General features: G+C 38.3%; 5 protein-coding genes, 2 non-coding genes and 1 pseudogene across 13 annotated transcripts; 2 read left to right on the forward strand and 6 right to left on the reverse strand.

Annotated features, from left to right (window-relative positions):
• Positions 1–3,252: 3,252 nt before the first annotated feature.
• LOC148576652 (uncharacterized) lies at positions 3,253–4,137 on the reverse strand. Its single transcript, XM_088502767.1, has one exon. The coding sequence runs from the start codon at positions 4,135–4,137 to the stop codon at positions 3,253–3,255; it is 885 nt and encodes a 294-aa protein (XP_088358893.1).
• Positions 4,138–6,734: 2,597 nt separating this feature from the next.
• Positions 6,735–11,516, forward strand: LOC107630418 (nudix hydrolase 14, chloroplastic). Of its 6 annotated transcripts, none has more exons than XR_015902349.1 (8): positions 6,735–7,058; positions 7,242–8,924; positions 9,236–9,341; positions 9,504–9,581; positions 10,109–10,215; positions 10,311–10,403; positions 10,472–10,570; positions 11,030–11,516. XR_015902349.1 is itself a non-coding variant. In XM_088501430.1 (7 exons), exons 1-7 carry the CDS (start codon positions 6,841–6,843, stop codon positions 11,264–11,266), a joined length of 924 nt encoding a protein of 307 aa, XP_088357556.1. In that variant the 5' UTR covers positions 6,735–6,840; the 3' UTR covers positions 11,267–11,516. The 6 variants fall into 6 exon arrangements, 3 of the variants coding, with proteins under 3 accessions (XP_088357556.1, XP_088357557.1, XP_088357555.1); XR_015902348.1 differs by having other exon boundaries at positions 10,123–10,215; XR_015902350.1 differs by having other exon boundaries at positions 10,130–10,215.
• Positions 11,517–12,220: 704 nt separating this feature from the next.
• Positions 12,221–15,606, reverse strand: CCS (copper chaperone for SOD1). Of its 2 annotated transcripts, none has more exons than XM_016333524.3 (6): positions 15,236–15,606; positions 15,121–15,150; positions 14,803–14,875; positions 14,418–14,552; positions 12,828–13,051; positions 12,221–12,695 (listed from the first exon to the last, which is right to left on the reverse strand). In XM_016333524.3, the coding sequence occupies exons 1-6, from the start codon at positions 15,470–15,472 to the stop codon at positions 12,432–12,434; spliced, it is 963 nt and encodes a 320-aa protein (XP_016189010.3). In that variant the 5' UTR covers positions 15,473–15,606; the 3' UTR covers positions 12,221–12,431. The 2 variants fall into 2 exon arrangements, with proteins under 2 accessions (XP_016189010.3, XP_088357559.1); XM_088501433.1 differs by having other exon boundaries at positions 12,828–13,015; positions 15,236–15,600.
• Positions 15,607–18,086: 2,480 nt separating this feature from the next.
• Positions 18,087–24,304, forward strand: LOC148576653 (uncharacterized; annotated as a pseudogene).
• Positions 20,830–22,918, reverse strand: LOC148576654 (serine/threonine-protein phosphatase 7 long form homolog). The gene is made up of 3 exons (XM_088503290.1): positions 22,615–22,918; positions 22,410–22,497; positions 20,830–22,317 (listed from the first exon to the last, which is right to left on the reverse strand). The coding sequence occupies exons 1-3, from the start codon at positions 22,797–22,799 to the stop codon at positions 21,325–21,327; spliced, it is 1,266 nt and encodes a 421-aa protein (XP_088359416.1). The 5' UTR covers positions 22,800–22,918; the 3' UTR covers positions 20,830–21,324.
• Positions 24,305–25,022: 718 nt separating the features above from the next.
• LOC107630403 (non-specific lipid transfer protein GPI-anchored 7) lies at positions 25,023–27,529 on the reverse strand. The gene is made up of 3 exons (XM_016333515.3): positions 27,052–27,529; positions 26,492–26,536; positions 25,023–25,377 (listed from the first exon to the last, which is right to left on the reverse strand). The coding sequence occupies exons 1-3, from the start codon at positions 27,380–27,382 to the stop codon at positions 25,283–25,285; spliced, it is 471 nt and encodes a 156-aa protein (XP_016189001.1). The 5' UTR covers positions 27,383–27,529; the 3' UTR covers positions 25,023–25,282.
• A 19,278-nt stretch (positions 27,530–46,807) lies between these two features.
• LOC148576655 (small nucleolar RNA R71) lies at positions 46,808–46,915 on the reverse strand. The gene has a single exon (XR_015903443.1). It is a non-coding gene; the product is annotated as a small nucleolar RNA R71 (small nucleolar RNA).
• An 18,040-nt stretch (positions 46,916–64,955) lies between these two features.
• On the reverse strand, positions 64,956–65,063 carry LOC148576656 (small nucleolar RNA R71). Its single transcript, XR_015903578.1, has one exon. It is a non-coding gene; the product is annotated as a small nucleolar RNA R71 (small nucleolar RNA).
• Between the last annotated feature and the right edge of the window lie 5,510 nt (positions 65,064–70,573).

Consider the following 70,573-nt stretch of genomic DNA (forward strand, 5'->3'; position numbering starts at 1 on the left):
TTTTACTCACAATTCAACTGCTAAACCAATAAACATAAACTAGAAAGAATAGTATTTCGTTGACTAGTTTTCGACTTTTTTTTCTTTTGGTCGTGGTTCAATTTTTTAAGAAGCTTTTTTTTTTTGGTCAGGTATCCAGGCCAAAACTGGCCCAGACCCAAAAAGAAAACCAAACCCCCAACCCAACCCTCAATTCAAACAATCAATTCCCTCTTCATGCTACGCTGAGACCAAATGACCAACAACAACGCTCAACAACGCTCTTCAATGTGGCAGCTTTCCTTTGCTACCACGACCAGATGACCAGAAGAGCTCTGGCGAGGTGGACGGCAGCAAATTCAATGCCCAAAACCCAGAGATGGCGAAAAGAATCTTTCTCTGCCAGAAGCGCGTGATTCGTCTTTCCTCCTTCGTGTATGTCGCCGATGATAGGTGAATCTTCTACCTGGCTCCTGCTCCTCTGATTTGGTAAGGTAGTAGCACAAGCACGTCTATTTTGGTATGATATGTTTATATCTTGTTCAACATGTTCTGACTCTGCCTTCACTTCTCACAATGCTTGCAATTTCAGGTGGGGGGTAAACCTCCATTGGTTTTCTAAGCTTTCCATTGATATCCTATCTGCGATCTCATGAGCTAGTCTATTTCCCTCTCTCGGCGTCCAAGTGAACCCTGTATCCTGCAAATCATTCAAAAGCATAAAAATATCTTTAAAAATTGCATCAATTTTCCAAATTTTTCCTTTTGATTTTACTGCTTGAACAAGGATTAGGCTATCCGATTCTATAATAGTCTTTCCAAGCATTAAGTTTTTTGCCATAATGATAGTTTTCCTGAGTGCAGTGGCCTCTGCTATTAGGCTTGATTTGGCTTTGAACCTTGATGTAACTCCTGTAATGATTCTTCCCATGTAATCTCTAATTATTGCAGCTGAAGTTGCTTCCCCGTCTCTCTACAAATGGACGCATCAACATTTATTTTTAGCCATTCTTTCGGTGGAGGCCTCCAGGTAACTTGCTTTTCTCTCCTATTATTCTTATGTTGTTGTATTTCTTGCTGCGTGTCTTTGGTTTGTCTGAAGTCTACCTCCATTCTCTTTGCCATGATTATAGTTGCTTTAGGATTGACTTCATTATTTTGAAAGACAAATTGGTTTCTGAATTTTCACACAGCCCAACATAAAAAACCTAAACTGCCTATTTCTTCCTCTGCCTACCTTGCACCTCCAACTCTAAGTTTTTGAATCATTCCTAGGAACCATTATCCAAAAGAGGATACCGAGGTTGGTGTTGGTAAGTACTGGATTTGTGAGCCAAACCAAACTGCTCTAGTCCAACAAGGACATAATAAAAGAGCATGCTCCACTGTCTCCTCTACCTCTAAACATATCCTACAATTAGAGATTTTTGCAATCTTTCTTTTAGTTAGATTGGAATTGACTGCTATTATGTTATGTGCTGCCTTCCAGAGAAAAAATTTTATTTTTTGTGGAACTTGCATTCTCCAAATTTCTTTCCAAAGATCTTTAAGATCTGTGCTAGTTGATGCCTTCTCTCCTTTTTCCTTTCTTTTCTCCTCTGTTGCTGCATAGTACCCTGTCTTAACTGTGTAATCTCCATCTATCCTATAAGGCCATATTAAGCTATCCTTCTTATTCACTAAGCTGACAGGTGTTCTTAGTATTCTTTCAGATAAGGGGTTCAGAAAAAGGTTGTGAACTTTGTTAGCGTCCCATCCTTGGCCTTCAACTAACAACTCTTTAACCTTCATTCTTCCCACATTCTCTGGTGCTTCCAATCTGTGTTTTTTTTCAACCCAATTATCCCCCCAAACCTCTACTTCAGATCCATCTCCAATGCTCCAGCTTCCTTTTCGTCTAAGAAAATTCCTGCCTTCTAATATGCTTCTCCAGACCCATGATGCACCTATATGTGCTCTAGCTTCCCAAAAATTATTATTAGGGAAATATATCGCCTTTAAGATTCTCACCCATATGGCTTCCGGGTTAGTTAATATCCTCCAAGCCTGTTTTGCTAAATGGGCTAGATTTTGTAATTCAAAGTCTTTAAATCCTAATCCCCCATCCTTCTTGCTCCTTGAAATTGTTGCCCAACTATTCCAATGAATACCACTCTCCTTTCCTGAGGATGCGCACCAAAATTTTGCCACTCTCGCACTAAGCCTCTTACAGAAGTTTTTAGGAAATATCACAACATTCATGGTATATGTTGGTATCGCTTGGATCACTGATTTTATAAGAACCTCTTTGCCAGCTTGGTTCAATAATTGCTCCTTCCAACCCTCCATTTTGTTAATAACCTTCTCCTCTATCCATTCCAAAGCTTTGTTCTTAGATCTTCCCCATCTGGCTGGTAAACCAAGGTACTTTCCAGGGTTCTCCCAAACTTCCATACCTAAGATCTCCTCTATGTTAACTCTAGTTTGAATAGGAATAAGACTACCAAAAGAAATACCATATTTCTCCAAATTAATACGCTGACCCGAGGCTTTAGTGTACTGATTAAGGACTTGAATAATTTGATAAACCTCCTCTTCCTTAGCTTCCGCAAAAATAATACAATCGTCAGTAAAAAGTAAGTGTGATATAGGTGGGGCTGTAGGTGCTTGTTTAATGCCAGAGATCAGCTTTTCCTGTTGAGCTTCACTCATTAGGATAGTGAAGACCTCTGCCGCTATTATAAATAGATAGGGTGATAACGGATCCCCTTGTCGCAAACCTCCCTGAGGTTTAATTTTGTTGGACATGTTGCCATTAATTTTTATCTTATAATTTGCACTCTTTACACATCCCATCATCAACTTCACCCACTTTTCATTAAAACTGAATGCTTTGAGCACCTCTTCAAGAAAGTCCCATTCAAGTCTATCATAAACCTTATTCATATCTATCTTGATCGCTAGTTCATTGACTCCATCTTTTCCTTTTTTTCCTAACCTGTGAAAGGCTTCTTGTACAATGATAATATTGTCGTGAATGAGCCTCCCACCAACAAAAGCACTTTGTATTGGGGACACTATCTTGTCCAATATCTTCTGCAACCTTACCACAATCAGCCTAGATATTATCTTGTATATAAAATTACAACAACTTATAGGCCTTAGCTTATTAAGGTTTTTCGGATTATTTATTTTTGGAATAAGAACAAGAGTAGTCTCACTAATCTCCTCAGGCATAACGGCTTCCTCAAAAAAATTTTTAACAACTGCGCATACCTCTTCTTTCACAGTTTTCTAATGCTTTTGGTAGAACATCCCGTTGAGTCCATCTAGTCCTGGGGCCTTTAAACCTCCCAGACTAAATGCTGCAGCTCTTATTTCATCATCCCTTATATTTCCTAGGATCTCTTCATTCATCTCATTGGTTACCTTTCTCGGTATTTTCCTAATGCACTCCTGTAAACTTTCTCTCTTTTCAGAAGTAAACAACTTGGGAAAATGTTCTTCTGCCAGTTTTAAAATTTCATCACCCCCTTGGACCCATTGTCCTACTGAATTCTTTAACCTTTCTATTCTATTCCTATCTTTCCTCTGAATGGTAGTAGCGTGAAAAAATGTAGTATTCTTATCTCCCCATTTAAGCCATTTTAACCTTGATCGTTGCCCCCAGTATTTTTCTTCTTGCCTCCACATTTTTGAAATTCTTCTTTTTATTTGATTAATCTGTTGCTGTTTATTCTCTTCCAAACTTGAATTCTGTAGTTTTCTAAGCTCCTCCTTCATCTTCAAAATTTCCTTGTCAGCCCTTTTAAAAGTGGTCCTGCTCCATTTTCTCAATTCTTCCTTGCAATTCTTCATCCTTTGAATAATGTTGGTCCATGCAGTTCCTCTTATGATCTCTTTGTTCCATCCCTTATTAATAACATTGCAGCATTCCTCATGATCTTTCCGAAATGCCTCATACTTAAAATGCGTATTCGTTTTATTCCTCGGGCTAGTAGTCAGCATTAATGGACAATGATCCGAACTTATCGCTGGCAGGACTTCCAAAACAGCATGTTGAAACTTTTTCCTCCATTGCCAGTTTACTAGGACTCGATCAATTCTTTCCTTAGTTATGAACCCATTTCTTGGGTTACTAAACCAAGTAAATTTGTTTCCTTTAAGGTCCAAAACCATGACATTCAGGAACTTCCTAAACTCTTCAAGTTGCCCTCTTGGTTTTGGGTGTAAACCAACCTTTTCCTCTTGTGTTAAACCTCATTAAAGTCTCCAATGTATATTTGTACTGCCTCTTGATCCCAATTATTGGTTGTTAAATTCCTCCATAAATTCTTCCTTTTCCTGAAAATAGGATTACCATACACAAATATGCATTTCCAAAATTCACCATTGTTTATACTTATCTTAGCCGTAATAAAATTATCACACCACGACAAAATATTAATATTCACATTTGATTTCCACAAAATACATAGACCTCCAGACAAGCTCCGGAGTTCTACACAAAAGGATTTATCAAAACATAATTTTCTTCTAATAGTATTAATTCTACCTTCCTTAGCTTTAGTTTCCATCAAAAAAACTACTGACGGCTTGTTAAATTTGCAAATATTTCTTAATTCAGTCATTGTCGAGGAAGCCGCCACTCCTCGACAATTCCAACTTAAGAGATTCATGGCTAAATTTGGGGCTTGCTTAGGCCCGCCTCCTCAGCCTTGTTGTTATTACCTGTGCCCCAATCCACTATTCCTTCCTCAGTTCGATTCCATTCAGCTGTCGCTTCTTCATAATTCTTGATTCTCTTGCTGATTTGCACTTGATCTTTTCCATTCTCATCCTCCCAGGCTACTCTAGTTATCTGCAGAATGCGTCTATCCTCTCTCTTCCTTTTAAGTTTCAAACTTTGTTGCATATAATTAGCTAACTCAATTTTCCACCCTGATGAACCTCTGTTGTTTTCCACTATCTTCTCTCCTTCCTCTTCACCGTCGCTTGCTAATTCAACATAATACATATCTCCACTTTCTGCTTTATACTCTTGCTTGTTCCTTTCTTCCTTGCTCTCTTCCTTGCCATTTGTTTGGTTGTTGTGAATCAGATCTTCATATTCTGTTCTCCTTGGGGTGTGGGCTTCATAGCTTGATTCAAATCTTTGACGTTCCTTTTGATCTAGACTCTTTCTTTTTCTTTGAGTTGACTCATCCCTGACCCAATTAGTTGGACCTTCAATATTTGGCTCCCTTCCAGCCTGCTTGCTTAGTTGAACATGAGTTATTCTCTTATTGGGCCTGATGTCAAAGTTTAGCCCAACTTCTGCCCTCTCTTGAAACTCTCCTTCATCTACTTCTTGTTGGGCTGATCTTTCTATTCCCTTCTTATTTTTCCTGATCTCTCTTGATGAAGTATCCATTATATAGCCTGCCCTTAATTCCTCTAGGTCAGCATTCATTCCCTAAAAATCTGGGATATTCTGTGTTTTTTTTACCTGCCCCTCTGCTCTTTCTCTTTCATTCTCTTTCTCAAATTGATTTTCCAAGAAACCTTCTTCCCTTAATTCACGCTGCAAATTCTGCTCATCTTTGATCATGCTTTCTTCAGTATCTTGTCTATCCTCACTTCTTCTTCCCATACTTTGTTGTCCACGCGCTGTTTCTTCCCCATCTTTCTCTTTCCATCTACCTTGTTTTGAGCTACCAGCACCCATAGATGTAATAGCTCGAACCTGACTTACTCCCAAGCCTGTCGAGTATCTAGGCTTTGTCGAATCCCAAACCGCCATTGCTGTTGGGTTCTTGCAGCTTTTCTTTTCATGTCCAATGATGCCACAGTTATAGTAGTAACAGTCTGGTAGCCTTTCATATTGAAAATATACCCATAGGTTTGAAGATTTTTCTCTTGCTAACCAAAAACCTGTTAGAAGAGCCTTCGTTATATTGATGCTTACTCTTATTCTCAAGAAAGGTCTCCTAAGAACTCCATCCACCTTTGGGTCTTCTACTTCAGCAATAACTCCTAACATGTTCCCAATATGAATGGCTGTTTCCTTGCTCATGTAATCAACAGGAATACCATGAACTTGAACCCAAAATTCCATAAAATCATTATTAACTTCAAACACAGATTCACCTTCAGTCTAAAGTCGAAGATTAATTAGATTACCTCTCACATTCCACGGTCCATTCTGAAGTATTTGCAGCCCTTTTTTCCTGTCTTTAAAGCTAAAAAGTATCTTCTTTAATCCTATCTCAGTGACAGTTACTTCTGGTGGATTGCCCACATTCCCAATAAAGCATTTCTGCGAGCCTTGTAACCTATCTCTTTGTCAGAGATAACTATGTTAAAACAGTCGACTTTGAATCCTAGTTCCCCTGGTTTGTTGAGACTGATTACTTTTCCTTCTATAAAGTCCATGTCCAACTTTACTCTCACTTACTGTTGCTTCTTTCTTGTAGGTTCTATGTCTGTGTTTTGCTACTAGTGGTGAAGCTAAAGAAAAGAGATTGATAAACTAGTTAGAATGCTGGTGTAAATGTAGGTTGATGAGAACTCCCTATTGGAGAAGAACCTAGTGTTCTAGAAGAACTCTCCTATTGAAAGAGAAAATTCTCCTATTGAGACTACAATGTGAAGAGTCATTTTTTTTTTAACAAGCTTGATAACAACAGTATGAATCTTTGTACTACATTGGACCTTGCGTCATTCAAAACTTTCACCACAACCCGGCCTACCCATTTTCATAATTGGGCCTAGGAAAGTCCCTGCTCATTCAGCCCCAATAATCACGACACTTGGACACGTGTACAGCAGAGAAGAGAAGTGATTCTTTCTAGCTGCTTGCCAGGTGTAGCTGTAGTAGGGGAAGCTTGAGCTGCTTCTTCAATGGCTGTGGCTATTCGCAGTGCCTCCGTCGTATTGAAGAAGAAGTTCAGTCCGCTTGACGCTCATAATAGTAGTATTTGGAGGAAGAAGAAGGGTTTCATCTGCAAGATGTCGACCAGCGAGTCACCGAACTTGAGTCACAGTATCACGCTCCCCAATAAAAAGTCCGAACCCGTTCGCATTCTAGCTGAACCCGGTGTCTCCTCTTCTGATTTCTGGTAACTCTCCCCCCCCCCCCCCTTCCCCCCTTTCTTTTTTTCTTTTTTGCGAGTTTTTTAATGTACCAAATATTCTAGGAATAGAGAGTAGTAGTACCTATTAATTTGCATGAGGTTGCTAGTTATTTTCTCTGTTGTTGCGATCCATATGAATTGATGAATGACTGGAATAACGTTGCGTAGTTCGAGGCAATTGAGTCGGGGAGGCGCAAGAGCAGAGCAGGCACGAGAGCTGCTTGGGCGTTGCTCAAATAAGAGGCATCTTTGCCAAATGCAGGCCTTCATGCTTACCACAGGTCTTGTTGAAGATGACATACTTCTCTCGCGATTCATATACGCCTCCGCGTCGCTTGGTTTTCCCTCGTATGCCTACTCCGTATTTTCCAACACCCACACGCACTGCCCCAGCATCTTTGTCTACAACAACATTATATGGGCTCTTTCTTCCTCCAATCCCGCTCTTGCCTTTTCAATCTTCAACTCTATTCGTCGCCTTAGCCTCAGGCCCGACTCTTATTCTTTCCCCTTTGTACTCAAGGCTGTCCTCTGCTTAGTAGATTCACCAATTGCCCTTTCCCTTGCTTCCCAAATTCACTCCCAAGCTGTTGCTGCTGGGTTGAACTCCCATCATGAAGTGGCTGCGTCCCTTGTTCGCGTGTATTCCTCCTGTGGCCGTTTGTCTTGCGTTCGGAAGCTCTTCGATGAAGTCCCACTCTCTTCCAGGTATACTTCCCTGTGGAATGCTATCCTTGCTGCTTATGCTAAGGTGGGTGACATGACCACTGCACACGACTTGTTTGAGAGTATGCCTGAAAAGGATAGGAATGTTGTTTCGTGGACTACCCTTGTTTCCGGTTACTCGCAGAAACATAATCCTAATGAGGCTGTCGCGCTCTTCCGACGAATGCAGATTCATCGTGTGCAGCCAGATGAGATTGCAATCCTGGCTGTGCTCTCCGCCTGCGCTGATTTGGGTGCTCTCGAGCTTGGCGAGTGGATCCACAACTTCATTGAAAAGCATAAGATGCATAAGATTGTCCCCCTGTGTAATGCCCTCATAGACATGTATGCTAAATCTGGCAACATAAGTAGAGCACTCCATGTGTTTGAGAATATGAAACATAAAACGGTAGTGACCTGGACAACAATGATTGCAGGACTTGCTTTTCATGGTCTCGGAAAGGAGGCCCTCCATATGTTTTCTTGCATGGAAAATGCTCAAGTCAAGCCAAATCAAGTGACCTTTATTGCCATCCTTTCTGCTTGTAGCCATGTTGGGTTTCTTGGACTGAGCCGCCATTATTTCTCCTCTATGAGGTCCAAATACGGAATTGAACCTAAGATTGAACACTATGGCTGCATGATTGATTTACTTGGGCGAGCTGGCTATCTTCAAGAAGCAAAGGAACTGGTTTCACAGATGCCTTTTGAGGCAAATGCTGCAATTTGGGGATCCCTTCTTGCTGGTGCAACAAGATACGGCAATGCTGGGTTAGCAGCAGAAGCGCTGCATCATCTAATAAAGTTGGAGCCTCATAATAGCGGGAATTATTCGCTGTTATCAAATACGTACGCTTCACTTGGTAGGTGGAGTGAAGCTCGGATGGTAAGGAAGGCTATGCGGGACACAGGTGTGGAGAAGATACCGGGTGTGAGTTTTATTGAGGTGAACAACAAAGTATATGAATTCATTGCTGGAGACAAATCAGGCATCTATTTTGTTGACATATGTGATGTCCTACATAGCATAAATGGGCAGCTAAAGATGGTTTATCATATAGTGGACAGCTAGATGTTGATGGCTGACATGGACTATTGTTCCTTTTTAGCTAGCACTCCTATCGATATTATTACTAATTACTAAAGGTTAGTATTGATGGTAACCTGACGTGTCCAAAGGCATGTGGCACTGGTGGTTTCCTCATATTTTTTAACAAAGCATTAGTTATGTGGAGTGGGATTGCTTCAGGATTTCAAAGTTCAGTGTAATTGCTTTTGATTTGTATCAAATTAGATATTGGAGGTTTCGTTCAATTAGATGCTAGGTTTTGACAAGTTCCCATGAGATGTAATGTTAGAAAATTGATAGGCACACAGTTTCTTCTTGTTATCATGCTATATAAAAAACATGTCTCAGTTGTGGTGGTTTGGTTTGGTTTTGATGTTTTCCATTGCAGGAATGCTATTGATTCCTCTTTATTCAAGCAATGGTTGCATAACTTGCAAAGTGAGACTGGGATTCTAGCTGATGGCACCTTGGCTCTGAGACAAGTTCTAATTCAGGTAATTGCATCATCAGTCTTAAAAAAGTGGATATGATTTCTGATAATTAGGCCTTGTTACGTGGTAATTTAAGTAAATGACTAACCTGTTAGTCTTCTGGTCTTATTCATGTTCTCAAATCAAAATCAACGAAACTAGTTGGACTCCTTTTGGTGTAAACAGGGTGTAGACATGTTTGGAAAGCGCATTGGGTTTCTCAAATTTAAAGCTGACATTTATGACAAACAAACGGGGAAGAAGGTATTGGATGATTTACATAATAGGTTCTATAAGCCAGTCTATGTTTCCATTTTCATGTGTTAATTTTAGCAAAGGGATATGAACTAGCAGACATTTTACCTGTTATGCTCTATATATTATTCAAAAATAGCTTCTTGTTCTTCAATATCCAAAAATTGGATTCCTGAATATGGCAAGCAATGTATTAACAGTATTTGATCCATAGGCATACCACATTCTGAGCTATGTGGTATCTAAAATGCACAACTATTAGGATCTTTTGCTTCTTACCTTATGTTCTCAGGCATCATCATTCCTCTTTTGCTTGTAATTTCTTTGCACTTGCAATCTTCAACATCTGCCTGAGGTCTCATGTAAGTCAGATTCCTATATTCATGAGATGGGTATCTCACATCCATGTGCATATAATTCCCACAAACCAAATATGCCTGGCATATTAGATGGCTGTGTACCAAATATCTCACTGTTTTATCTATCCACACTTTTTAACCTCGCACCTGATGCTGATTTCTTTCTTTATAATAAAGTAAACCGTGATTAGGTTCCAGGTATTGTATTTGCAAGAGGACCTGCTGTGACTGTGTTGATACTTCTGGAATCAGATGGTGAAACTTATGCTGTCCTTACTGAACAGGTTCTTAGATGTTGGATCCTTGCAGACAGAACTATGTTCTTTTCAAACATTTTAACTAGAGTTCCATATTATGCTTATTATTTTTTATTTATCAGGCAAGGGTTCCTACTGGAAGAATTATTTTGGAATTGCCTGCTGGAATGTTGGATGATGACAAGGGTGATTTTGTTGGCACTGCAGTTCGTGAGGTCTGTCTCTGTCTCTGTCTCTGTCTCTCTATACAATTCTCTTCATGGCTTAGTTGTGCCTCTGACAGGTTGAAGAGGAGACTGGCATAAAGTTAAAACTTGAAGACATGGTTGATCTCACTGCTTTCTTGGATTCTTCAACAGGATGCAGATTTTTTCCCTCACCGGTATACCTTAAGCATTCTGCATCGACCTTATTGCTTTATTGGTTTTGCAAATAAATAATTTTGTCGCTTGAAAAAAGAGCTAATAATGCATCTACTGCTTTATAGTTGTGCAATAATTTAGTTTGGTATTTTGAGCGTGTTATTGTACTTTTAGATTTGCATTTACCAATCAGTGAGCATTCAATTCAATTTCTGGCTGTGGTTCAATCTAACAGTATTTGATAATCCTCGCTTATGGGTCTTATTTACTTATATTAAACTGTAGTTTATTCTTAGCTCATGAATTTTGTTATATGCACGACTTAATTTCCACTTTTTAAAAAATATAAAATAACAAAGTAGATTTTTAATTCACGAACTTCTGAAATTATCTGGATACTGGAATCATAATTTGTGCATTTCACATATAAAGTTTGCTCTCATTACTTCATTAGGGGGTGATCTTTTCACTTATTTTAGGGAGGGTGTGATGAAGAGATCAGTATCTTTCTGTACCGAGGGCGTGTTGACAAAGAGATCATCACACAGCTACATGGGAAAGAAACCGGCCTTCGTGATCATGGGGAGCTGATTAAGGTACGTGTAGTACCATACAAGAAACTGTGGCGCACCACGGCAGATGCCAAGGCTTTGGCGGCTGTTGCACTGTTTGAAATGGTTACCAAGGAGGGGCTATTGCCTCCTTCACCAACCTAGCTTAGTAGCCTTTCTTGGTATACTGCTTTAGAAAACATAAAACGAACTAGGTAAAGAGCTTGTAGAAAGAATTTGGTTATCGTTGCCTTTTGTATGCAGTGGAGCAACGTCGTACTTTGGAGGGTTTTTTTTTTTCCCCCGAATTGAATCAAGTTCCTCTAAAATGAAAAATTGAAAATCTAATTACCCTTGAATCAATGTAATGAGACTTGTACTTATATTCAACGGTAATCAATTTTTTATTTTATTATTTTATAACTTTTCTCACTTTATATTTTTTTTAATCTATATCGAGCCAGTTATGCGAATTATTGTCACTTCGTAATGTACCTACTCTTTTATATATCTTGAAGACCAAAAAGCCACCCTCTGTAAAGTTTGCTTACTCTTAAAAAGGTGATCATTCTGGCACACCGTAACCAAAATGGACATGTTGACCAAATAAAACAAATCTCAGAAAATGAGGAGTTAAAGGCTTTGCTGCTATGATTGTAACTTGCTCACTATAACACAGCAAATCACTCGGGTTCAGTAGAATGAAGAAAACTAAAAGCAAATGGCAAAAACATAGAAGTTAACCAATCATGCTATTACAATACTGATGTACCTACTCTTTCAATGTTTTTAGCACAATACGGAGTTATTTTCTTATATAATTTGCTTATCCAAATCACAAAGGCACTCCCATCCTCGAGTCCTTAAACAAAAACTATATATTACCTTTCTTCTTTTTTCATGAAAAATAAAGGTTTTGCAGTAATCTTTCTACATCTTTCCCAGAAAACCTGTAGCATTCAAGGATCTTGAAGAGTTACATGAGATGTGCACGGATTGACTCAATTGAGTGAATACACTCTGTAGTTTGTGACTACTCAATGCACTGCCATAGTCCCATGATTACGCCTAAATATATTGCCTCATAACCCCACTAATATGATGGGCACGAAGAAATTATTTGAGTACCTAACCTTTATAAGTGTATAATTTATTATGAAAAATTGAAGTATAAGCTCACAGAATGTTACAAACTTACAATGATGCACTAACCCACAAAACGTGACAATAGTGTACAAACCCTAAAAAGCATAAAGGACTACAGGGTGAAGAGGCATCTGAATCACAATCCGTTGGTTTTCACTTTTCAGGGAATTACTTTTATATGGATTCAGACCTTGCTTGTGACAAAATCTCTGTCACTTGCCTCCCAAATGGTGGTGCCATCACATGTACAGAGTTTTTTGTAGTTCTCTCCCACCCCTGCACTTCTGGCGATTACAGCAGCAGCTATACCATGTTCTGATTTGTTTTCAGTTGCATATACAACCACTGATCGTCCAATAAGATCACCTACCTTGAGCTTTTCTTTGACCCCAGTGTAGAAGGCTTCGCCCTTTTCGTTAGCTTCTAATGTTCCCAGGTCGCCAAGTGGCTGAGGGTCAAACCAAGCAACTTACATTAGTGTTTACAAATATCTATATATCAGTTGTTAATCATTAAGAGATAAAGGTTTATGCCAAATATCAAGAAAAATATATGTCCACAGGTCATGTAAAAAGCAAACCTGTTTAGCATCTTCCCCGTCTGTTGGATTGTATACTTTACCAGTGCTAGCTGCACCTCTAGTCAGGTCCCCATACTCATTAATGGACCAACCATGCTTTCCTGGTGACAAACCACTGAAGTTGGCTTCAATCCTAGCTAGTTCCATGTTTACTTGAGCTAGGCGAACAACTCCAAAAATGTCTGGACCTTTGAATTCAGAAACAGCGGCAGATATTAAGAAGTCTGTAAAGCAAAAGAGAGATTTGGTTGAATCAAAACTGATGTCACAGCTGAAACAACAAAAAGGAAAGTAAAACATTGTTGGAAATTCCATTAATTGGACTAAGTTACTAATAACAAATTCAATGACAAGATTATTAAATGCAAGGAGATCTAGAGACCTCACACGACAAAATAAGATCATCTGCAAGCCATTCTAGTGAATAGGCATAGAAAATGATCCAGCATGGGAGGATCATCAAGTTTAGCAGGCATTATATTTTCTTAAGGAAACAAACTTGGACAGATGTTTACAACTGACAATCCTACTGTTCTGCTATATGTCAATTCATCAGTTTTCTTCATTTTCTTGTTTTGCTTTTAATCTTGTAGTTTTCTTTATTTTCACAAAGAGCTATTGATAATACATGTATTACAAAAGGTACAATAGCTCCCATTTCATGTATGAATAAAATGTCTAAACAAAACAAAAATAATATTTCTCAAAAATAATAACTTCTTTTAATACAACAATAACAAAGCCTTCCCCCATTGGTTAGTGGTTACATGGAGCAAACAATGCCATTACATCCCATCATAAACAATATCTATAAATAAGTCATTCAAATCAAGATCACATAAGATCTATATCTTCAGAAAAAAATTTTCAGAACAAAAGAAACTGATAAAGAATAGAAACGTTATTGGAGACAATAGTGTCCCAGATAAGATCATTTCCAATAAGATCATTTTCAATCATCAACCTCTTAACATATATATCTACAGAAAATGGGGTTTAGCAAACATATAAAATTAAGTCTTTAGTGCTACTGCCAAATTGTTAAGAAACTGTGTAAAGTGAGAGCCAAGTCTTCTAATGCATGCTCTAGTTCATTAGACTATGAATTCAAAGGAGGTAAAGACAAATACAGGCCAAACCTAGTGTGTCATGAAAATGGAAGCATTAACAATCCTATCAACAATAATGAGGGATAGAAGATGCGCCCCCAATATAGATGTATCAAGATCCATTTTTTCACCTGATCTAATAAGGATTGCTCAGGGTTGAGCCTGATAGGCAGAACAGTTGATCATATCCATCAACATACTAGCATCATTTCATAATTATCTTATTCTACTACCCTTCATAATAAGAGGTATTATTGTAATTAGAAGTTAATTGAAGTTTGTTATCAGTAGTTACTAGTTCAGAAGTTGGTTTCTCCAATATTCCTAAAGGCCTAAGGGTTTAGGGTTCATGCACAAAAAAATTACTTGACGCAAAACTGGTCATACTCATTATACTTGTTACTCAATACTCATCAAGTAGAATAAAGTGATAAAATTTCCACTGATAAATCATAACCAAGCGAGAAATCTACTAGCAAACCTTCAGGTGTTCCCTGTCCGATTAATCGGGCTTTTCTACCAGTCTGTTCCAAAGCTTCAGTCATGGTCTTCACTGGAGTCGAACCACGAATCCTAACTACCTGATTGCTCAAGTCCACCTCTACATCCTTCACTCCTGCAGAAAGTTGACAAGACCAGTTTGACATAAATGATGAACACTCCAGTGTAGGATGCCATAACTGAAATTTGTGAACTGATATATCTAAAATGAAAATGCATTTAGTAGTATATCCGTAGAAAAAAATAAATTCCAATTCATTAAATTACTCCAAAATCCAAACAGGTTGGTCACTTGTGAATAGAAATTAATTGCACTAGCCGATCCAGAGGTTCAAAGAAAACATTCATCAGAACAGAACACGTACCATTGATGGTCTGCAACTTGTTTTTAACAGCATTAACACAACCTTCACACTTCATATCCACCATGTACTCCGTCTACACCAAATCAGAAGATCGGACAAATTAACTAAACCAATTCCATTACAAAGAATCTATTCCCAATCCCCTATAATAATAATAATAATAATAATAATAATAATAATAATAATAATAATAATAATAATAATTAGCTGAAGGATTAACCTTAGCTGAACCTAGACGAATAGATATCTATCCAAATTTGCAATTGCACGGATGCTAATACAAGAATAGAGAGAGATAGAGAAGATAATGAAACTGACCAGTAACTCCGGCAAGGAAGAATGATGGTTCTGTAAGAGAGAGATATAATGAATAATCAATAATTAATAAGTAAGAAGAGGAAGATTCTAGAGAGATATTAAAAAGGGGGAATACCTGAGAAGCAGTGTTGTGGTCCATTTGGAGAGGGGAGGGCGGGGCAGCAAATGTTTTAACGAGGCCGAATCGGTTGGGGTTGAGAGAGAAGGGTGAGTTTGGCGATTTGGAAGATTGAGAAGGAGAAGAAGAAGTAGAAGAGGATAGAGAAGAAAAGGCGAAAGCAGCAGGAATAGCAGATGCAGCAATAGCAGTGGTAGTGGTAGTTGCCACTGTTCTCAGAAATGCCATATTCATAATTGATTATTCTTTTTCTTTATGTTCGCTGTCTCATACAACTATGCTTACGGCCTTGCAGGTTTACTCATCTCTCTCCTCCTTACCACTTCTAGATTAATCCACATTCCACAGCTTTCCTTCCATTCCATTCCATTCATTTTTTTTCCTGTTTTTTATTTATTTTTCACCATTTTGTTCTTTCTTTTCTTTTTTCCACTTTCAATTCAATCTATATTTTTCTTCTTGGGTAGAGTTTTGGTGACGACTCTTGGTTAAATTTTGCTATTTACACCCATATTAAGATTTTTTGAAAAATAATACTGTAATTGATTGCCAACATATTTATCAGGAGTGCTATGGGCAGCAATTTTTTTATTTTGTAACCATCAATTGGCTATCAATAGTGTTTTTAATGGTGTGAAATTATATTTAATGGTAGAAGATTACTCACTTTTTTTTAATGGTTAAGTGTTCACGACAAAATACAAAAGTTGCTGGTTCCTAGACTTTCTCTTATCAAAATTTTAAAATACATTTATTCAATATAGTATATTAATATTCTTTCGGTTGTTATGTTTAGTAATTTGTAAAATATACGTATAATAAAATTCTCCCTAATATGTAGTTTTTCTTAACTAAATACTCTTCTAATTTCTAAAGAATAAAGACACTTATTGGATATCAAAATGAAAACTTTTGAAGTTGTTTACTTTTCCATAAATTTAATTTTCTTTTTTGCCCTTTTTAACTTTTTTTTTATTAGTGCTTTCAGAATATTTGATATATACAAGAATCAAAGAGAAAATATTTCAACATATTTAAATTAATTAAACATGAAATAAAATTAAATAAATCATAATTTAACTAAATATTTCAACGAATATATATTAACACATATAAGTAAAATAACTAGTTTGACTAACTGGTAAGTTGGTGAGAGACAAAAGACTACTAAAAAAATTTTAAGTGAAGAGATTGATAATAAAATAAAAAGTTAATTATTATATTATTCTAATGTTTTGAATTCAACCAAAAGAATTTTTGGAGTTATTTCAAGAATTCTCCTCAAGTTTTTGCAAATTCGCCCATGCACGTGAACGACCTATTTGATGACCAATTTATAAATTATTTTTTTGTGAAGCAATTTTTTTTTTTTGGTGACTTTTGTGAAGCAATTTGTTTTTATCAGATTTTAACTAATTCAATCGATTAATTATTTATTCGATTTAATATTTTAACAAGGCCGATTATATCGGCTGAATAGTTTTTCAGTTTTTTTTTTTTTTTTTTGGTGACGAATAGTTTTTCAGTTAAACCAATGGATTCTCTGATTTTAATAACTATTGTATTAATATTAAATACTTTTTGTTTTTCAAAAGGAAAAGTATATAGAACCAAGAGGTTACCAGCCAAAAACTAAACAAAACCACATTAATTTATATTAATTATTAATTTTAAATTTTTTAAATTTAAAATTTAAAAAATTTAAAATTGATTAAATAAACGTAATTAAAACCTATAAAAAGCATTCCTCCTCTCTCTCACATTAACCTACCCACCTCCAACAATCACACACAGACCTTTTTCTCTCACCAATGCTGCCTAAAACGCCGGCGACTTCCATTCTCTCCGCGACGCCCTCAACAAGCGCATCTAAGACAACTGCTTCAACACGAAGTCCACCTTCGACTTACCTGGCATTGATTACCTGGCAGCTTCCATGAGCCCCAACAATGAGTCAATTGCAACGAGTGTTATTGTCTCCGGTGGCTACGAAGATGATATGGACGAAGGAGATGTCATAATCTACACTGGACAAGGCGGGTAGGCCATGAATTATAAAAAAAACATTCATTTAATATAAAAAAAAATCTTAATACTTAACAAAAGAAATATTCAGCTATATTTTAGCAAAAATAATTAAATATTTATAAAATTTTAAAAAAATATGAAATTCTTAAAGAAATAGAGACATTCACATTTGCAATACAAAAAAATTCGAAAAATATATAAAAGAACACACATTTAGTATGAAAAAGAAACATTCTAATACTTAGCAGAAGAAACATCCATATATATTCACTCGTAGAAATTTTGGATTCACCCAAAGGTATTTAGCTGATTTTTAGCTAATACCCTTCTGGTTCCCTAGCATTGTTGTTTTCAAAAAGAACTTTTATCTTTAGTTTCACTTTACTTTGTGAATTTTCTTTTGCACATTTTTTAAAGGGCAAAAAACTAGAATAAACCAAGGGAAGTTGCAAATTACCTAAATGAGCCAAAGTGAAATTCGTTTCTGCAATTAGCCAAACCCTATATTTATATAATTCGAACCAGTGTGGTTCGAACTCTATTCATGAGTAATTCGAACCAGGGTGGTTCGAATTACTAAGAGAGAAATTCATTCAAGTAAATCGAACCAGGGTGGTTCGAATTACTTGGGAGGAAAACGTAGCACATAATTCGAAACAAGCTGGTTCGAATTATATGGGGAGACGCTGCATCAAGTAATTCGAACTAGGCTGGTTCGAATTACACAAACTGAATTCGAACCAGTCCGGTTCGATTTAGTGGTAGACAGTGCAGTATATATATGGTTCTAAACGTGAGTTGCTCTCATAGAGGGTGTAATATGGCTAGTGAGGAGAGTTTTGTGGTTTTGGTTCACCATAGAGGATCCATTAAGAGGAAAACTCGCTCCGGTGTAAAGTTTACAGATAAGGATCCTCTCTGTATTGTTGTGAAACCAACGACGAGCTATGATGATCTTGTTAGATCTGTGCTGATGAAACTTGGTCTGGAAGGTGCGAAGCGAGTGAAGAAGTTTTTCTATCGCATTCCAATCACTGTCTTGCAGGATACGGTGAAGTATGATTGCTTCACGATTGGTAGTGATGAGGACCTGCAAGTCATGTTTCTATGTCGGAGGCAGTTTCCCGAGGTGAGGACACCAGAGTTGTTGGCAAAGTTGGTTGATGTGGTATCCAGCTCAGGGGGTTCGAACCGGAATGCCACCACTGAAGCAGCGACAGCCGGTTCGAGTTCCAGGCCTGCCAATGCTTCTTCGTCCGTCCCTGTGTACGAGCCAGCGGTCGAACCAGTCGCCTCCCCGTCTTTTGCTGTTGATCTGAATGATGGAGTAGGCAACGTGGTAGGATCAGTTGATATTCTGCCGAACGCTTTACAGGGAGTTCCACCGATTGGCGTCGGAGACGGAGTGTTGGGTGATGTAGAGGAGGACGACGTCGAGCCGGATATGATTGAGGATGACAGCGGCGACGAGGTTGGAGCGACTGAGCCTGCATTGGTAGTCGGTGGTTCTAGTTCTGGCACACAGCAGTATCCACCACATTTTTCCTCTTTTGACCTAGATGCCATGAGGCAAGAGGGTGTTTCAGGGCACTCTGTTGGATTCGGAGCTAGAGATGCTGAAGGGACTGCTGGTTTGACAGAGTTCCAGGTTGGTCAGCAATTTCAGGATAAAGACGAGGCCCTGTTAAGTGTGAAGACTTACAGCATCCGGCGAGGGGTACAGTACAAGGTTGTGGAGTCTGATCATCGCCGTTATGTGGGCAAGTGTTCTGAGTTTGGGAATGGGTGCACATGGTTGATTTGACTGAGTCTGCGGAAGCGCAAGGGCATTTGGGAGGTCAAGCGGTACAATTGACCTCACACTTGTCTTGCGACCTCCATCTCGAGTGACCACAGGAGCTTGGATTATCATGTGATTTCCGCGTTCGTTATGCCAATGGTTAGGGCTGATGCATCCGTCAGCGTCAAGGTGCTCCTAAATGCCACGGCAGCACACTTCGGGTTTAGGCCGACTTACAGGAGGGTCTGGATGGCGAAGCAGAAGGCAATTGCCCTCGTATACGATGACTGGGATGAGTCATACAACGAGCTCCCCAGGTGGGTTTTGGGAGTCCAGTTGACGATGCCCGGTACTGTTGCAATCCTACGGACGAGCCCCGTTCGAGTTAGTGGACAAGTAGACGAGTCTCAAGCTTTTTTTCACAGACTTTTCTGGACGTTTCCACCGCTCATCCAGGCATTTCGCCATTGCAAGCCCTTAGTTAGCATTGACGGGACCCATCTGTATGGGAAGTACGGGGGTACTTTGCTCATCGCGATTGCACAGGACGGGAACTCCAACATTCTACCCGTTGCATTCGCACTAGTAGAAGGTGAGAATGCAGAGTCTTGGTCATTCTTTCTCTCCCACCTTAGACAGGCATAACGGCATAAAGGCTGCGCTTGAGGCTCCGGACGGAGGTTGGTTACCTCCATCTGCATACCGTGCATTCTGCATTCGACACGTAGCGGCTAATTTTGCCCTTACCTTCAAGGGCAAGGATGCACGTAGGCTTCTAGTGAATGCCGCATATGCCAAGACCGAGGTTGAGTTTGATTACTGGTTTGATATTCTTTGGTCTGAAGACCCGGCGATGTGTGAGTGGGCGAACCGGATTGATTATTCCTTATGGACTCAGCATCGTGACGAGGGACGGAGATTCGGTCACATGACGACGAATATCTCGGAGTGTGTGAACTCAATCCTAAAGGGTGTCAGAAACCTCCCTGTATGCTCTTTGGTGAAGGCAACATATGGAAGGCTTGCGGAACTCTTTGTTCGCAAGGGTAGAAAGGCTGAGGCCCAGATGGGAATCGGACAGCAATTCAGTCAGTACTTGGTGAAGTGTATAGAGGCCAACTTGAAGAATTCGCGGTGCTTCACGGTGACTTTGTATGACCGGGATAACTCCGAGTTCACCGTAGCCGAGACCACTCCGACGGGCTCTTTCTCATTGGGTACCTACAGAGTATCGCTTGCGTCCCGGACCTGTGACTGCGGGTACTTCCAGGCACTTCATTTCCCGTGCCAGCACGCACTTGCATGCTGCGCCTACTCACGGGTTACCTGGTCCTCTTATGTTCACAGCGTGTATCAGATTAGTTCAGTGTTCAGTGTGTACCAGATGGGATTCACACCGCCGATACCGGAGGGATTCTAGCCACCTTACGACGGGCCAACCGTGATCCCGGACCCTGCCAAGAGGCGTGCGAGAGAGGGTCGTCCGAGATCCACTAGGATACGGACGAATATGGACGAGGCAGATCCGAATCGGCCAAAGAGGTGTGGCCTTTGTCGCCAACCCGGACACACCCGCAGGAGTTGCCCACAGCTTGGAGGACCGTCTCACACGGGGGGCCAGTAGTAGTGATCTTGTTATTGTTAGTGTTTATTGATTTTATTTTTCCTGTTACGTGTTATGTAAGATGACTTATGTAATCTGTTTATGTTTTTACCTTCTAGTAATGAAAAAGTTGCATCTGAATTTGAATATAGCTAGAAATCCCATGACTGCAAAAGTTGATAACTAAAGTGTTATATGATTCATTGATAATACATAGTCACTAATCCACTAAGTAAATACCAGATTTTTAAGTACAAAAAGATGAGGAAACAACAAGGAAAAATAGCTCTAAAGTAACAACAGTAATCCACATCGGTCTGGTACATGAGTGAACCCTAACGTCCAAAATACATGAAATGTAAATCATCTAAACAAGTGGGAGCCTGTCCCACAACGACGGGGAACCCGTGGCCTCTGACCTCTGCGGATAAACGGCTCCTCATCCTCTATCTCATCTGCGTCCTCATGCGGGGCAGGCTGTGCGGGTGGCGTAAAATGGACAGGTGCGGCAGACGGCCCGGCGACAGACTGTGATGCAGCGGTGTAAGCGGAATGTGGGGTACCTCCCAAACCAAACTGGTCACCAACAGGTGTCGTAGCAGGCTCGTTCAAATCAACATCTAAGGGTGCCTGCGTGCCAGGGGTCTGAGGACGCCTCCTGCCCGGCTCGTCCTCCTACATGATAGCCGAAATCTCCGCTAGAAACCGTGGACTGCCGAAGTCCGCATCAAGCGTATCTGCCCCAAGGAAGTCCTGCCACTGTGATCCGGGAATAACCCATGGAGTACCGTCCTGCTGAGGCTGGTCGTCGGTGGGTACTCCAACAAAGTAATGTCCAAAAGGACCGGACCCAAGTCCAGCGTCACTAGGCTCAGCCCCGTCACCCATCCCTGAGCCATACCACTCACCTCCGTGCACCCCATCCTGGGTACTACCACCAGCAACTGAAGCCGCCCCTGCACCATCCCCGCCCTCGGGCCCATGCTGATCATCGTCATCGTCCTCAGGGTCAGGTGCAGCGGCATGAACCGCAGCACGCCCTCTACCTCTGCCAGGATGATGTCGTCGTCGACCCCCAGCGGGGCCGGCGTCGTCGCCAGCCTCCATAGCACGCTCAAGCCACCCCCAGTCACGCTGGTTACGACGTGTGCCCACGCGAGCTCTCCTATCAACCCGCCTTTTGTCCGGCACGTCGTTAGGCCGATCCATCTCAGGTACTCGCCCAGCTCCCCGCTGTGAGGCCTCAACAGGAATAGCAACGGCTCTCGGATCGCCCAACTGCGGATCCGGAGACAAAAACCTCTTCCCGTGCTGACTCCACCAATCCAAGAACTGATGCGACGGACCAGGGTCAGCAACAACATCGAATCTCAGCACGCTCTCCGTACGGTCGTCCCAATATTGATGCCACTTCTGCAAATGGGACGGGAACCATCGATCGCCGCCTCTGCCGTCCTTCGACATCAGAAAGTCGATGTTCAGGGCGGCCTGTGGACGGGGCTGCACCCCTCCAAACTGCGGAAGAACCCTGTCTACCTGATGCCACTCTATGACGGCAAAGTAGATAAGCGATGTAACAGACCGCCACAGCACCATATGCCGAGGCTCCAAAACCTCAGGATGCACGACCTGAAGTACGTCGGGGCTACTGTACGGCATCCAGATAAACTGCACCCAGAACGATACAATGTCAGGGCAACTCGTGATCCCAACTCGTAAATCGTGGTTAAATAAAAAAACTTATTAAGTAACATACTGACCTCTCTATCCTGCAACCGGTCTATCCAGAGCCTCCACGTCTGAACTCTAAGACCCTTCTCGCTACTGGAAGGGATGTAACCTGACCACCTGCGACATGCACATGTGTTACCGCTACTTATATGTGTGCTTAGGGTATCCAATACATTATGAATGAACACGCGGTTATGTGTAGTAAATTGAAATAGACAAAGATTAGTAAAGTACCTCGAGGCCAACGGACAGCTGAACATCTCAAATCCTGCAGGCCTAAACCGAGGAAATCGCCAGAAAATCCATGACTGAAGTAGCTGAAGTGGGCCCGCTAGCTTGTTAACATTTCTGTTCGCCACACGGCACATGCACCGGTACAACCATGCCAGTGCTGCAGAACCCCAGCTGTAGGTCCCCATCTCCTCCAGCCTAGCTACAAACGGAAGCCATCTGATGTGAAGCGGTTGCCCGACTTTTCCGCAAAAAGCTGCGTGCCCAACAACATCATGATGTACGCACGGGCATAACGACGCACAGTATCCTCATCAGCTCCCTCCGGGCACTCACCAAACGTCTCCTGAAACCAGTTGCAGTTGACCGCGTACTTCTGAACCTGGCTAGGAGGAGGTACCACTCCAAGCAACTCCTCGAACCAAACCTAGGCTGGACGGCCACCCTCGATGTATATATGGAACTCTGATAGGCAGCCGCTGACGTAACGCCCGTCCACTGGCAAACTCAGCTGGTATGCCACGTCCTGCAGTGTGATCGTGCACTCTCCGAACGGCATATGAAACGTGTGCGTCTCCGGACGCCATCGCTCAACAAACGCACTGACAAGGGCCTCGTCCAACCGGAACCATCTATCGTTCAGCCTTGCAAGATGGTAAAGACCAGCCATCTACAGGTACGGAACGTATCTGTCATCCAGGACCATGCCCTGCTGCCGCCGCATGCTTCTGATGCATCACTGAGGCTGCGGAAGAAATGAACCGCATTATTAGAACCAGGTTAATTACCGGTGACAAACATAATCAACACGATAATTGATAAACCAAAAAATCTTACTATGTATAGCCGCTTAAAAATCCAAGAACGAGAACCATTTGCATAAGAAACTTAAATTAGAAACCACCATAGGCTACTGACATGAAAGGTCTAACATTATAAAACCACAACTAAACCGCTTACATAAACCACTAACATAAACCACTAACGTAAACCGTTAACGTAAACCGCTTACATAAACCACATACATAAACCACTAAGATAAACCACTAACATAAACCACTAAGATAAACCACTAAGATAAACCACCAACATAAACCACTAACAAAAACCACTAACATAAACCATTAACAGAAATCACTAACATAAACCACTAAAATAAACCACCAACTAAACCAACATCTAACCCGCATGCCAAACCACTAACTCACATATACCGGTAAAACAAAGTTATTTCCGTACTAACCTCTTCGTTGATGACCCCAGCTATATGGGCGACTCCGTCCAAGCGATATAACCGTGCCGGATCGTCCCCCATGAGCAGAGTATTCCGTTCAGGTCTTTCTCGGAGAGAATCTGGGTCGTTTTCTCTGAGATTTGGTGGGGCAGGAGAAGGTGAGAATGGTTCGAATGAGGCTGATTCGAACTCCTTATATAGCCCAATCACTAGTAATTCGAACCAGGGTGGTTCGAATTACTAACAACCTAGCTTAAGCGTAATTCGAACCAGGGTGGTTCGAATTACATGATGACCTCATTTACCCATAATTCGAACTGGAGTGGTTCGAATTACTTGCATTCCTAGTTCGAACCAAGCTGGTTCGATTTACTTTCAATTTTTTCTTTGAAATTCGAACTGCTCTGGTTCGATTTATTTGAAGATGAAGTTCGAACTAGCCTGGTTCGAATTACATAAAAATATGATCTGGCTCATTGCTGTATCGATTTTCATTTTGGCTCATATAAGTAAATTTGGATTGATGTTGGCTTATTATAGTATTTTGCCCTTTTTTAAATATAACTAGACTTTCTTAAAAGATTAAGACGTATTTAAAAAAATTGTATTCTTAGGAATATTATTTTCAAAAAGTGAAAAATAGTATAATTGAGTATTATACAAAAAAAAATTTGTTTCTTTAGTGCAACAAATAGTTGGAAATTATTTTTAATAAAATAATGACTATGAGTTCTAATTTATCTTTTTAATTATTCTCCGAATACTTAAGTAATTACAAAATTAAATATATGTATTCTTTTTTAACACAACAAAAAAGTAAAAATTCAAAACTTTTTTATTTAGATTGAAAAAGTTAAGATGAAATAAGAAAAATTCTTTGACAAGAAACATAATAATTAAATAATTAATAATAAATTCATATTTTATTTTTCGTTTCTTCGTATATCAATCCACCTTTTTTTATGGGAATAAAATTTTATATTCCACACAAAAAGTTACTCTTAAAAATAAAATACTTTAAGAAATAAATTTTTAAAATTTTTAATAATCATAAAAATAATATATTTCCTAAAATGGATATATCGATAAAGTATATTTGTATAATGTATAGGACGTTGACCTCAGTCAATTCATCGCGGAAGGGAGAAAAATTTGTTACATATTTCCGGGATGAGTCTGATAATAATACCATTCATAAATCATTAATAACTATGATGCAATCAGAAGAAGCACAAATAGGTCTATGAACTGAATTTTTCTCTGCCTCGCTCCCTAAACAAATGTACTCAAATTGAATCAGGGGTTTCCAAATTAATTTAGAAAAAACAAAAAAAAGAACCCGATCGCAATCGAATAGCTGACTAGCCAACATAGGAAAATACATAGATATTAAATCGAATATATGGCGGTTTTCCAAGGGTAACCCCCTTTCCTTCTCTAGTTAAACAACATAGATGCCCAAAACAAGGCTAAGAAAGAAAATCCAGTTACTGCAACTCTTGCTGCACTTCCTTTGTCACTTCCGGGTGTAGCTGCAAGGGTAAACATGTACTTTTATTAGATAAGTTAGAATAATGTAATTAGCAGCTTCTGTGGGTCGATGAATGTTTTGTTAGATTGTGTATTTTTATGCGGAGTCTGAAATGCAAATTTTGAAATATTTATTTTTTTTATTATCTTTTATTTTTAATAAAAATTTCAATTTTTTAATATTTAAAAATATAACTTATATATTTAAATTTTACACGTTTAAATATTAAAAAAATAAATTAAAACTCTTCGTTGTTACTCATCATTCTAGTTACTACTTATATTTTAAGTCTAATTTAGATAAATAACTTAATTAATTTGAAAAAAAACACATAAACAATAAATATTTATATTAAAAATAATTTATTTAATTTTTTAATTCTAAAAATATTTATTTTAAATAAAAAATAATAAAAAAAGTTTTATTATAAAAAATTATGTTTTAAACTTTTTTATAAATATTTAAATAAATTTTTAAAAAATTATACTAAATATTAATATTATAATTCTTTATAAATTAAAAATTAAAAAAAAATATTTATAAACCTATCCAAAATGTGCTTATAATGCACTCTTCATCGTTTAGTCTATTTCAGCTCTAATTTGAGGTCAAGGGACACCTTTGACAATAGCCCAAAATCTTGTACGCGCAATAAAGGCTAATAGTTATTTGAATACTCTGTTCTTTCAAAATTAACATACGCGTAAACTCAGATTAAAGAAATTCAAAATTGGTGGGAACGGAAAAAATAAGATTAAAGAAATTCAAAATTGGAGGCGCAGTTACGAGTTTTTCCCGACCTAATTTGGCGTTTTTGTTTCATTTTTATTTGTTCTTTTTGTCTTTGTATTTCTGTTTTAAAATTCTGTTAGGATTTTATAGCTCTACTTTATTGTATTGAATTCTTTTGTTCAAAAAAAAAAAAAATGATTAGCTGGCCTTTTTGATAAGAGACAAATTCGAAGTGACAGATTTTGGTTTCTCTTTCTTACCCTTTCCCCGGGTAATCTAATCGAATTGGCCGTGTATTTATGCATAGTCGTCATGATTAAGCAATCGGTACAGAAATTAAATGTTTTCCTTATTTTAGTTTATCAAATTGAGGAACTGCTTACCTGGTGGAGTTGTCGTTGAAGATGAAGATGGAGATGGAGCTGATCCTAATAACGAAAAAAAATAATAATAATGATAATTAATAAATGTAAGAAGAATATAATATTTAACAAAATCGGAAATTTGTGGATACATAAAACCAAAAAAGAGTTTTTAATTATTGATACCACAACTACTTCACAATAAAGAGAGTTCACAAAAACATGGCCTATTATTCGTTGACTCATAACAGGGACAAAGACCAGGAAATCAAAATCAAATGTATATTTCAACAATAATAATAAAAAAAAAAAAACAATAAAAGTTAGATGATCATAATCTGTCACTTACTAATTAATCAAAGATCTTGCCTACCAGTAGTGGACTAGCGGTGGTGTTGTCAGAGCTTGTGACAAAACAATTTTCCTTTTTATCTCTATTGAAAATTGAATACTAACTCTTTCACTAAGAATTTGACTAATTCGCCACAAAGTCAGCGAAGAAAGCCAAAAGTACTAGTATTTAGATCTAACAAAAAAACGGGGGATAAAAAAGTAAATTTGGCAAAAATAAAGAAGTGTACCTTTGCAGCTGTTGATGCCTTGGGTGATACCGCAGTGACGACTAAGTTCAAGAGCCTGAGTGACGTTGATGTGGAAACTCTCAAGCAAACCGGGAGTATTGAAAAGGTTGCAGAGGCAGGTTAGTTGCGTCGCAACGGTTTGTTTGAGTGGCGTGCAGCAAGAACTTGGTGGCTTCGTTGAGTTCAGGTAATCGGCACATGGAATCAGTTGAGAAGCACAAGAGTTGTCACTGCTGCTTGATGCTGCCTCACTCAAACCCATCATGCCACTCATCATTACTACCACCAACACCAAACCAAACATAGAAACATGCATCTTGCTCAGACTCATTTTTTCAGATCTTCTGGGTTTCTTTTTCTTCTGTTTTGGTTGGTAAGTATTCGCTTAATTGCTGGGCTTGCTACTGTATGAATGTGAAATGAATTTACTTATAGGTGCAATTGCCTGCCTAGGTAGCCAAATTTATTTAATTCAGCTTTTTGGTGCGTTGAATAGGCCCACGTTCTATCCTGCGCGTGACGGCGTGACTTCGCTGCCTTTTTCGTTAAGAATTTTATACGTTAAGAATTTTATACTAATAGGGAAAATTAAAACCACCTTACATGTGTTTTACTTTTATAAATTTGTGAAAAAAAAATAGTGAGAATAATAAAATTTTGGAGTAAAGTAATTTATTTTATTTTTTAATTTATTAATAAAATAGTATGTTTATACAAAAATTAATTATTATATATTTTGTGTATATTTATATATGTTTTTTAACATATTTTTAATATATATTTCATATTTTGCATAAATAACTAATTAGTATTTATTGTTTTATATACTTTTCCTATAGTTATTTTATTAAAAATTTAAATTTATTGCTAGTGCATGTTTATGTAATTCACTTTTGTTTCTAATATTTACAATCAGTTTTAATTAACATTTCATATTTCATTATTTTATAACATGAAGATAATTTGGGATGGTTTAGCCAATGTGCTGAATTGGACAACACACTGTTTTCTACAAATATGTGGTGTTTTTCTTCAACTGTGCTCTTTTATTTATTAATTTTTCCATGATTTTCTTTTTCAAAGGTGTGAACTAATCACAAAAATAGAATAGCGAGTATTACACTTAACAATCCAAAAATATCAGAGGGATTAAAGGGTCATACATTCTCCAGCATGAGGCCAGAACGCATCCAACCAACTAAATGATAGCTTCTGATATGTGACAAAATGAGCTGTATTATCATTATTCAGCCAGTGATCCGTTGGCCATAATGTATTTTATATGGCTAAAATTCGATATGCTGTAATTAATTCCAGTTGAAAAATACATAGGCAGTTTTAGTTAAAACACGAGTTTCAGTTATTGTAATAACACATAAATGTTATGGTAAAATACATAAATTTGTTATAAAATATATATATTTTATTTTCTTCTTTTTCATCATCCTTCTTCTTCTTTTATTAATGCAAAATAATTTATATGTCTTTCTATGTTTTTCTTTAGAAATAAAAAATAAAAAAGAATTAGATTTTAAAATAAATTGTACAAAAAAAATCTAAAAAAAAATAAAAAATTGAAAAACATTATTTTGAGCTATGTGCGAATTTTGAGAGAAAAAAAAAAGAGAAAAAGGAGAAAGACTTTGTTATAAAAAAAAAAAAGAAAAAATGATAAATAAATTCTTGACCTTTTAATCTGCAGACATTTAAGTTTTCAAGGATTTGAAAATACATTTAAGTTCCTAATCTGTTTAAAATCTGGACATATCGATCCCTCATGTTCACTTGGGTCTGTCAAATCCAATGAAAATATCAAACGTGACTCCCGTTGTACTGACCTGGTTGATACGGTTGCACACACATGAGAGAGTTTTAATACAAATTTAATACAAATCAACCACTCATTTCTTAGGTCATGCACCTTCCCTTCCTTTTCAGATTCTGCCATCTTCCTCGGACCCTCGCTCCTTCAATCCCTCTCCTCACCAACTACCATTGTCCCATTGTCACTGCCATGTCAGAGGCCGGACAAACTACCAATAGTGCTAGTCGTTCTTGGTTCTTCGCTGCTTGCTACTTCATTCTTCTCCAAGCTAGACTACCTCGTTCTTCACCTTTGTTCTGCTTCTCTTGGACTGCTGATTCTGGTCTCCTTGCCTAGTAACATAGAAGGTGTAATTTGAGAACTTTTCAGCAACCTCAGACATTGATCGCCCATTTTTCTGTCACTTCTTTACAAGCACGTCCACTACTTCCATTTCTGCATTTATAGGTTATAATCAAGCACAATCTAAATCATGCTTCAAAATCTGGTTATTATCAAACATGCTCAAGGTTATAATTAAATTCAATAATCTAAATCAAAGTCCAAAAATTATATTATAATAAAACACACTTAAAATCATATTTTAAAATATAGTTGTAATCAAACACACTCAAGGCTATAATTAAATTTAAGAATCCAAGTCAAAATTCAAAAATCATATTATAATAAAAACATAGTCTAAATCATGCTTCAAAATGCAGTTATAATCAAACACGTTAAAAATAATAATCAAACTCAAGAATCAAAATAAAAGTTCAAAATTCAAATTATGATTAAACTCGCTCCAAATCATAATTCAAATTCCATTATAATTAAATATCAAGACCTAATAAATCAAAGTTCAAAATTATATTAATCAAACCCATAGAGAATTGGAGACTATAACCACTAAATAAACTAGCTCCATATAAACCATAAAGAAAAATTCTAAACCAAATAAGTGGTATTAAATTTAGTTTTTAAATGTAGTTTTTTTGGTATGGCAAATCTCTCTATAGATGTCAACAAGAGAAATTTGCAAAGGAGTATAGTTATGATACCTTCAAGGTTTATCCGAGTTGTACTCATCTTTCTTCTTTGTCTCCTTCTCCTTATCCCGAGCTTGATAAGGTGGATTTTGTCTTGGAGTTGGTTCTTTAAGTCGGGAATTCTTTTCCATGTTGATGTACTTTTCTGCTCACTCCTGTACTTTGTACAGGAAAGTCGGATGTCGCTTTGATATGGAGTGAGAAAATGGGCCTTCTCTGAGGCCGTTGACTAGCCCCATTATTACATCTTCTGTAGATAGATTTTGAATTTCCAAGCAAGCTTTGATAAATCTTTCCATATAAGCTTCGAGAGTTTCTCCGAACTTTTGTTTGACCCATAGGAGACCAGGAGCGTACTTGACTTTATCTTTCTAAATTGAAAATTAGGTAAGAAACTTTCTTGCAAGGTCATCGAAACAAGTGACCCGACCTAGGTGGTAAGGTATCTAACCACTTCATCGCGGCTTTGATTAACATCATCGGGAGAGCTTTGCAACAAGTCGCATCGGATGCATCAACCAAATACATTCGACTTTTAAGGTTACTGAGATGGTGTCTCGGGTTAGTCATTCCATCATAGAGGTCCATGTCAGGCCTTTTAAAACTCCTGTGAACCCTAGCCCGCATGATCTCTTCTATAAACGGATCTTCTCCACTGAAAGGACTTTCCTCTCAATCTGCATGATTGCTCCGATTTCGAAAGTCGGCTTCTAATTTCAGAAGCTTTTATTCTAATTCTCTTTATCGTCGCACCTCCCTTCGCAAGTCTTTTTCATCTTCTCTTTGTCGCTCTATCTTCTGCTCGAGTTGCTCTAATCGGCCGTGATGCCCGTGTACGAGTTCTATGATTACTATTGGGTGCAGGGGTTCCTCATTCTCTGGCGGATGTATTTCTAAATTGATTCTCTTTGGTTGAGGGTTTCCCGATCCCTCCCCATTAGGGCCATGATGAATCCACGTTTTATGGTATTTATTTGCTCTATTTGGGTGGATTTCATCAACTTTTCTTGCACTTATCCATTGAAATAGCTTAGTTTTGTGATTTCTTCCTATATTGTGCTTGAAAGTGAAAATATGCTCTTTAGGCCTTTTAATTGCTAAATTTTATTCACTTTAATCCTATTTGATGCCTTGATGTGTTTGCTAAGTGATCTCAGGTTTCCAAGGCAAGTATGGGTTGAAGAAGTGAGAAAAAGAGCATGCAAAAAGGAAGAAACCATGAAGAAATGGAGTTTGGAAGTACGGGTGGGTGTGAATTTCGCTAGGTGATGTGTACGCGTGACCCGAGTCACGTGAGCTCATTAATGCAAATTGCTAGGGGCGAATTCTGAGCCTCCAAAACCCAATCCAACTCATTTCTAAAGCTATTTCAACCCCAATTCAAGTGGAAGCAAGGGGGGCAATTAGGTTTAGCTTTTCTATGCTTTTCTCTTAGTTTTCTAGAGAGAGAAGCTCCCCCTCTCTCTAGAATTAGGTTAGGTTTAGTTTAAATTCCTTTAATTTCAGTCTTTAATTCTTGTTTTAATGTAGTTTTCTTTATGTTTTCATGCTTTCTTGTCTTTATCTTCTTTATTTCTCTTGTTATTTTCTTTCTTTTGTCATTTTTATTTTTATGGATACTCTTGTTAATTTTAATTTTGATTAATGCAAATTTATGTTTTCATGTTAATTGTTGCTTCCTTTAGTTGTTGTTATCATTTTCTTGCTTTTGGTAGTTAGATTTTATTCTTTATGCATTTTAATATTATTTTATTCTCATGCACACCAAGTATTTGACAAAATGCTTGGCTTAGCTTTTACATATTTTTTCTTCACTTTTGGCTTGGTATTGAGGACTTTAGTGCTCCTTGAGTCATTGATTTCCATTCTTGTTTAATACATTAGAGTAGTTAGTTGATTTGGTTTTCCTTACTCTAAGTGACCCATTAATAGTGTTGACTAGGACTTAGGGATTGGAATCAACTATGCCTATTTGATTTATCCTCGATGTAGGGTTGACTAAGTAGGATTAACTCTTCATAATCATCATGTGTTTGTGGTCAATGGCTAGGATAGGTAACCTTAACTCCCAATCCTTGCCAAGAGGTTTCTTGCATTTGAATTTTCCTTTCTTTGCATTTAATTGCTTTGACTCTTATCGCTTTGACTTTTAATTCCTTGCATGTTTATTTAATTGCTTTCATTTAATTTCTTGCATGTTAAGTTACTTTCTTGCTATTTACATTTCTTACTTCTCTTGCAATCAATCATAGCCAATAATCTTAGCACTTCATTTGCAACTCCTAGGGAAGACGACCCGGGAGTCTAATACTCTCGGTTATTGTGTTTTGATTGTGACATCCTTTGAATTAACATTTGATTATGATAATTTATTGTTGGTTTGGACTATGCTACTAACGAATTGATTCTTATTTTGATTGATTCTAAACTGGCAAAAAAAAATTTCTCTTTTCAAATTTGGCGCCGTTGCCGGAGAGTTGCAATGGTGTAAAGTTTTTGGCTATTGTAAATATGTTAATATGTAAATAACTTGCTTTTTGGTTGTCTTTTGTTTTTGTTAATGGTTAGGATTTGGTTCTCGGAGGACATTAGAGATTCAAGCATTGGTGGGGAAGTCAAGCACAAGCCACCATAGCAAGGGCTCTCCGAATTTTTTAACTTAAAGACAATAAATAAAAGTGTTTGGTAACATGTTTCTAACTCTCCCTCTCTTTTAGCATTTGTTTGTTGAATTTTTGCTTTTTTTAATTAGCTTAGTTTGGTAGAATTTTTGCGTTGATCTTGCATTTCTAGGGTAGAATAAATTTTGGGGTTGGAAAAGCTGTTTTGGATGTCATGTTTGGTGCCTTAGAGCACTAAAATTTTTAAGAAAAACAGTGCATGTGCGTGCGCACTCACCTGTGCGTACACACACTCATGAACGCCCCCTCTGTTTGGAGCGTTCACACACCTTGTGCGCTCGCATCCCCCTCTTTTTGCCTCTTGTGTGTACGCACGGACCTGTGTGCGTACGCACAGATGGCGAATCAGGCGTTAAATCTTGATGCTTCAAAAAAAAATCCAGCTTTTCTGTGCATGGGCACAAGCCTGTGCCCACGCACACATCAAAAGAAGGCCTCTGTTCGCGGCGTTTGCACGCGTAGTGCGAATGCACAATCTTTTTCATTTCACCCATTGACGCGTACGCGTCTCTCACGTGTACGCGTCGCCTTGCATTTACTCTCTTTCACGCGAACGCGTCACCCCACGTGTACGCATCGATCCCCGTTTTTCGCCGCACCACGCGCACTCGTCCCCCATGCGTACGCGTGACCCCTTGTGCGTGCGTATGGCCCTGTATGCGTACGCATGCCCCTGTTTTCTCCCACTATACTTCTTTTCTTCTCTTCTCTCTACTTCTTCTCTTCTTTTCTCTTCTCCTCTTTTCTTTCCTTTCTTCAATGACCACTCACCACTATACTTCACCACCCACAACACTCACCTTTAGTTAGTTAGTTTGTTAGTTATTTAGCATAGTTAGTTTAAGTTTCTATTTTGATGCTATGTGTTGGATGATTGAGTTGATTTGTTGATTGTGTGAGATATTGCTGCTGAATTATTATTGTTGTTACAATTTATTGAGGTTGTAAATTGTTGCTTGGTGTTGAGTTCTTCATGTTTAATTTTGCACATACTAAGTACTCATAACATTGCCTTTGAGAATCTCTTTTGGATTTCTAAATTTCATGTTTTGGCCACCATGTAATTTGATTTTATTATCTATAGTTAGGCAATTCGTATGTAGTTGATGCATTTTTTGTTAGGTGATGCTTGTTTGTGATTGATTTTTATTTATATCACCTATTTGATGCATTAACATTGAAAATTGTGAAATTGGATCATAAGTTTGCCTAATGACACTTTTTGAGCTTTTTAAGCTATGTGGACTATGCTTGTCATGTTTTCCACTTCATGTCAATTAGGTATTGCTTCATTATCTAATTCACAATTTCTTGATTCTTGCTTGAATACTTTCATGCCTCTTTATTGCTTGTTTGTTTATCTTAACCTACAAGTTTTCTTTAAAGTATTTCAAGCATACTAGAATGAATGAAGTGCATGCTTATTTTGTCTAATTGTGACCTAGCTTACCATGCTAGTGTATGTGCGCTCTAAGCCGCGCAACTTAGAACACACACACCTGTTTTCTTCATGTCACAAATGTATTCACTCACTTAATTCTGGTGATTCTTACCTCATTCCAACAATCTTTTCTTCCTTACTTTTGCATTTACTCATCTTACTATCTTATTGTCTATTTTGCATGGATGAGTCACCATAAGCAACAAGAAAAGTGGGAGAAAGAGCATACAGCAGCTGATTGATCCACCAACTGAAGGTGGCAATCCGAAGTCACTATACCCCCTTGCTCGTCTTTGAGTGCACGGAGGACCGTGCAACCCCTTAAGTGTGGGGAGGTCGTCACCGATCGACAATCTTGGGTGACATACTCTAATCCTAACACTTTCATCTTCTTTTTGAATTCTTAGTTGCATTTTTTTCTTCTTGGCTTGTATATATTTTAGTACCTTAATTTCATTTTTCAATAGTTTATTGCATTTCTTTGCATATACATAACAAGCTTAGTTAATATAATGAAAATTTTCCAAGAAAAATATTCTTGATAGGGCATTGACATCCTAATTGATTTGAGTTAGAACTTTTGATTGAAACTTGCTTGAAATATATTGTGGAACTTGTTTTTGAGCTAAGAACACACAACCTTGTGAGTTTTGAGCCTCATTGTGTAGTTACATCATATAACCACTATTTTTATTCTTGTGTGTGTTATTCTTTTCTTATAATTGCAATATTTGATTTGTTTGATTCTTTATGTCCATTGTTTGATGTATATATGCATTTATATGATTGAGGCCATCTTTCATTAAGCTCACTTATTCCAAATAGCCTACCCTTTTATCTCCCTTTTTTAACCAACTTTGAGCCTATTTCAATCCCCTTTTTGTTCTTAAAGTTAGCACATTTGATGAGCGGATAATTTATACGCTTTTTGACATTGATTTCAGTATATTTTTAGTATATTTTAGTTAGTTTTTATTATGTTTTTATTAGTTTTTAAATAAAAATCACATTTCTGGACTTTACTATGAGTTTGTGTGTTTTTCTATGATTTCAGGTATTTTCTGGCTGAAATTGAGGGACCTGAGCAAAAATCTGATTCAGAGGCTGAAAAAGGACTGCAGATGCTGTTGGATTCTGACCTCCCTGCACTCGAAGTGGATTTTTTGGAGCTACAGAAGCCCAATTGGTGCGCTCTCAATTGCGTTGGAAAGTAGACATCCTGGGCTTTCCAGCAATATATAATAGTCCAAACTTTGCCCGATATTTGATGGCCCAAACCGGCATTCCAAGTCAGCATAAAAATTCTGGCGTCAAAACGCTAGAACTGGCATAAAAGCTAGAGTTAAACGCCCAAACTGGCACAAAAGCTGGCGTTTAACTCCAAGAAAAGTCTCTACACATGAAAGCTTTAATGCTCAGCCCAAGCACACACCAAGTGGGCTCGGAAGTGGATTTCTGCATCATTTACTTATTTCTGTAAACCCTAGGCTACTAGTTTTCTATAAATAGGACCTTTTGCTATTGTATTTTCATCTATCAATCGAATTTTAATCATGTTTTGATGATTGAACCCTCTTTGGGAGGCTGGCCATTCGGCCATGCCTAGACCTTTTGTTCTTATGTATTTTCAACGGTGGAGTTTCTACACCCCATAGATTAAGGTGTGGAGCTCTGCTGTTCCTCATGAATTAATACAAAGTACTATTATTTTTTTATTCAACTCAAGCCTATTTCTTCTCTAAGATATTCACTCGCACTTCAACCTGATGAATGTGATGATCCGTGACACTCATCATCATTCTCACTTATGAACGCATGCCTGACAACCACCTCCGTTCTACCTTCGAATGAGTGTGTATCTCTTAACCTCCTGGTTCATGATGCATGGTTGCCTCGCCTAACAACCGAGCCTTCCATTCCATGAGATCAGAGTCTTCGTGGTATAGGCGAGAATCAATTGGCAGCATTCTTGAGATCCGGAAAGTCTAAACCTTGTCTGTGGTATTCCGAGTAGGATCTAGGAAGGGATGACTGTGACGAGCTTCAAACTCGCGAGTGTTGGGCGTAGTGACAAACGCAAAAGGATCAATGGATCCTATTCCAATATGATTGAGAACCAACAGCTGATTAGCCGTTGATAAGCGGATAATTTATACGCTTTTTGGCATTATTTTTACATAGTTTTTAGTATGATTTAGTTAGTTTTTAGTATATTTTTATTAGTTTTTAATAAAAAATCACATTTCTGGACTTTACTATGGGTTTGTGTATTTTTCTGTAATTTCAGGTATTTTCTGGCTGAAATTGAGGGACTTGAGCAAAAATCAGATTCAGAGGTTGAAGAAGGACTGCAGATGCTGCTCGATTCTGACCTCCCTACACTCAAAGTGGATTTTCTGGAGCTACAGAACTCCAAATGGAGCGCTCTCAATTGCGTTAGAAAGTATACATCTAGGGCTTTCCAGCAATATATAATAGTCCATACTTTGCCTGAGTTTAGATGACGCAAACTGGTGTTCAACGCCAGTTCTATGTTGCATTCTGGAGTTAAACGCCAGAAACAGGTTGCAAAGTGGAGTTAAACGCCAGGAACCGGTTACAAACTGGCGTTTAACTCCAAGAGAAGCCTCTACACGTGTAAAGCTCAATGCTCAGCCCAAGCACACACCAAGTGGGTCCCAGAAGTGGATTTCTGCATCATTTACTCATTTCTATAAACCCTAGTAACTAGTCTGATATAAATAGGACCTTTTACTATTGTATTAGACATCTTTGATCAGTTTTATGCTATCTTAGACCTTTATGGGGGCTGGCCACTCGGCCATGCCTGGACCTTGCTCTTATGTATTTTCAATGGTAGAGTTTCTACATACCATAAATTGAGGTGTGGAGCTCTGCTGTTCCTCATGAATTAATACAAAGTACTATCATTTTTCTATTCAATTCAAGCTTATTCCAATTCTAAGATATTCATTCGCACTTCAATATGAATGTGATGATCGTGACAGTCATCATCATTCCCAACCATGAACGCGTGCCTAACAACCACTTCCTTTCTACCTTAGATTGAATGAATATCTCTGAGATTCCTTAATCAGAGTCTTCGTGGTATAAGTTAGAATCCATGGACGGCCATTCTTGAGATCCGGAAAGTCTAAACCTTGTCTGTGGTATTCTGAGTAGGATCTGGGAAGGGATGGCTGCGACGAGCTTCAAACTCGCGAGTGCTGGGCATAGTGACAGACGCAAAAGGATCAGTGGATCCTATTTCAGTATGATCAAGAACCGACAGATGATTAGCCATGCAGTGACAGCGCATTGGACCATTTTCACTGAGAGGACAGGATGTAGCCATTGACAACGGTGACACCTAACATACAGCTTGCCATAGAAAGGAGTATGAATAATTAGATGAAGACAATAGGAAAGCAGAGGTTTAGGAGGAACAAGCATCTTCATACGCTTATCTGAAACTCTCACCAATGAATTACATAAGTATCTCTATCTTTAATTTACGTTTTATTTATATTTTAATTATATTTTAATCATCAAATATCCATAACCATATGAATCTGCCTGACTGAGATTTGCAAGATGACCATAGTTTGCTTCAAGCCGACAATCTCCGTGGGATCGACCCTTACTCACGTAAGGTTTATTACTTGGACGACCTAGTGCACTTGGTGGTTAGTTGTGCGAAGTTGTGACAAAAAACTAAGATAATGAACGTGCGTATTAAGTTTTTAGCTCCGTTACCAAGGAATGAACCGTCACGATTTCTGCGCACCAAGTTTTTGGCGCCTGATAAACCACTATTTTATGATTTATAATGTGTTTAATTGTGTGGTTTTATCATGATCCTTACCCACTTATTCATTAAATTAGCATGCATTTAGATTTCCTTCTTGAATCTATTACATGTTTTGATAAACATGTAATAGACCACTATTTTGAATCTATTACATGTTTGATAAACCACTATTTTGGCCCTCAACAATATATGCTCTTCTATGAAATTTTTGATGTTTGGGGCATTGACTTCATGGGTCCATTTCCAAATTCTAATGGATATTTTTATATATTGTTAGCTGTGGATTATGTTTCCAAATGGGTGGAAGCAATTCCTACCCGCACTGATGATGCTAACACTGTTGTTTCCTTTGTGAGAAACCATATTATATGTCGCTTTGGATCACCACGAGCAATCGTGAGCGATCAAGGCTCCCATTTTTGTAACAGGAGACTAACAGGATTGATGAAGAAGCATGGGATAATCCATAAAGTTGCAACTGCTTACCATCCCCAAACTAATGGGCAAGCCGAGGTGTCAAACAGAGAAATTAAGCGTATCTTGCAAAAGATAGTAAAGCCTCATAGAAAAGACTGGAGCACCAGGCTACAAGATGCACTGTGGGCATATAGAACAGCATACAAGACACCCATTGGGATGAGTCCCTTCCGCTTGGTTTATGGAAAAGCTTGTCATCTCCCAGTTGAAATAGAACACAGAGCCTTCTGGGTAGTTAAGGAGTGCAACATGGGAATTGAGAATGCCGGAGCTGAAAGGAAGTTGTAACTGCAGGAACTGGAGAACCTTCTCCTAGAAGCTTATGAGAATTCCAGAATTTACAAGGAAAAGATGAAAGCTGTGCATGATCAAAACATCAAGAAGAAAGAGCTTCAACCTGGAGATTTTATCCTCCTTTACAAATCTCGACTAAGGCTCATGCCCGGTAAGTTGAGATCAAAATGGGAAGGTCCATACAGAGTAGAGAAGGCTGAACCGTACGGAGTTTATCACATAAGCCATCCTTCAAGCTCTGAACTTATTAAGGTTAATGGACAACGCCTGAAGCTGTACCATGGTGAGAAGGTGCAGAAAAATAAGGAGCTTGAGATCTTCCGCTTGGAAGATCCCCACATCGCAGCAGATTGAGCTAGCGGAGCGTCCAACTTACGGACGTTAAAGCAAAGTGCTTGGTGGGAGACAACCCACCGCGGTATGATCGTTCTTTTCTTCACTTTTAGTTTTTCTTCTTTAATAACTCTTCTCTTTATTAGCGCTTTCATGCTCTTTCATTTACATGTCTTTATATTTCCTAAAAAAAAAAAAAGGTTTTTCACCGCGCGACGCGATCGCATCAGCGACGCGTCCGCGTCGCAAAGAGGGTGGAGAAGACAAATAAATGAACAGAGAGTCCGGCTGGAGTCCGGCTGGAGGTGTGCCAATGGCACAAATCGACCCACACGACCGTGTCCCTGATGCGTTCGCGTCGCATGGGAATCATGGCCTCCCACGCGACCGCGTGCCCCACGCGGCCGCGTGCCCTTAGTTTTCAACGTAAAAGGGTGCACAGTAATATTCTGTGCGAGAGTGATGCTGGAAGCACAATCCTTGTCATGCGACCGCGTCACCGACGCGGCCGCGTCACCTATTTTATAACGCACACTCATGCGATCGCGTGACCCACGCGATCGCGTCACCCAATTTTGGCAATTAAAATAAATCGAACAGAGAGTTGTGCTGGAGCGAGGCTGCACTTGCGCTAGCAGCGTAACACGGGTCACGCGACCGCGTGACCGACGCGATCGCGTCCCCTGACCTGACGCGCACCCACGCGAACGCGTGCCCCACGCGGCCGCGTCGCATGCACCGCACAACTCAACCTAAATTGCCAGATTATCTTATCTTTCTCTCTTCTAAATCCTAATTTTCCTTTTCCCTCCTTCTTTCTTCTTTCTCCCCTTCCCTTTCTATCTCACCTTTCACTCTCTATCTCTCTCACCACCATTAACAAGGTTTTACCTTCTTCCTTCTTCTCTTTTTCTATCATTCTTATTATATTATGTATATATATTATTATTTTCTTTTTCTTTTCTTTTTCTTTTCAAATTTTTATTTTTCTTCTTCTTCTTTTCTTTTCTTTACATGGTGTTAGAAACCTTTTGAGTCATCATCCCTCATTATATGCTTGTGGATTATTGCAAATTGTTTGACAATTATTTTTCTCCCATTTAAGGGATTGCTTGCATGTTCATCTTCATATTTTCTATACCCTATTCACCATGCATGCTATGTGTTTGTGAAAAAGCTCATGTGGCATTATGCACTTTTCTATGTTGCTATACTATTTAATGCTTGCTTTTCACAACTTTCCCTTATTATTTTATTAATTAAATTCAATTGTCAATACAAACGTGATGGTTTGTTACGAAGTAATGCTTGGTCTATGCTACCCATGCCCTTTGCCAGCATGCCAATAAACACCTTGCATTCACTTGTTTTTATCTGCATTTTTTTATTTTCCATTGATGGCTTTTCATATGTACTCGAGAGCATGTGTTAATGTCATCTACATTTTACTGTGCATCATTCACCCTCTTTTCCGTTTCCTTCCTTGCTGTATATCTCTTTGAATTTAATTTACTTTCTCTTCCCTTCTTTCAGGATGGCCACCAAGAAAGGAAAGGAGAAAGCAACTTCCAAACCACCAGCAAGAAGAGGAACTAAAAGAGCATTAGTGGCAGAGCCTTCTTCCACCGCAGTCAAGCCCTCAACAAAAAGAATTAAGAGGATAATAAAGGTTGACGAAAAGGAGAAAGCCTTTCCAGCAAAGGACGCTGCACGATTTTCAAATCGCTATTGTAAGCAGATGTTCCCTATCCTGGCAGAAAGGAATTATAACAATGAATACCTTCTTATCCTCCCGTCCAATATTGCTACCTTTGTTGAGCCGCAAATTGAGCGAAGACAATGGGGTTTCCTATGGAAACAGCCAAGGCAGGTCAATCTTTCTTGGGTAGTTGAGTTCTACTCCAACTTCTACATACCGACCCTGCAGTCTGTTTATGTCCAGCAGAAGCAAGTCCCCATCACAGAAGAGGCCATTCAGCGAGCTCTGAGTCTTCCCCCTATTCTAGCAGGAATGGACGCTTTTCAAGAAGCCGCCCTTCAGCGCCAGAGATACCAATTCGACTGGGACTCCGTTCTCGGAGTCATCGCATTACCTGGCAGTCGTTGGATCTACGGATACCACCGTACCCACCCTAAGGGAATCTTGGCTTCAGCACTTACCTTGGAGGCTCGCGTATGGGCACAGATCATGTCCCATTACGTCTTTCCGAGCACTCATGAGTCCTCCTTCACTACCGACATGGCTGTTCTACTATGGTGCATCCTTACAGACCAACCTCTGAATCTCTCAAGACATATCCGGAATGCTATGGAACACGTACAAATTGCAGGCAACTTACCTTTCTCCACCTTGGTCTCAGATCTTGTCTTAGCAGCCGGAGTCTCCTACAGAGCTGGGGACACCAAAGCCATGCTTCCACGGGATGATCAGTATGTCCCTAACGGGAAATACCTCAGACTCTCAGCAGCCACTACAAGCCTTCCTACTGCTCCAGTTGAAGATAATCCTTCTTCGACACCACAAGCATCTACAACTGAGAAATTGCTCCAGCAGATAATTGAACGGTTGGATCGACAAGAACAGAAAGCTAAGATGAGAGAGTGCCGTAACGAGTGCCGATTCAAACACCTCAAGGAGCTACTCAAGGGACATTTCAGAGACTCAGAGACCCCGGACTCCACTTTCTTTACCAGAACAGGGAGCCATGACGGCCCTGACTGTGGAGATACTGCTACTAGCCCACCCCTGTTCCTGACAGATGGCACCGAAGATGGTGCAAAGCCTTAAGTGTGGGGAGGTCGGTCAGTACCTGACTTCCGGAGGTAATTTCTCTTCTCTAGCACCAATAATTAGGATATTTTAGTTAGATTTTCTTTCCTTTATAGAATATAATAAATTGCATAGGTTAGGATAGTTGCATGCATGTTCTACTTGATTGAAAAGACAATGAGTTTCTTCCAAAAATCTATCTTTGGAACAAAATTTCACTAATTTTTCAAAATTTTTTTTGATAAATTTGCTTGAGTTGTATTTGAAACATGATATTTGAGTTAAAGAACACACAACCTGTGAAAGATTTGAGCCTTTATGAATGGTTACATTATTTAACCATAATTATTTCATTCTTGTGTGTTTACTTCTCTATGATTGTAATCTATATTTTGTTTTATCTTATATGTCCAATAGTTATTATATTTGCATGCTTGCACATGATTGAGGCCATTATTTGTTTAAAATCACTCATCCAAATTAAGCCTACCCTTTTCAGTTACCTTTGTTAACCACTTTGAGCTTTTAATTCCCATTTGTTCGATATTTTACCACATTACTAACCTTAAGCCGAAAAACAATTGTATATCCCAAATTGAATCTTTGGTTAGCTTAAGATAGAATTGTGTCTGCTAGTTAAGTATGGGAAATTGTGGGAATAAAAGTTGTTAAGGGAATGTGTCATAAAAATTTAAGGGGAATTTGGATACCTACTCATGTGAAAATATAAGAATGAAAAATCTATGTGCATTGATAAACTTTATTTATTTATTTTTAATTTAAATATATATATATATATATATATATATATATATATATATATATATATATATATATAATAGGAAAAATATGAGAAATCAATAAATAAAGGGACAAAATTACCCCAATGTTAAATTTAGAATTCAAAAATCAGTGCACATATGATAGAATCAAAATACGAAGTTGATACATGAGTAGGGATTGAAAAAGGGAACTCTGGGTAGCTAGGTATGAACCTTAAAGACTACATTAAGTGTATACAAGTTAGGTTGGATCTTGGGTTAATTAAAGATTCAATTTATTAGCTCACTTGACCAAATATACACCCCTACCTATGCCTTGGCACCATTACAACCTTGAAAAGACCTCATGATGTTTGCATTGGTGTATTAACTATTGTTGATTGGTTAGGAGAAGAACAAAAGTTAGAAAGCATGATTAGAGAAGGATAGAGTGACCACCCTATACACTAGAGATTAGAGCATACATACATTATCAGTGAGGGTTCAATACTTGAATTTTCAAGTTCCCTGCTTTCATGAGCTATCTTCTTGCACTTTTATCCATTTTATTGTGTAATGATAAAATTAGTGGAAGTTGATTTGTAATTGTTTTGAAGAGCTTATTTACTTTTGATCAAGTGGACAAGAATCATATAGTTGCATTTATATATATATATATATATATAGGCTTGCATTGCATTTCATAAGTTTCTACATGTTCATGCTCATTCCCTTATCTCCTTCAATTAAGCATGAGGACATGCTAATGTTTAAGTGTGGGGAGGTTGATAAACCACTATTTTATGATTTATATTGTGTTTAATTGTGTGGTTTTATCATGATCCTTACCCACTTATTCATTAAATTAGCATGCATTTAGATTTCCTTCCTGAATCAATTACATGTTTGAAAACTGCTTCCTAGAGACTTTAATTATTTATTTTTAATTCTCCTTTATTCCATTCGATGCTGTGATATATGTGTTGAGTGTTTCAGACTTTACAGGGCATAAATGAGTTGGAAATTGGAAAGGAAGCTAGCAAAAATGGAAGGAACACAAGAATTTGAAGAGATAACCAGCGAGAAGTGACGCGGTCGCATGGCTCACGCGACCGCGCGAAGGAGAGCAAATCGCGGTGACGCGGCCGCATGGCTCACGCGGCCGCGCGGATTGGAAAAGCTCAGGCGACGCGGTAGCGTGGACGACGCGAACGCGTGGCGAGGGAAAACGCGAATGACGCGTCCGCATGGATGACGCGATCGCGTGACATGTGCGATCTGCATAATCTGCAGAATTCGTTGGGGGCGATTTTTGGACCCTATTTCGGCCCAGTTCTCGGCCCGGAACAGCAGACTAGAGTCAGAGAACATGCAGAAACAAATAACACATTCATTCAGAGACAGTTTTAGATCTAGTTTTTTACTCGCTTAGGTTTTTCTCTCTAGGTTCTAGAATTTTAATTTTTATTGGTCTTAGCATTGGAACATTGAGAAGGGTTATTTCCTCATCAAGACTACGTCATTCTAGTTTGTTCTCTTAACTTGGTTTTATTCTTCCATGTTCTTTGCTTTGTTCAATTTTGTCATTCATATACTTTTATGATTATTTAATGCAAGGATTATTTCTTTTTAATTCAATTTCAATTCCAATAATCATGTCTTCTTTTAATTCCCTTTCATGTGCTATGGATTCTTTATTTACAATGCGTGAGTAGTTTCCTTACTTGATGGGGAGTTGATTAAAAGGAACTCTTGAGTTGGAAGGATTGAAGAAAAAATTGTAATTGGGTTAAATGTTGGATTGCTATCCTATCACCAACGCCAATCCCTTTGAACTAAGTGGGTTGCAACTTCTGAACAGATCTGGCATTCCAGCTTGTTTGACTTTCCCTTACTTAGTAAAGGATAACCAAACAGAACAACCATTAATTATAAATTAATCTTACAATCACTCCATCAATAGTAGAAATTCCAACCAATCAACTCCCAGTCAAGGCTTTTATTCATATTAACTAAATTTCCTCAATTTAAATTCCAATTTACCCAACTCAACTTCTTTGAACATCTGATTAATAAGATAGCACACTTTTCTGCAACTCGTTGGGAGACGACCTGGGACTTAAAACTCCCAGTAATTTTTAATTCAAACTCTCTGTGACATACTTCTAAATTGATAGGCAGATTTTCGGTGAGTTAAGAACTATACTTGCAACGTAACCATTTTAATAATTTTTAATTCACCAGCTTCTGCGTCTCATCAGCGCCGTTGCCGGGGATTATTCGAGTTTGGACAACTGACGGTTCATCTTGTTGCTCAGATTAGGTAATTTTATTTTATTTTTAAGCTCTTTTATTTCTTACTTTCGAAAAATACAAAAAAAAATTAATTTGATGTTTCTTGCTTGAATCTCGTGTCAGTTTTTAAATTTGGTGTCAATTGCATGTTTATCTCTTTCTTGCATTTTTCGAAAATCCATGCATTGCATTCTTCATGATCTTCAAGTTGTTCTTGGTAAGTCTTCTTGTTTGATCTTTAAAATTTCTTGTTTTATGTCTTTTCTTGTTTTCCATATGCATTTTTGAATTATTAGTGTCTAAAGTTTGAAAATTTCTAAGTTTGGTGTCTTGCATGTTTTTCTTTTCTTAAAAATTTTCAAAAATAAGTCTTAATGTTCAGCTTGACATTCAAAGTGTTCTTGGTGTTCATCTTGACATTCATAGTGTTCTTGCATGCATCATGTGTTTTGATCTAAAATTTTCATGCATTGTGTCTTTTTTTTTGTGTTTTTCTCTCCCATCATTAAAAATTCAAAAATAAAAAAAAATAGCTTTCCCTTTTTCTCTCATAAATTTTCGAAAATTTGTGTTGACTTTTTCAAAACTTTTTAAAATTTAGTTGTTTTTTATGAGTCAAATCAAATTTTCAATTTAAAAATTCTATCTTTTTCAAATCTTTTTCAAAAATCAAATCTTTTTCATTTTTCTTTTATGATTTTCGAAAATTTCAAATTGATTTTCAAAATCTTTTTCTTATTTTTATTTCATATTTTCGAAATTAATGCTAACAATTAATGTGATTGATTCAAAATTTTTAAGTTTGTTACTTGCTTAGTAAGAAAGGTTCAATCTTTAAACTCTAGAATCATATCTTTTTAGTTTCTTGTTAGTCAAGTAATCAACTTTGATTTCAAAAATCAAATCTTTTTAAATTTCTTTTTCAAATCTTTTTCAAAATAAATGTCAATCACATCTTTTTCAAAATCAATTTCAAAATCTTTTCCAACTTCTTTTCTAACTTCTTATCTTTTCAAAATTGATTTTCAAATCTTTTTCAATTAACTACTTGACTTTTTGTTTGATTTTAAAAGTTTACTATTTCAATCATATCTTTTTCAAAACTACCTAACTAATTCTATCTCTAATTTTCGAAAATCCCTTCCATCTTTTTCAAAATTCCTTTTTAAATTAACTAATTGTTTTAAATTTAATTTAATTTGATTCAATTTTTCTTTCTTAATTTTTGAATGTTAATTTTTATTTTTTATTTTAAATTCAATTTAAAAACAAAAATACTTTTATTTTAATTTATTTAATTTTCGAATTTCTCTTCTCCTCATCTCTTTCTAATTATTTATTCATCTACTAACACCCCTCTTTCACCCAAGAATTCGAACTCATTCCTCTCCCTTGTGTTTGGATTCTTATCTTTTCCTTCCTCCATTATTCTCTTCTTATACTTACATAAGGAATCTCTATACTGTGACATAGAGAATTCATCTTCTTTTCTATTTTCTTCTTTTTCATATGAGCAGGAACAAGGATAAGAACATTCTTGTTGAAGCTGACCCTGAACCTGAAAGGACTCTGAAGAGGAAGCTAAGGGAAGCTAAAGCACAACTCTCTGGAGAAAATCTGACAGAAATTTTCGAAAAAGAAGGAGGCATGGCCGAAAATAATAACATTGCAAGGAAGATGCTTGGTGACTTTATTGCACCTAATTCCAATTTACATGGATGAAGCATCTCAATCCCTGCCATTGGAGCAAACAATTTTGAGCTGAAACCTCAACTAGTTTCTCTGATGCAACAGAATTGCAAGTTTTATGGACTTCCATCTGAAGATCCCTTTCAGTTCTTAACTGAATTCTTGCAGATCTGTGATACTGTTAAGACCAATGGGGTTGATCCCGAGGTCTACAGGCTTATGCTTTTCCCATTTGCTGTAAGAGACAGAGCTAGAATATGGTTGGACTCTCAACCTAAAGATAGCCTGAACTCTTGGGATAAGCTGGTCACGACTTTCTTAGCCAATTTCTTTCCTCCTCAAAAGCTTAGCAAGCTTAGAGTGGATGTTCAAACCTTCAAACAGAAGGAAGGTGAATCCCTCTATGAAGCTTGGGAGAGATACAAGGAACTGACCAAAAAGTGTCCTTCTGACATGCTTTCAGAATGGACCATCCTGGATATATTCTATGATGATCTGTCTAAATTATCAAAGATGTCATTGGACCATTCTGCAGGTGGATCCATTCACCTAAAGAAAACGCCTACAGAAGCTCAAGAACTCATTGACATGGTTGCAAATAACCAGTTCATGTACACTTCTGAAAGGAATCCTGTGAGTAATGGGACGCCTCAGAGGAAGGGAGTTCTTGAAATTGATACTCTGAATGCCATATTGGATCAGAATAAAATATTGACTCAGCAAGTCAATATGATCTCTCAGAGTTTGAATGGATTGAAGGAATCATCCAACAGTACTAAAGAGGCATCTTCTGAAGAAGAAGCTTATGATCCTGAGAACCCTGCAATAGCAGAGGTGAATTACATGTAGGGGTGTGCAAAAAAACTGGTTTCACTGAACTGAATTGAAACTGAACTGAAACTGTTTTAAATAAACCAGTTTTTTAAAATAAAAAACTGAACTGAAACCATAGTTTTTATGAAAACCAGTTTATTAAAAACCAGTTTTTATGGTTCAATTTAGTTTTAAACCAAATTAAAACTGGTTTTATTTAAACTCTAAAATTAGTTTTTACATACTCTTTCTCTCTCTCTCTCTCCCTTCACTCTCTCTCTCCTCCTCTCTCCCTTCTCTCTCTCTTTTCCCTTTCTTCCTTCTCTCCCTCTCTCTCTGTGTCTCCCTCCTTCTCTCTCTCCCCCTTTCCTCCTCTCTCTCTCTCCCTTCTCTCTCTCTCCCTCTCTCTCTCTCTCTCCTTTTCCTCTCTCCTCTTCTCTCTCCTTTCCTTCTCTCTCTCTCCTCCTCTTTCTCCCTCTCCTCTCTCTCCCTCATTTCCCTCTCTCTTCCCCTTTCTTTCTCTCTCTCCTCTCCCTCCTCTCTCTCCCCCTCCCATCTCTCTTCGTCTCTCTCTCTTTCTCTCTCTCATCTCCCTCTCTCTCCCCCCTTCCTTCCTCTCTCTCTCTCCTCCCTTCTCTCTTCCTCTCTCTCTCCCTCTTTTTCCTTGCTCTCCCCTTTTCTTTCTCTCTCCCTCCTCTCTCTCTTCCCTCTTTCTTCCCCTCTCTTTCTCTCTCTCCTTCTCCTCTTTCTTCCCCTTCTCTCTCTCTCTCTCTCTCTCTCTCTCTTTCTCTCTCTCTCTCTCTCTCTCTCTCTCTCTCCATTTCCTCTCCCTCTCTATCCTTTTTCTCCCCTTTCCCTCGCTCCCCTTCCCTTCCCCCCTCTGTCTCTCTCTCTCTCTCTCTCCCTTTCTCTCCCCCTTCCTTCCTCTCTCTCTCCTCTATTCTCTCTTCCTCTCTCTCTCTCCCTCCTTTTCCTCGCTCTCCCCTTTTCTTTCTCTCTCTCTCTCTCTCTCTCCCTCCTCTTTCTTCCCCTCCTCTCTCTCTCTCTCTCCATTTCCTCTACCTCTCTTTCCTTTTTCTCCCCTTTCCCTCGCTCCCCCTCCCTTCCCCCTTCTCTCTCTCTCTCTCTCTCTCTCTCTCTCTCCCCCTTCCTTCCTTCCTCTCTCTCTCCTCGCTTCTCTCTCTCTCTCTCTCTCTCTCTCTCCCTCCCTCCTTTTCCTCACTCTCCCCTTTTCTTTCTCTATCTCTCTCTCCTCTCCCTCTCTCTCCCCCTCTTTCTTCCTCTCTCTCCTTCTCCTCTTTCTTCCCCTCCTCTCTCTCTCTCTCTCTCCAATTTATCTCCCTCTCACTCCCTCTCTTTCCTTTTTATCCCCTCTCCCTCGCTCCCCCTCCTTTCCCCTTCTCTCTCTCTCTCTCTCTCTCTCTCTCTCTCTCCTCTCCCTCCCTTCTCTCTTCCTCTTTCTCTCTCTTTTTTTCTTTTTTTCTCTTTCTCTCTCCTATTTCTCTCTCTCTCTCTCTCTCTCTTTCCTTCTTTCTCTCTCTTTCTTCTTCCTCCTAGAAAAAGGGAGAGAGAGAAAAAGAGGGATAGAGAGGGGGAAAAATAAAGAGAGAGAGGAAGAGGGAGAAAAAGAGGGAGAGAGAGGGGGAGAAAGAGAGAGAAAGGGGGCGTAAGAAAGAGAATATAAAATCTAATTTTATATATGTTAAGAGAGAGAGAGGGAGAGAAAGAGAGAGAGGAGGGGAGAGAAAAGGAGAAGAGGGAGAGAGAAGAAGAGGGATATGGGAGAGAGAGAATGAGAGAAAGGGATAAAGAGGGAGAAAAGGGGGAGAGAGAGAGAGGGAGGGAGAGAGGAGGGGGAGAGAGAGAGAAAGACAAAGAGAGGGGAGGGGAGAAAGAGGGGAAGGGGAGAGAGAGAGAGAAAAGGAAAAGAGAGAAAGGAGGGAGAGAGAGAAAGGAGGGAGAGAGAGGGAGAGAAGAAGAGAGAAAGAGGGAAAGGAGAGAGAGGGAGAGAAGGAAGATAGAGAGAGGAGAGGGAGAGAGAGGGAGAGAAGGAGAGAGAGAGAGAGAGAGAGAGAGACAGACAGAGAGAGAGAGAGAGTTGAAGGAGAGAGGGGGAGAGAGAGAGAGAGAGAGAGATAGGGGGAGAGGGGGAGAGAGAGGGGGAGAGAAGGAGAGAGAGAGAGAAAGAGAGAGAAAGGAGGGGGAGAGAGGGAGAGAAGAAGACAGAGAGAGAATGGAAGGAGAGAGAGAGAGGGAGAGAAGGGAGAGAGAGAGAGAGAGATAGAGAGAGGGAGATGGGGAGAGAGAGAGGGGGAGAAGGAGAGAGAGAGGGGGGAGAGAGAGAGGGAGAGAGGGAGAGAGAGAAAATGTAAAAATTAATTTTATATAGGTTAAAAGTTAAAACTAGTTTTAACCTATAAACCAGTTTAAACTGGTTTTTTCTATTAAAACTAGTTTTATTTTTATGAACTGGTTTAAACTGGTGCACTGTATTGTAAACTGATTTAAAACCAGTTTCTTATTTGACAAAGTAGTTTGGTTCAGTTTCTAAACCATTTAAAATGGTTTAGTGCAGTTTTAGTTCAGTTTATGAAAAAACTGAACCATGAACACCCCTAATTACATGGGTGAACCCTATGGAAACACCTATAATCCCTCATGGAGAAATCATCCAAATTTCTCATGGAAGGATCAACAAAAGCCTCAACAAGGCTTTAATAATGGTGGAAGAAAAAGGTTTAGCAATAGCAAGTCTTTTCCATCATCCACTCAGCAACAGACAGAAAATTCTGAGCAGAATCCATCTAGCTTAGCAAATATAGTCTCTGATCTATCTAAGGCCACTGTAAGTTTCATGAATGAAACAAGGTCCTCCATTAGAAATTTGGAGGCACAAGTGGGCCAGTTGAGTAAAAGAGTCACTGAAACTCCTCCTAGTACTCTCCCAAGCAATACAGAAGAAAATCCAAAGAGAGAATGCAAGGCCATTGATTTAACCATCATGGCCGAACCTACAAGGGAGGATGAGGACGTGAATCCTAGTGAGGAAGACCTCCTGGGACGTCCAGTGACCAATAAGGAGTTTTCCTTCGAAGAACCAAAGGAATCTGAGGCTCAATTAGAGACCATAGAGATTCTATTGAACCTCCTTCTGCCCTTCATGAGCTCTGATGAGTATTCGTCCTCTGAAGAGGATGAAGAAATTACTGAAGAGCAAGTTGCTAAGTACCTTGGTGCAATCATGAAGCTGAATGCCAAATTATTTGGTAATGAAACTTGGGAAGATGAACCTCCCTTGCTCACCAATGAACTGAATGCATTGGATAGGCAGAAATTACCTCAAAAGAAACAGAATCCTGGCAAATTCTTAATACCATGTACCATAGGCACCATGACCTTTGAGAAGACTCTGTGTGACCTAGGTGATGACATGTCATCATGTCATGTTTTTCTATGCTTTTTTTTATACAAGAAATTGATAATTAGTGCTTAAATATTGCATTATTTTATGCTTAAATGGTATATTTCCTTGATCTTTTAATTTTATAAATTTGGTAGGAAATAAGAAGAAAAAGAAGCAAAGAAGCACAAAATAAGCTAAAAAGGAGAAAAAAGAGCTTTGGGGCACACTTTGAAGTTGGAGCACACTTTGGAGCCTTAGGCCACGCTTTTAAAAGCGTGGCCCATGACCAAATCAAGGAAGCATCACAATCAGTGCTCACAAAGCTCAGTTCACTAATTGAACTTAGCTTTATCGTGAAAAACTTAGCTTGGAAGCAAGAATTTTCGCTAAGTTAAAACCTGGGCGTTTACAGCATGACCATGCCTCCTTCAAAGGGCCATAACTTGAGCTACGAATGTCCGATTGATGTGCTTCCAGTTGCGTTGGAAAGATGACATTCAGAGCTTTCCAAAGATATATAATAGTCTATATTTGGCATGAAATTAGGGCACAAGTGAAATGCATCTTTAAGGGCCAAAAATAAGCAAAAAAATCAGCTAATGTTTCCACCAAGGCTCGAAGGGGGAGACACAAGGAAAACAAGGAAAGCAAGCAAAATAGCGCTCAGTTCACTTTCCCAACTGAGCTTTATCGGGCTTCCACTGAAGAAAATTCAAGGAAAAGGCTCACAAAAGTGCTTCCACCAAAGTTCGAACCCAAGACCTCACACTCAAGCCAAAGGCGCTACCAAGGCACACAAAGAAAAGCTCAGTTAACTTTTCCAACTGAGCACTACTCCCCATGCACTCCAACAACGTGACACGGGCAAGGACCAAAGGGGGCAGCACCAAGGAGCTTGTCATGCGCACAACTTGGCACACCAAGTGCAAATAGAGAGCTCAGTTTGGTATTTGAACTGAGCCATGCCCTGGGAGTGTCACCCATGGGCCAAAATTCAACCAAAATTCCATTTAAATTCAATTCTTCACCAAATTGAATCAAGGCCAACCAAACCCATCTCTCTTCAAATCCAAAGCAAGCAAAGCCCACATCATCACTCAAAGGCACAAGAACAAGCTAGAATTAGGATTTTCATTTAATTTATTTTTCATTTCAATTTCATTTTATTTTCATTTTGTAAAGCCTATATAAGGCATCATTTTCATATTTGTAGGAAGCTCCATTAGAAAGTAGGGGAGGTCAGTCCCATTAGAGAGTATAGAGGCTAGCTCCATTAGAGAGCTCTCTCTTAGTTTTCATTCTTGTCTTGAATCTTGGGTTGAGAATTGAAGAAATTCTGTTTCAATCTCACCTTGAGATCTCTTGTTTATTTTTCTGCATAACTTTAGAAATTGTGATTTGAATTCAAATTCTATTTACTGCCTTCTTCTACTTCTTTTGCACTTTACTACTCCATTTTCTTTTGCAATTGTTTTTGGGTGGATCAAGGAAGGATTTGAGATCTAGACTTGTTTTCTAGTCTCATCAAACCCCTAAGATCTTTAATTTCCCTTGAGCTATTGTAGAGCTACATTTTGCTTTCTATTTGGTTTCTCAAGTAATTCATCTTCTCTTGTTTAGATCTGTTGCATTTTAATTCATCCATTACTTCTCTGTTTAATGCCATTTTACTTTCTCTTGTTTAATTTCTGCAATTCCAGCACCAAATTCAATTTACTTTCAAGCAATTTAATTCTTCTGCACTTGTTTGGCATTTTATATTTCTGTTCATGACTTGATTTATTTTCCTGCAATTTACAATTCCTGCAATTGCTCTAAGTTCTTATTCACTGAAATTTTGCTTCTCTGTTTACATTGCTCCCAATTTATTCTTCCTGCAATTCAAATTTCCAGTTACTTGATCTATTGCTTTCTTTTATTTCCAGCATCCACTCCCCTTTACATTCACTGCAATTTACATTTCTTGTCATTTAAGTTTCTGCAATTTACATTTCTTGCTCTTTAAGTTTCTGTCCAATTTACTTTCTGCACTTTAAATTTTCTTGTCATTTACTTTCTGCTGCATCAGTTATCACTCAAATCATCAATGTTAGCTTGACTAAACTAATCACCCACTAAAGTTGCTTGATCCATCAATCCCTGTGGGATCGACCTCACTCTAAGTGAGTTTTACTACTTGATGCGACCCGGTACACTTGCCGGTGAGTTTTGGGTGTTTGGAATTCGTTTTCCAAAATATCCATCAAGTTTTTGGCGCCGTTTCTAGGGATTGATTTAGATCAACAATGATTAAGTGGATGAGAAGTCTAGATCAAGCATTTTCTTTATTTTTGTTCTCTAATATGAGTAATTTTAATTTTCCTTGGTGTTGTGTTTTCCAAAATTCAAATGGAGTTCAACTCATCTTATGATCAAACAAATTTCATGGGATATTACCCACCATCACCAATATCTAATGGTGGCTGGAAATATCACCAAGAAAATACAAATTTTAAGCACTCCAATCCATGGAGATTTGCTTTAGAGACACAAGATGAGCAAGAAAACCATATGTGATATTTCCTTCCACCACAAAAAGATGCAAGTCATGATTCTAATGGTGGCTGGGAAGGGAATTCTAATGTTCCATATGATATTCATCCAAAGATATCATCACTTGACCATGCTTCAACAGAAAGCTCCTTTCAAAACTCACCATCCACACAAACTTCCATGAACCACTCAAGGTTCTCAAAGCTTGAGTCCATGCTCAAAAGATATGAGAAGGAGACAACAAAAGTTTGGAAAGAACAAGAAAACTCCCTCAAAAACATGAAAGTGCAGCTAGCTCAATTGGTGAGTGCAACGAAGAAGGAGGAAAAACAAGAAGAAGAGGCTACTGAGTCAAGTGGATTTTTAGTGAAGAAAAAAGAGGTGGTAAAAGTATTGGAACCTGAAACTGCACTTGAGATGACAAAAGAACCTGAACACTCACAACCTCTTCAAACCCCCCTGGACCAAAAAGTCTCAACAATTGAATCTGAGATTAAAAGATATAAAGAGAAGATGAAGAAATGTTGGGAAAATCAACAAACCTCCTCCATGAAAGAGCTATTAAAACAAATGTTGAGTGTAAAAGAGGAAGTGGAGGAGCAAGAAAGTGAGGAAGTCATTCCAGAAAATTTACACTCAAGAGAGGCAGAGAAGTACATGAAGGAAGAGTTCATGGAACCACCAATTCAAAAGGCTCTGGATGAATACAAAACTCCAACAATCACACAGGCAACCAAGTCTTGAATCCAAAGAAGTGAAGGCAACTAGCAAGAACACCAATTCTGTCCCTAATTCAGCAAGCAAGATCAATCAAGCCATTTGCAAAAGGAAGCTTGCTAAGGAAAGGCCAAGACAAGGGACACTAGCTGAATCTTTCCCTCCTTTGAGGTCATTCCTCTTAACAAACTGGAAGAAGAGGAAGAAAGTGAAGAACAACATGTCAAGCTAATGACACTAAAAGAGCACTTGTTGGGAGGTAACCCAACCGTAGGTAACATTTTTTCTCTGCTTTGTTTTCTTTCTTTGCTTTGTTTAAATTCAATAAATTGGCATATGGTTACATTCTAAGTTTGGTGTTGCCTTGCAACAAATTATTTTCAATCTTTTTAGATGATTGCATCAAATTAAAAATGAAAGTGACACACCAAGATTCTAAGTTTGGTGTGCCACTTATTTTTCTATGCAATTTATTCAAGCAACACTACTTGTTTGCATAATCATAATGCCTCTGCAATTTTATTTTTCTCTTTTGGTTTAACATTTTAGTTTCATCTTTATTCATTTACGTGTTTTTTAATGCTTTCTTTTATTAACTGTGTTTGTTAATACATCACCAAGAGAGCTTTATTCATGACAAGATTCTTGGCTTGGTGATTGTATTTAACATACAACAGTTTCATTTAGTCTTATTTCAAATAAAATGGACATAGGATTGCATTCTAAGTTTGGTGTTGCTATGCAACAAAAATTTTCTTCTAATCCTTACCAATACTTGCATTAATTCCAAGTGAAAGTGTCACACTAAGTTTGGTGTGCCACTTATCTTTTATGCCATGTATCGTGCACACCTTCTTATATATGCAACCAAAATGTCTTTGTCTCTTGTGCCTTGATTATTATCTTTAATTTTGCTTGCTTAGAACACATGTACTACTAACATTTCATTGTATAAGACACTCATGATCCATCTTAGCCCCATAGCCATTGTTCTAATTGTTGCTTGAGGATAAGCAAGCATTCTGATTTTGGCAAGGGAAAGAGGAAGAATAGAGGAAAAAGGACAACAATAATGAAGATGAACTACAAGGTTGTAGGGTTCCTTTTCTTCTCATTTTTTTTCAGCACTTAAATTGCATGATTGTCTTCATCTTTTCTGTTTACATGTGTGTATGAATAAAGCATAGCTTGAATCTTGATTTGTAATATGTTGCTGTGGCATTATAACTACTAACTTGAGTTTTGTGAGTTCAAAAGCAATAAAGCATCATGATCATAAACATACAAGGAATTAAAGAAGATTTTAGCATGTGCATACAAGTATTGGAAAGCTAGTATGATTAATTGTTGCTCAATTGCATTGGATTTTATTTAATTGAAGTTTTCATCTAGTACATTTTGTGAAATCTTTTGAAAATCATGAAAACCTTGAAGAAGCAAATACAAATAAGGCAAGAAAGAAAAAGGGAAAGAATGAGAAAGTTGAAGGCTCTGAGTACCAATGGCAATTTATTTGCTAAGTACTTGTGGTGTTTATGTATCAAGCCAAATGCTTGAAAACAAAGCACTTAGAAGTCAAGGCTAGGCTCAAGTGCAAAAGCACTCCCTCAAAGCTCAAGGTTCTGAGCATCAATGATTACAGAGTCAAGAAAATAAAAGAAAAATGAGCTTAATGAAGTCCTTTAATTCAAATGCTTGTGGTGCTTATGTATCAAGTGGTAATACTTGAAAACAAAGCATTTAGAATCGTAGCTTTGTTATTAACTCATGGGGCAAAGCCCCCAAAAGGAGAAGCTAATAAGAAAAGCAAAAGCTTGTTTCAAGGAAGAAATATAAGGAAAAGATTTCATAAAATGAGCTAGATAGAAGCATCAATCATTTACATTTCTTTTGTGATTGTAGCATGCATAGAAAACTAGCCTACCATAAACATTGAGTTGCTATTCTTCTTACCTTGAATTGTCAATCTTTATTGCATGATTCTTTTCTTGCTTGGGGACAAGCAAGGTTTAAGTTTGGTGTTGTGATGACATGTCATCATGTCATGTTTTTCTATGCTTTTTTTATACAAGAAATTGATAATTAGTGCTTAAATATTGCATTCTTTTATGCTTAAATGGTATATTTCCTTGATCTTTTAATTTTATAAATTTGGTAGGAAATAAGAAGAAAAAGAAGCAAAGAAGCACAAAATAAGCTAAAAAGGAGAAAAAAAGAGCTTTGGGGCACACTTTGAAGTTGGAGCACACTTTGGAGCCTTAGGCCACGCTTTTAAAAGCGTGGCCCATGACCAAATCAAGGAAGCATCACAATCAGCGCTCACAAAGCTCAGTTCACTAATTGAACTTAGCTTTATCGTGAAAAACTTAGCTTGGAAGCAAGAATTTTCGCTAAGTTAAAACTTGGGAGTTTATAGCATGACCATGTCTCCTTCAAAGGGCCATAACTTGAGCTACGGATGTCCGATTGATGTGCTTCTAGTTGCGTTGGAAAGCTGACATTCAGAGCTTTCCAACGATATATAATAGTCCATATTTGGCATAAAATTAGGGCACAAGTGAAATGCATCTTTAAGGGCCAAAAATAAGCAAAAAAATCAGCTAATGTTTCCACCAAGGCTCGAAGGGGGAGACACAAGGAAAACAAGGAAAGCAAGCAAAATAGCGCTCAGTTCACTTTCCCAACTGAGCTTTATCGGGCTTCCACTGAAGAAAATTCAAGGAAAAGGCTCACAAAAGTGCTTCCACCAAAGTTCGAACCCAAGACCTCACACTCAAGCCAAAGGCGCTACCAAGGCACACAAAGAAAAGCTCAGTTAACTTTTCCAACTGAGCACTACTCCCCATGCACTCCAACAACGTGACACGGGCAAGGACCAAAGGGGGCAACACCAAGGAGCTTGTCATGCGCACAACTTGGCACACCAAGTGCAAATAGAGAGCTCAGTTTGGTATTTGAACTGAGCCATGCCCTGGGAGTGTCACCCATGGGCCAAAATTCAACCAAAATTCTATTTAAATTCAATTCTTCACCAAATTGAATCAAGGCCAACCAAACCCATCTCTCTTCAAATCCAAAGCAAGCAAAGCCCACATCATCACTCAAAGGCACAAGAACAAGCTAGAATTAGGATTTTCATTTAATTTATTTTTCATTTCAATTTCATTTTATTTTCATTTTGTAAAGCCTATATAAGGCATCATTTTCATATTTGTAGGAAGCTCCATTAGAAAGTAGGGGAGGTCAGTCCCATTAGAGAGTATAGAGGCTAGCTCCATTAGAGAGCTCTCTCTTAGTTTTCATTCTTGTCTTGAATCTTGGGTTGAGAATTGAAGAAATTCTGTTTCAATCTCACCTTGAGATCTCTTGTTTATTTTTCTGCATAACTTTAGAAATTGTGATTTGAATTCAAATTCTATTTACTGCCTTCTTCTACTTCTTTTGCACTTTACTACTCCATTTTCTTTTGCAATTGTTTTTGGGTGGATCAAGGAAGGATTTGAGATCTAGACTTGTTTTCTAGTCTCATCCAACCCTTGAGATCTTTAATTTCCCTTGAGCTATTGTAGAGCTACATTTTGCTTTCTGTTTGGTTTCTCAAGTAATTCATCTTCTCTTGTTTAGATCTGTTGCATTTTAATTCATCCATTACTTCTCTGTTTAATGCCATTTTACTTTCTCTTGTTTAATTTCTGCAATTCCAGCACCAAATTCAATTTACTTTCAACCAATTTAATTCTTCTGCACTTGTTTGGCATTTTACTTTTCTGTTCATGACTTGATTTATTTTTCTACAATTTACAATTCCTGCAATTGCTCTAAGTTCTTATTCACTGAAATTTTGCTTCTCTATTTACATTGCTCCCAATTTATTCTTCCTACAATTTAAATTTCCAGTTACTTGATCTATTGCTTTCTTTTATTTCCAGCACCCACTCCCCTTTACATTCACTGCAATTTACATTTCTTGTCATTTAAGTTTCTGCAATTTACATTTCTTGCTCTTTAAGTTTCTGTCCAATTTACTTTTTGCACTTTAAATTTTCTTGTCATTTACTTTCTGCTGCATCAATTATCACTCAAATCATCAGTGTTAGCTTGACTAAACTAATCACCCACTAAAGTTGCTTGATCCATCAATCCCTATGGGATCGACCTCACTCTAAGTGAGTTTTACTACTTGATGCGACCTGGTACACTTGCCAGTGAGTTTTGGGTGTTTGGAATTCGTTTTCCAAAATATCCATCACTGGAGTCAGGAATAAACTTAATGCCACTCTCTGTAATGGAGAAACTTGGGATCTTTGAGGTGCAAGCTGGCAGAATCTCATTAGAGATGGTAGACAACTCAAGAAAATAGGCTTATGGACAAGTGGAGGACGTGTTAGTAAAGGTTGAAACCCTTTACATCCCTGCTGATTTCATAATCCTAGACACTGGGAAGGAAGAGGATGAATCCATCATCCTTGGAAGACCCTTCCTAACCACAGCAAGAGCTGTGATTGATGTAGGCAGAGGAGAATTGGTCCTTCAACTAAATAAGGACAACCTTGTGTTTAAGACTCAAGGATCTCCTTCTGTAACCATGGAGAGGAAGCATGAAAAGCTTCTCTCACTGCAGAGTCAACCAAAGCCCCCACAATCAAACTCTAAGTTTGGTGTTGGGTGGTCCCAACAATGCTCTGAACATCTGTGAGGCTCCATGAGAGCTCACTGTCAAGCTATTGACGTTAAAGAAGCACTTATTGGGAGGCAACCCAATGTTATTTAATTATATCTATTTTATTTTTCTTTTGTTATTTCGTGTTTTAGTAGGTTGATGATCATGTGGAGTCACAAAAACTATTGAAAAATCAATAACAGAATGAAAAACAGCATTGAAAATAGCACACCCTGGAGGAGAGAAGTCTGGCATTTAAACACCAGAAACAAGCATCTGTCTGGCGTTTAACGCCAAAAACAAGCACCAAGCTGGCGTTTAACGCCAGAAACAAGCAGCAATTTGGCGTTAAACGCCAGGATTGCACAGCAAGGACGTTTTGCATGCCTAATTGGAGCAGGGATGTTAAGTCCTTGGCCCCACTGGAACTGTGGACCCCACAGGATCCCTACCACTTCTTCTCTCATCTTCACACCTTTTCATAACATTCTTCCTCAATTAACCTCCACCAATCACCTCAATTACTCCTCCAAAACCATCATACAACCCACCTATACCCACCCACTTAAATTCAAACCATCACTCCTTCCTTTTCACACATCATAACCACCTAAAACCCCTTTGACCGAACCATTCACACATCTCCATCTCCTCCATTTTCTTCTTCTTCTACTCACTTCTTTCTTCTTTTGCTCGAAGACGAGAAAACCTTCTAAGTTTGGTGTGGTAAAAGCATTGCTTTTTATTTTTCCATAACCATCTAGGGCACCTAAGGCCAGAGACATCCTCATTGAAGAGGACAAGCCCATCACTAAGAAAAGGATGGAGCAAACAAGAGATCATGGACCTCAACAAGAGCATGAGGAAATTCCTCATCATGAAATCCCTGAGATGCCTCAGGGGATGCACTTTCCTCCATAAAACTATTGGGAGCAAATTAGCACCTCCCTAGGAGAATTAAGTTCCAACATGGGACAACTAAGGGTGGAGCATCAAGAGCACTCCATCATCCTTCATGAAATAAGAGAAGATCAAAGAGCTATGAGGGAGGAGCAACAAAGACAAGGAAGAGACATAGAGGAGCTCAAAAGCACCATTGGTTCTTCAAGAAGAGGAAGACGCCATCCTCACTAAGGTGGACTCATTCCTTAATCTCCTTGTCTATTTATTTTACTGTTTTTTTATTTTTGAGCTTTATATTTTATTTATGTTTATGTCTTTACTATATGATCACTAGTGTCTAAGTGTCTATGCCTTAAAGTTATGAATGCCCTATAAATCCATCACCTCTCTTAAATGAAAAATATTTTAATTACAAAAGAACAAGAAGTACATGGTTTCGAATTCATCCTTGAAACTAGTTTAATTATTTTGATGTGGTGACAATACTTTTTGTTTTCTGAATGAATGCTTGAACAGTGCATATGTCTTTTGAATTTGTTGTTTATGAATGTTAAATATGTTGGCTCTTGAAAGAATGATGAAAAGGAGACATGTTATTTGATAATCTGAAAAATCATAAAATTGATTCTTGAAGCAAGAAAAAGCAGTGAAGAACAAAGCTTGCAGAGAAAAAAAATGCGAAAAAAAAGGAAAAGAAAAAAAATAGCGAAAAAAATAAAAAGAAAAAGAAAAAGAAAAAGCAAGCAGAAAAAGTCAAAAGCTCTTTAAACCAAAAGGCAAGAGCAAAAAGCCAATAACCCTTAAAACCAAAAGGCAAGGGCAAAAAGGATCCAAGGCTTTTAGCATCAGTGGATAGGAGGGCCTAAAGGAATAAAATCCTGGCCTAAGCGGCTAAACCAAGCTGTCCCTATCCATGTGCTTGTGGCGTGAAGGTGTCAAGTGAAAACTTGAGACTGAGCGGTTAAAGTCGAGTTCCAAAGCAAAAAGAAGAGTGTGCTTAAGAACCTGGACACCTCTAATTGGGGACTCTAGCAAAGCTGAGTCACAATCTGAAAAGGTTCACCCAGTTATGTGTCTGTGGCATTTATGTATCCGGTGGTAATATTGGAAAACAAAGTGCTTAGGGCCACGGCCAAGACTCATAAAGTAGCTGTGTTCAAGAATCAACATACTGAACTAGGAAAATCAATAACACTATCTGAATTCTAAGTTCCTATAGATGCCAATCATTCTGAACTTCAAGGGATAAAGTGAGATGCCAAAACTATTCATGAGGCAAAAATTCATAGTATATTCTTTTCTTTTTATCCTATTTGATTTTTAGTTGCTTGGGGACAAGCAACAATTTAAGTTTGGTGTTGTGATGAGCGGATAATTTATACGCTTTTTGGCATTATTTTTACATAGTTTTTAGTATGATTTAGTTAGTTTTTAGTATATTTTTATTAGTTTTTAATAAAAAATCACATTTTTGGACTTTACTATGAGTTTGTGTGTTTTTTTGTGATTTCAGGTATTTTCTGGCTGAAATTGAGGGACTTGAGCAAAAAATCAGATTCAGAGGTTGAAGAAGGACTGTAGATGCTGCTAGATTCTGACCTCCCTGCACTCAAAGTGGATTTCCTGGAGCTACAGAACTCTAAATGGCACGCTCTCAATAGCGTTGGAAAGTAGACATCCAGGGCTTTCCAGAAATATATAATAGTCCATACTTTGCCCAAGTTTAGACGACGCAAACTGGCGTTCAACGCCAGTTCCATATTGCATTCTGGAGTTAAACGCCAGAAACAGGTTGCAAAGTGGAGTTAAACGCCAGAAACAGGTTACAAACTGGTGTTCAACTCCAAGAGAAGCCTCTACACGTGTAAAGCTCAATGCTCATCCCAAGCACAAACCAAGTGGGCCCCAAAAGCGAATTTCTGCATCATTTACTCATTTCTGTAAACCCTAGTAACTAGTCTGATATAAATAGGACCTTTTACTATTGTATTAGACATCTTTGATTAGTTTTATGCTATCTTAGACCTTTATGGGGGCTGGCCACTCGGCCATGCCTGGACCTTGCTCTTATGTATTTTCAACGGTAGAGTTTCTACACACCATAGATTGAGGTGTGGAGCTCTGCTGTTCCTCATGAATTGATACAAAGTACTATCGTTTTTCTATTCAATTCAAGCTTATTCTGATTCTAAGATATTCATTCGCACTTTAATATGAATGTGATGATTGTGACAGTCATCATCATTCCCAACCATGAACACGTGCCTGACAACCACTTCCGTTTTACCTTAGATTGAATGAATATCTCTGGGATTCCTTAATCAGAGTCTTCGTGGTATAAGTTAGAATCTATAGACGGCCATTCTTGAGATCCGGAAAGTTTAAACCTTATCTGTGGTATTCCGAGTAGGATCTGGGAAGGGATGGCTGCGACGAGCTTCAAACTCGCGAGTGTTGGGGCGTAGTGACAGACGCAAAAGGATCAATGGATCCTATTCCAGTATGATCGAGAATCTACAGATGATTAGCCATGCAGTGACAGCGCATTGGACCATTTTTACTGAGAGGACAGGATGTAGCCATTGACAACGGTGACGCCTAACATACAGCTTGCCATAGAAAGGAGTATGAATGATTAGATGAAGACAATAGAAAAGCAGAGTTCAGGAGGAACAAGCATCTTCATACGCTTATCTGAAACTCTCACCAATGAATTACATAAGTATCTATATCTTTAATTTATGTTTTATTTATATTTTAATTATATTTTAATCATCAAATATCCATAACCATATGAATCTACCTGACTGAGATTTGCAAGATGACCATAGCTTGCTTCAAGCCGACAATCTCCGTGGGATCGACCCTTACTCACGTAAGGTTTATTACTTGGATGACCCAGTGCACTTGCTGGTTAGTTGTGCGAAGTTGTGACAAAGAACTAAGATTATGAACGTGCGTATTAAGTTTTTAGCGCCGTTACCAAGGAATGAACCGTCACGATTTCTGCGCACCAGCCGTGCAGTGACAGCGCATTTGGACCATTTTCACTGAGAGGACGGGAGGTAGCCATTGACAACGGTAAAACCCAACATAAGCTTGCCATGGAAAGGAGTATGAATGATTGGAAGAAGGCAATAGGAAAGCAGAGATTCAGAAGGAACAAAGCATCTTCATACGCTTATCTGAAATTCTCACCAATGAATTACATAAGTATCTCTATCCTATTTTATGTTTTATTCATTTTTTAATTATCAATTCTCCATAACCATTTGAATCCGCCTGACTGAGATTTACAAGATGACCATAGCTTGCTTCAAGCCGACAATCTCCATGGGATCGACCCTTACTCACGTAAGGTTTATTACTTGGACGACCCAGTACACTTGCTGGTTAGTTGTGCGGAGTTGTGACAAAGAGTTGAGATTACAATTGTGCATACCAAGTTGTTGACACCATTGATGATCACAATTTCGTGCACCATTGGCTGTTGAACGTAATGATCTGCTAAAGCTTGGCTGGCCATTGGCCATGTCTAGTATTTTGGACCGAAGCTTTCACTGAAAGCTTTGCTGGCTAGTAAGCCATGTCTAATTCCTGGACTGGAGTTTTAGACTAAAATTGCATGATTCCTGGAATTCTTATTAAAAATTTTGAATCTCTTTATTTTCTTTTCCATATAATTTTTGAAAAATCACAAAAAATTTTATAAAATCTTAAAATAAAAATATTTAATGTTTTTTGTTTGAGTCTAGTGTCTAATTTTAAGTTTGGTATCAATTGCATGTCTTCATTCTTCTAATTTTCGAAAATTACATGCATTATGTTCTTCATTGATCTTCAAGTTATTCTTGATGATTTCCTTGCTCTGATCTTTAAATTCTCTTGTCTTGTGTGTTTTGTTATTTTTCATATGCATTCTCAATTTGTTAGTGTCTCTAATATGAAAATTTTTAAGTTTGGTGTCTTGCATACATTGTTTGTTTAATCTTAGTTTTCCATGATTAGTTGCAGTTTGATTGTTTCTCATCATTAAAAATTTAAAAAAATTTTCAAAATTATGTCTTTTCAAGTCAATAATATAGAGAATTGAAGATTCAGAACATGCAGCAGAGGAATTACACAGAAAAAGCTGGGCGTTCAAAACGCCCAGTGAGAAAGGAAAACTGGCATTTAAACGCCAGAATGGATACCATTTTGGGCGTTTAACGCCAGGATGGCACAAGAGGTAAGATTTTGTTTTTAATTCAAATCTCTTTCAAATTTTCATAATTTTTCAAAATCAAATCTTTTTCAAATCATATCTTTTCAATCATATCTTTTCAAAATCAATTTCTTTCCATTTTCTTTTTTTTTTTTTTTACTATTTTCGAAAATCCTTGCTACAATTAATGATTTAATTCAAAAATTTCAAGTTGTTACTTGCTTATTAAGAAAGGATCAAATTTTAAATTCTAGAATCATATCTTTTGATTTCTTGTTAGTCAAGTAATCACCTTTAATTTTAAAACTTTCTTTTTTAATTTGATTCTCAATCATATCTTCTCAATCATATCTTCTCAATCACATCTTTTTCAAAATAATTTTCAATCATATCTTTTTGGTTTCTAATATCAAAATCTTTTTCAAAATCACTTAACTACTTTCTCAATTCTAATTTTCGAAAATTATCAATCAATTTTTCAAAATTTCTTTTAATTATTTCAAAATCTTTTTAATTTGTTTTTGAAAATTCTTCCCCTCTTCTCACATCTTTCTATTTAAGGACTAACACTCCTCCACTATCAGCAATTCGGACTCTCTCTTGATAAGTTCAAATTCTCTCCTCTCTACCTCCTTCTTCCATTCATCTTTTCCTCTGACACCTCAAGGAATCTCTATACTATGACATAGAGGATTTCATACTTTCTTGTTCTCTTCTCTTTCATATGAGCAGGAGCAAGGACAAAGGCATTCTTGTTGAAGCTGATCCTGAACCTGAAAGGACCTTGAAGAGAAAGCTAAGAGAAGCTAAAGCACAACTCTCTGGAGAGGACCTAATAGAAATTTTCAAACAAGAAGAAGCCATGGCAGCCGAAAACAACAATAATGCCAACAATGTAAGGAAGGTGCTTGGTGACTTTACTACACCTACTCCTAACTTCTATGGGAGAAGCATCTCAATCCCTACCATTGGAGCAAACAAATTTGAGCTTAAGCCTCAATTAGTTTCTCTAATGCAACAGAATTGCAAGTTTCACGGACTTCCATTAGAAGATCCTCATCAGTTCTTGGCTGAATTCTTGTAAATCTGTGACACTGTCAAGACCAATGGGGTTGATACCGAGGTCTACAGGCTTATGCTTTTTCCCTTTGCTGTAAGAGACAGAGCTAGAATATGGTTGGATTCACAACCTAAGGAAAGCCTGAATTCTTGGAAAAAGCTGGTCAATGCTTTTCTGGCAAAATTCTTTCCACCTCAAAAATTGAGTAGGCTAAGAGTGGAAGTCCAAACCTTCAGACAGAAGGAAGGTGAATCCCTCTATGAAGCTTGGGAAAGATACAAGCAATTGATTAGAAGGTGTCCTTCTGATATGCTTTCTGAATGGAGCATCATAGGTATCTTCTATGATGATCTGTCTGAACTGTCCAAGATGTCATTGGACAGCTCTGCTGGAGGATCTCTTCATCTGAAGAAGACGCCTGTAGAAGCTCAGGAACTCATTGAGATGGTTGAAATAACGAATTCATGTACACTTCTGAAAGGAACCCTGTGAATAATGGGACGAATCAGAAGAAAGGAGTTCTTGAGATTGATACTCTGAATGCCATATTGGCTCAGAACAAAATATTGACTCAGCAAGTCAATATGATTTCTCAGAGTTTGTCTGGAATACAAGCAGCAACAGGCAGTACCAAAGAAGCTTCATCTGAAGAAGAAGATTACGACCCTGAAAATCTAGCAATGAAAGAGGTGAATTACATGGGAGAACCCTATGGAAACACCTATAATCCTTCATGGAGAAATCATCCAAATCTCTCATGGAAGGATCAACAGAGGCCTCAACAAGGCTTCAATAACAGTAATGGTGGAAGAAATAGGTTTAGCAATAGCAAACCTTTTCCATCATCTTCTCAGCAATAGACAGAGAATTCTAAGCAGAGCCACTCTGACTTAGCAACCATAGTCTCTGATCTAATTAAAACCACTCAAAGTTTCATGACTGAAACAAGGTCCTCCATTAGAAATTTGGAGACACAAGTGGGTCAGCTGAGTAAAAAAGTTACTAAACTCGCTCCTAGTACTCTCCTAAGCAATACAGAAGAAAAACCAAAGAGAGAATGCAAGACCATAAACACGTCCCACATAGCCGAATGCATAGAAGAGGGAAAGGCAGTGATTTCCACTGAGGAAGACCTCAATGGCCGTCCACTGGCCTCCAAGGAGTTCCCTAATGAGGAACCATGGGAATCTGAGGCTCACACTGAGACCATAGAGATTCCATTGAATTTACTTCTGCCATTCATGAGCTCTGATAAGTATTCTTCCTCTGAAGAGGATGAAGATGTTACTGAAGAGCAAGTTGCTAAGTACCTTGGAGCAATCATGAAGCTAAATGCCAAGTTATTTGGTAATGAGACTTGGGAGGAAGAACCCCCTTGCTCACCAAAGAACTGGATGACTTGACTAGGCAGAGATTACCTCAGAAGAGACAAGATCCTGGAAAGTTCTTAATACCTTGTACCATAGGCACCATGACCTTTGAGAAGGATCTGTGTGACTTAGGGTCAAGCATAAACCTCATGCCTCTCTCTGTAATGGAGAAGCTAGGGATCCTTGAGGTACAAGCTGCAAGAATCTCACTAGAGATGACAGATAATTTAAGGAAACAGGCTTATGGACTTGTAGAGGATGTACTGGTAAAGGTTGAAGGCCACTACATCCCTGCTGATTTCATAATCCTAGACACTAGGAAGTGTATGGATGAATCCATCATCCTTGGCAGACCCTTCCTAGCCACAGCAAAAGCTGTGATTGATGTTGACAGAGGAGAATTGGTCCTTCAAGTGAATGAGGACTCCTTTGTGTTTAAAGCTCAAGGATCTCCTTCTGTAACCATGGAGAGGAAGCATGAAAAGCTTCTCTCAATGCAGAGTCATATAGAGCCCCCACATTCAAAATCTAAGTTTGGTGTTGGGAGGCCATCATCATGCTCTGAGACTCTGTGAGGCTTGATGAGAGAACTTTTGCGTGGTCTAGAAAATTGCGGACAAATCCTCGTTGCAAGTATAGTTTCTAAACCTTCAAAAGTCCTTTCATACAAACGTTTTGGGTGTCACAAGTAACAAACCCCTTTAGAAATTGTTAACCGAGTATTCAAACCTCGGGTCGTCTTCTCAAGGAACTGCGAGGAAGTTTGTTCTTATTATTGGCTATAAAGGTTGTAATCGGGGTTTAGAAGATGAGAAGCAAGTAATTTAAATGACAAGTAAAGTAAATGGCAATTAAAATAAATAAATACTATAAAGCAGACTTTTGGCAAGGTAAGAGAAGTTGGAGGTCCAACGTAGTTATCTCTCTCAACTATAATGAAAGTTGAATCTAAACTCCACTTGATCAACCTGTACTAGGGCAAAGGAAAGTCAAGGGACTAATTAAATTGACCTTTGAATCCTATTTATTTCCTAAGAAAAGGTTGGGATTACTCAAGTTCAGCTCAATTAGCAAGATAACGATTATCAATTATGTTGAGTTTAATAACTGTTGAGTTACTGAATTCTTAACCAGAACCAAAAGGGGAAAAAGTAAAATAGCTGGAATAATAAAAATATCCTTAGATGGGAAGCAATGGTAACTTAAATCAAAGAGAACAATCATAAACTGAAAATACCTCAATTATCATTAATTCAAATAATAGTCTGTAACATGGAAGAATTCTTAGATCAAATTATAATAATCAATTCAAATGTTGGAATAAATAAATAGAAGTAAAACTAAAATAAAAGAACATTAAACCTGGGATCCAGAGTTACTCTTAAAACAAGAAGAAATCCTAAATCCTAAAAGAGAGAGAGAAGATCTCCCTCTCAACTAAATCTAAATCATTGAAAAGTAAAATATGCGAGCTCCCTTTGAATGGATGCATTCCCACACTTTATAACCTCTGGTCTATGCTGTCTGTACTTGGATCTGGGCCAAAAAGGGCTTTAAAATTCGCTGGGGGCGTATTCTGTAAATTATGATACGTGGTCTCTGTCACGCGTCCGCGTGGGTCACGCGGTCGCGTCATTTGGAGCTTTTCCTTGCCATGCGGTCGCGTCAATCATGCGGCCGCGTCGCTGCTGATTCGTGCTGGGCACGCGATCGCGTCATCCATGCGATCGTGTGGATACCAGTTTCCTTAAAGCTCCATTTTGCTTTCTCCTTCCCTTTCATACAAACATTTTGGGTGTCACAAGTAACAAACCCCTTTAGAAATTGTTAACCGAGTATTCAAACCTCGGGTCGTCTTCTCAAGGAACTGCGAGGAAGTATGTTCTTATTATTGGCTATAAAGGTTGTAATCGGGGTTTAGAAGATGAGAAGCAAGTAATTTAAATGACAAGTAAAGTAAATGGCAATTAAAATAAATAAATACTATAAAGCAGACTTTTGGCAAGGTAAGAGAAGTTGGAGGTCCAACGTAGTTATCTCTCTCAACTATAATGAAAGTTGAATCTAAACTCCACTTGATCAACCTGTACTAGGGCAAAGGAAAGTCAAGGGACTAATTAAATTGACCTTTGAATCCTATTTATTTCGTAAGAAAAGGTTGGGATTACTCAAGTTCAGCTCAATTAGCAAGATAACGATTATCAATTATGTTGAGTTTAATAACTGTTGAGTTACTGAATTCTTAACCAGAACCAAAAGAGGAAAAAGTAAAATAGATGGAATAATAAAAATATCCTTAGATGGGAAGCAATGGTAACTTAAATCAAAGAGAACAATCATAAACTAAAAATACCTCAATTATCATTAATTCAAATAATAGTCTGTAACATGGAAGAATTCTTAGATCAAATTATAATAATCAATTCAAATGTTGGAATAAATAAATAGAAGTAAAACTAAAATAAAAGAACATTAAACCTGGGATCCAGAGTTACTCTTAAAACAAGAAGAAATCCTAAATCCTAAAAGAGAGAGATAAGATCTCCCTCTGAACTAAATCTAAATCATTGAAAAGTAAAATATGCGAGCTCCCTTTGAATGGATGCATTCCCACACTTTATAACCTCTGGTCTATGCTGTCTGTACTTGGATCTGGGCCAAAAAGGGCTTCAGAATTCGCTGGGGGCGTATTCTGTAAATTCTGATACGTGGCTTCTGTCATGCGTCCGCGTGGGTCACGCGGTCGCGTCATTTGGAGCTTTTCCTTGCCACGCGGTCGCGTCAGTCATGCGGCCGCGTCGTTGCTGATTCGTGCTTGGCACGCGATCGCGTCATCCATGCGATCGCGTGGATACCAGTTTCCTTAAAGCTCCGTTTTGCTTTCTCCTTCCATTTTAGTATGTTTCCTTTTCCATCCTTTAAGTCATTCTGCCTTAGAAAATCTGAAACTACTCAACACATCGATCACGGCATCGAATGGAAATAAAGGTAATTAAAATAATTAATTTTTAAAGCTTAGGAAACATATTTTTCACAATATGACATAATAAGGAACGGAGAGTAAAACCATGCAATTAATGTGAATAAGCAGGTGAAGGATTGTATAAATCACTCAAATTAAGCACAAAAGAACTCATGAAATATGGGTTTACCAAGGCTCTATGAGAGCCTACTGTCAAGCTATTGACATTAAAGAAGCGCTTGTTGGGAGGCAACCCAATTTTATTTAATCATATCTATTTTTTTTCCATTGTTATTTTATGTTTTCTGTAGGTTGATGATCATGTGAAGTCACAAAAACAACTGAAAAAGCAAAAACAGAATGAAAAATATTATTAAAAACAGCACACCTTGGAGGAGAAGCTTACTGGCGTTTAAACGCCAGTAAGGGTAGCAGAATGGGCGTTAAACGCCCAGTCTGGCACTATTCTGGGAGTTTAACGCCAGAAATGGGCACCAGATTGGCGTTTAACGCCAGAAAAGGGCACAGAGCTGGCGTTAAACGCTAGAAAGGGGAGAAAACCTGGCGTTAAACGCCAGAAATGGGCAGTAACCTGGCGTTTAACGCCAGGATTGGCAAGCAAGGGGCGTTTACACGCCAACATGGTGCAGGGATGAGAAATCCTTGACACCTCAGGATCTGTGGACCCCACAAGATCCCCACCTACCTCATCTCTGTCTCTCTCTTCTTCACACCTTCCTATAACACCCTTTTCTAAATATCCTTCACCAATCACCTCAATACCTCTTCCCCAAATGCCCCTCACTATCAAATCCTACCCTGTTCTCCATAATCTCTTCACCAATCCACATCCATCCATCATAAAACTCCACCTACCTCACCATTTAAATTCAAACCACTTTCCCTCCCAAACCCACCCATACATGGCCGAACCCTACCCCTCTCTCCACTCCTATATAAACCCATCTTAACTCCTTCACTTTCACACATCATAAACACTCATTCTCCCCCTTGGCCGAACCACTAAGCACCCTCTATCTCCTCTATTTCTTCTTTTTCTACTCTTTTCTTTCTTCTTTTGCTCGAGGACGAGCAAACCTTCTAAGTTTGGTGTGGTAAAAGCTAAAGCTTTTTGTTTTTCCATAACCATTTATGGCACCTAAGGCCGGAGAAACCTCTAAAAAGAGGAAAGGGAAGGCAAAAGCTTCCGCCTCCAAGTCATGGGAGATGGAGAGATTCATCTCAAGGGTGCATCAAGACCATTTCTATGAAGTTGTGGCCAAGAAGAAGGTGATCCCCGAGGTCCCTTTCAAGCTCAAAAAGGGCAAATATCCGGAGATCCGACATGAGATTCGAAGAAGAGGTTGGGAAGTTCTCACCAACCCCATTCAACAAGTCAGAATCTTAATGGTTTAAGAGTTCTATGCAAACGCATGGATCACTAAGAACCATGATCAAAGTATGAACCCGAATCCAAAGAATTGGCTTACAAT

Source organism: Arachis ipaensis, chromosome B1 (assembly GCF_059453495.1).
Source record: "Arachis ipaensis isolate K30076 ecotype BB chromosome B1, ASM5945349v1, whole genome shotgun sequence".
NCBI classification, from domain to species: domain Eukaryota; kingdom Viridiplantae; phylum Streptophyta; class Magnoliopsida; order Fabales; family Fabaceae; genus Arachis; species Arachis ipaensis.

Excerpts from the sequence above, each read along its gene's own strand:
- LOC148576652 (XM_088502767.1), bottom strand. The coding sequence starts at position 4,137 with ATGGTTTTGGACCTTAAAGGAAACAAATTTACTTGGTTTAGTAACCCA.
- LOC107630418 (XM_088501429.1), top strand. The coding sequence starts at position 6,841 with ATGGCTGTGGCTATTCGCAGTGCCTCCGTCGTATTGAAGAAGAAGTTC. Across the intron at positions 9,582-10,122 it reads ACAAACAAACGGGGAAGAAG|GTTCCAGGTATTGTATTTGC; the intron begins GTATTGGATGAT and ends AACCGTGATTAG. Across the intron at positions 10,571-11,029 it reads GCAGATTTTTTCCCTCACCG|GGAGGGTGTGATGAAGAGAT; the intron begins GTATACCTTAAG and ends CACTTATTTTAG.
- CCS (XM_016333524.3), bottom strand. The coding sequence starts at position 15,472 with ATGAATATGGCATTTCTGAGAACAGTGGCAACTACCACTACCACTGCT. Across the intron at positions 14,876-15,120 it reads CTTCCTTGCCGGAGTTACTG|ACGGAGTACATGGTGGATAT; the intron begins GTCAGTTTCATT and ends GATTTGGTGTAG. Across the intron at positions 12,696-12,827 it reads ACGGGGAAGATGCTAAACAG|CCACTTGGCGACCTGGGAAC; the intron begins GTTTGCTTTTTA and ends TTTGACCCTCAG.
- LOC148576654 (XM_088503290.1), bottom strand. The coding sequence starts at position 22,799 with ATGGGGACCTACAGCTGGGGTTCTGCAGCACTGGCATGGTTGTACCGG. Across the intron at positions 22,498-22,614 it reads AGCTGTCCGTTGGCCTCGAG|GTGGTCAGGTTACATCCCTT; the intron begins GTACTTTACTAA and ends TGCATGTCGCAG. Across the intron at positions 22,318-22,409 it reads ACCGGTTGCAGGATAGAGAG|TTTATCTGGATGCCGTACAG; the intron begins GTCAGTATGTTA and ends TTCTGGGTGCAG.
- LOC107630403 (XM_016333515.3), bottom strand. The coding sequence starts at position 27,382 with ATGAGTCTGAGCAAGATGCATGTTTCTATGTTTGGTTTGGTGTTGGTG. Across the intron at positions 26,537-27,051 it reads AGGCATCAACAGCTGCAAAG|GATCAGCTCCATCTCCATCT; the intron begins GTACACTTCTTT and ends TTTCGTTATTAG. Across the intron at positions 25,378-26,491 it reads TTCAACGACAACTCCACCAG|CTACACCCGGAAGTGACAAA; the intron begins GTAAGCAGTTCC and ends TTACCCTTGCAG.